A 72,089-nucleotide genomic window follows, 5' to 3' on the forward strand; every position below is an offset into this window, starting at 1 on the left:
AACGATGTGAACATAGATTTTATGCTAGTCTATAGATACAATTGAAAATCATAAAATTAATGTATTATATTCTGATAATTATTAGTTATTACATATATTTAACTGCATTTCAAAAATCTAATTTATCATAGTTTATAATAAATAACACAGTTTTATGGATTATTACTGAACAGCAAATGTACATAAATATATCTTTATTGAAAACGACCATATTGACTACATTTTATTATTTTTATTCAGAAATTATAAATACTTTGTGTTAAAGACAATTAATTATCTATACAGGATCAAAATGGATATTCTGGGTGATCTTCAATACTAAAGAAAAAAAAATTAAATATTTTAGTAAAAATTGTATCTTATTTATATATTAATGATGATATATTAGTTGAGGTATAAATATGTGTTGCGGCGTTAACACCAGAAACTGGTAATACCTATAGATTATTTGTTAGTTTCAGCTTTTATTTTCTTAAAATAATATATATAAGTTTCAGTTAAATTTAGATTCTTTAAAGTATAAATTAAGTTCTGCTGGATGTCGATGTTAACGACTAACAACATATAATTGTTTGTATTTTTCTAACTTTAAAACTTAATTTATAAAATATCTAAAATATTAATAGTATAATCTATAGGTAAAATTGAACTTAAATTTAATTAAAACAATAAAAAAATGTGACTTACTTTTTAATCATTTGAAATCGTACGATACGGCCTGCTTCCCCATCGTCTTGATTGCGTAGAGCGTCCATGTCTTCCGTATTCAATTTAAAATCGAAAATCTTAATTTAGGGTAAAACATGCAAACCGTTAATGTTATGACATGGTATATAATTTTATAAACGAATTATTTCGTCAAATGTAATCAATGTTTATAATGGAAAACAAAAATATAAATACTTGAAAATTTTCCATTATTCGTCGTGGGCACGTGCTTTTGGGTATGACAGATATACCTTTTTGATTGATAAACCGCAACAACACCTGAGCTGGAGTCTTGCTATGCTTTTTTGCTATCTTGACCAATACATCGTTCTCCAACATTTCTGGTAACTGTTTATTGCTAATTATAAAATTGCCAAAAACATACACACACAAACATTTGATTAGTTTTAAGTTATTAAATCTCGTGTTCAAAATCAAGTTATACACGGAAAGTTTTATATTAATCTTATTACTTCCAAGATAATCCCGCTGCTTCTCTAAATGCTTTCATGCCCAGACTCGAGTATGAGATTAAGATTATACCATTATGTTTGCAAAATTCCACTACATCTGGAGATTGAAAGTACAAATGATTTTCGTTCTGGAGACTATCGGGTCTAATTTTGCAATTATCTATTATCCTTTGTGTTTGTTTAATATTGAAGTTCGACAAACCGATCGATTTCGTACGGCCATTGTGCACTTGTTCCTCCATTTTCTAAAATAATTAACGTGTCTTTATTATAAACATAATTGTTCGGTTATTACAATATATTAATTATTAATAATAGTTATTTTTAATTATATTTTTATTATTGGTAATGTAGAAATAAAAATAAGTAATATAATTTTGGGTTATTGCTAGTGTTTTTGATTATCATAATATCATATCTATCATTAATATAAAAAAAATGTTTTAGCAACCTACCTTCCAAATTTTTAGGTGATCCGTGCTTTTATCTAACTCCATCTCACTGTACTCAGATTTACCATTTTTAAAAAGACCAATTGGAAGGTGTACCAGATACATATCAATATAATCTAGCTGTAAGTCGTGTAGTGATTGTTTAATAAATTTATCTACATCTTCAGGTCGATTTCCATAACACGGAAGCTGCATAATAATACATTTTATCGTAATGTTTTAATCTTTGTTTAAGAAATAATTTTGAAATTACTTTAGTTAGGATGAATAATTCGTCTCTAGTCACTTTACCAGCTGATATCCATTCATTCAAAACTTTTCCGATAATTGGTTCATTGTTGTAACCAATGGCTGTGTCGATGAACCTATAACCAGTTTCCAGAGCTATATTTAAAGATTTTTCTAGTTCAAGTCCTGTAGCCTAAAATAATATTAAAAGTCATAATTTAACACAGTAAATAAAAAAGTTTAAAAATTATAAAAAGTTTTAACATAGTTATAAATTGTATACTTTTATATACATATACCTAAATCTTAAACAAATCAATAATCATGGCAATTTAATAATATTAAATATTGTATACGTAATTATGTAAAAATACGGTATTTTTTTTTATTAAATCGTTTTAAACGTTGTAAATTTTTTATAATATTGCGAGTATTAAAGTATGGTATAATACATTTTTGTATTATACATTGTATTGTACACATTTTATGCGGTATAAAAAACAAAATACTTTATTAAAAGGTATTCAAATTTGAAATTACGTAGTATAAAACTTAGACTTTATTAAATAACAGTTTCTCGTTAGAAAATTGAATCTTATTAATTAAAATTACATATACTAATAGTAATAACTAATAACTAATAAATAATAATTATTAATTATTACAATTGTAATAAACATAAAGCAAAATACTTTTACTTTCTCATTTATGTAGTTCTGACAGTTTTAGTTTTGTGCATAAATATAAAAGAGTTGCAATTATTTTTCTGCACAAAATTTAACACCGTTTTATAAAATTATTCAATACAGCGTGTATAATACGGTATTATACATTTGTAGTATCTAAATTCACATTACTGTAATATACGTTTAAGCTGGATCATATTAAGATCAATTTAATAATGTGCAACTATTAAAATGATTGATTTTTTATATTTGTGGTTTGATTTGAAATAAATCACATAATAATATCAAAAAACTGAGAAAATCGCTCTGCTATATTATATAGTGCATTTATTAGTGTATCTTACCATTGAGTCACTGTATTGATGTGTTAAATGTTATGTTCAATAATAAATCATTGCATACGAAAAACAAACAACGATTCTAAATTTTGGAACAGAGATTGTTAGTCTCTTTTTCTTTAGATATTTTATAATTTAATATTTATATATTACTGTACTGGTCTGTTATTGCTACACCATGTGCTGTACATTTTATATAGAACAGTCGAATGAAAATCTTACTATGTCCCTTGGTCAATAAGTCAATTATTTTATGTTTATTATAATTTTATTGAATGAAAAGTTAAATATAATTCATAGTAAGTAATATAAAAAATCTCATTAAGTATAAAAAAAATATAAATAGATAATAAATTTATTGGAAGCTTATACTGAGATGCATCTGTTAAAATATAATGTATTAGTTTTATACAAAAAATACAAAATAATATAACTAAAAAAGATTTATAATATATATATTTATTATATTAATGGCTTAAATATCAAATTTTAATATATAATATATATATATCTGAGTATATAGAGCATGAATAAAGTTATTATAATTTTATAATTAAATAATTTTAATATTATTTTTTACCTATATTATATTTAATTTTAATTTTAATAAAAATTTGTAATATGTTCCAAATTAATTAATTTATTGATCACATCTTTATTAATAGTATGAATTCGAGGGGTAGAGTACAATACTCATTACTGACCTATAATAGGACGGTAGTTGGTAATTATTAGTAAATCTATTTTCAGTTATATAGTAATATTATTATACATATATATTCTAATTTGTTAATTTATTTAATAATTAATAATGATGTAGATATACACGTATATTGTATAAAATTATAAAACTTAGAAGGACGGATTTTTTATAAAGTTATGAAATGTTGTTAACAGTTTTTCGATTTAAATATTTCAGAATGTTTTTGAACCAATTCTACTTAGTGTCCGAGATTGATTGTTGGTAGAATAGTATAAAATGTTTGATAATTAGGCAATATGACTTTTAAAATGTAATATTGGTTTTGTTCTTAATATATTTAAAATAAAGATTCAATGGTATGGAAATAATCTGGGCTGTAAATTATAATTTAATAGAAATATAAAAATTAGAAGTTTGAGCGATCATATTTTGAGTAAAATATATAGATATAAAGTACAATATAATAGAATGATATGAAAATCGCCGGAAGAAAAAATATAATTATTCCTTAAAGTCGCATATACTCGTATTAATATTATTATTTACCTATTCGATTTATATTAGTTTCAAAGAACTTACCAAAAATGTTCCATAACCTATTGCTGGCATTCTGCCACCTGATTTTAATTTATAAGACTCCATTATGTCTATAATCATATGTAAATTAAATGTAATGCACAATATAAATCGATATTAACACTGACAAGCATTAACATTAAATACTTTTATTTATAGTAAATGGCTCAACGTTATAAGTGGATGGCTGTGTAACTTCTTCACACGGTTTCCAAATTAAATTCATTGTGTAGAAAATATACAATATAATATAGGTATAGGTAGGTATCGATGATAACATAATAATTAAAGTCGTTGGAAAATACACTAAATAATATATTATGTTTATGTGACCGAATTGGTATTATATAAAATTAAATAGTCATTCTAAATTAATCTAATATTGACAAGATTTATTTTGAATGAAGTGTATTCATAGGTATTATACTCTATAATTTTTGAAATAATTATAAAAATACTCACACGTGATAAGTGTGACGTAAATAAAAACCCGGTGAATAATTAATATTATTATTTATAGTTTTTTTATACTATAGAACTAGTAATTTATTTTTCTAATGATAATTTTAGTAGGTTGAAAAAATGTTCGCATAACACATCACGCATAATATTATCAAAATAGTAGGTATATCCATAAAAAGTATCCTAAAGTAGTAGGTATATACTGTATTGTCTATCATATTAATTAATATAATATTTAAATTTTAAATACAACGTATATTATTTTTATAACCTTATATAAGTCAGTACTATGTAGTACACTATTACGGCGTGAATAGGTTCATAACTAAAATTTATAGAAATAAATTAAAAATTATTATACATAAAAATAATAATTTAAGTAATGGTGAAAATTTTTAAGTCCCTACGATTACCATTTTTTGAATTAGATATATCAATAATAAATTATAAACGATTTTAAACATCTGATGAAATTATGCTCAACTAGACCTCTCGAAGTATTAAATTTATCTAATTTATGCCAGACACTACTTTCAAAATTGAAAATCTAAATATTTTTCCTATTAAAAAAAGTGTTTTCGGACACCAAAGATAAAAAAAACAACACACATCATTATTTATTATAAACTTGATAAGCAGACCTTTTAAAAAAATGCACAATAGTGAAAATATTATTAATAAATAATTTTAATGCATTTTTTTCTAAATAAAACATGAGTTTGAAATTTATAATTTTAGTAATTTTAGAATATTGTTTTATGTAGTTCCTGGACGTTAATAAGAAAATATTTTTAAAAAACGTACATATTTTTGAAATGAATAGTCAGTGGAATATCATTGTTTTTCACAGATCGGATTAATTCAATTGCATCGATCGACATTTGTTTAACAATATATTACCATTTGCGTTACGTAAATGATAAAATACTATTTATTTATTCGTAAACGCAACACAGTAATATACTGTAGTATGGCTACAGTCGGTTTACGAACATATTTTTATCTGTCCGGTGTCGTTTTCATACCGGAATAACATTATCTAAAACAAAATTATTCAAAACCGTCTACATCGCGTATATGTTATTATTATTATGATATCTTACGCGAACGTTTGACGCGTATACTCGTCAGCAATTCGTTTTCAATAGTGTAGCAGGCCACGTCAAAACGGCTCTTGACCAACTATGAAGTTTTCAAAAATCGTACGCTACACCAAAGTATTCTTATTTTATTTTATTCTTATCTTATTATTATTGTTATGCTTTTGACTGTCCCCCCCTACTCTCAATATATTGTTTCCGTTTGTTAAATATTATTTAGGCACAGAAATAGAACATTATACAATTATAATAGGCGTATATATATATATATAATGGCCGTCATTTTATTTTTTTGGTTTTTGTGCACAGATGATCGTTCACCGACACCGAAGGATGATGGTTTTCAGTATCATAGTGGTAGTATTGGCTCTGATACTGACGGCCAAGCACGAGAATTATGTTCGGTTCATCAGCAGCGACATGGAAAATGCCAAACCACGCGATGTGTGGGAATACGTGTCGGACTTTTCTAACGTGATGAAACTCAATCCGACCATGTAAGTGTATACGATGTGTACAATTATTTTATTAATACATATACACTTTTATCACAATTATTTATACTGTGTTTATATATTTTTATTAGCAACGGTAATACATTAAATCTATAGAAATAATTATTAGAAGACAATCAATTGTATTAAAAATGTATTTTTTAATTTTTAAAGTATTTTAATGGTTATAGCTTAGGTTATATATGTATATAGTGTGTGTGTGTGTGTGTGTGTGTGTGATACAGCTTGTGTATTTTGTCATGTTCATTGTGCAATTCGCGGCCCCAACATAAAATTTCATCATTCTATATAAAATGGAATTTTTATAAAATACTCTCAAAGGGTGTCACGGTTCAAAAATTGATGAGAAACGTTTCAGCAATATTATAAAGTAGTATATGCACGTGTGCTATAGATATATTGCGGCAGTTCTTGAGGGCACCGTGATTCCATTTCAGGGGCATTACGGTTCACAGAGAACTAGCGTTTATTTTTATCATGTTCCTGGTGGTACTCACAGAAGGACATCACGGTTAAATTTGGTCCAACAAAATGACACCGTAGGCTAAAAAGGTTGGAAATCGCTGATATATTGCATTTTATAATGGCATAATGGAGGGAAATTATACCTACAGGACATATCGTAGAAAACATAAAATATAGATGGCGCATTGGAATAGGAAGTAGGAATACGGTAAGACAGATTATCGCATGATAGGCTAAGTTTAAATTATCAATGGTCTTTAGAAATCGAGCACTTTGATGTCTCTTTTTATTATTAAAACCACTATAATATGATATGCGGATGGATGTGGTCTGTGCAATACTAGTTAAAAAAAAAAAATGAAAAAATATAACTTAGTTAATTGTTGTTAATATTAATGAAGTCCATTTATTTCAGTAGTGTACCATTATTATAAAATAATTTCTGTAAAAACTACTATGACGTTTAATACAATTTTATCTATAGTATAACTCATGTGGTATTTATATGCATAGCTCCTTAGCTCGCATTTTTTTTAAACAGTACAATGTAGGTTAGCAAACAATTTATAATATTAAGAATATTAAAACAACAATACAACATTATAATACAAGGTATAATATATAAAATAACTATTCATAGCAACTTGTCGCTCTTATGGATACGTCGTATCGATCCAACTTTTACAACATCGTTTTTGTCCTTAGATAAAATCCGTGAACTAGTCTTATAGAAATTTAAATATAGAAGTACTTATAATATTATAAGAACATAAAAAAAATTAACAACAGTGAACTTAAAGTTTATGGTTGAATTTAAATAACCGTTATTGAGAAATGAGTACGAATTAAAATTTGCGTACAATATTGTTAGCATACTTACTATTATATATATATAATATTATATTTATGTATATTTTTATAAGCATAAACAAATTGACAAGGGTTATTTTGAAGTATAAAATACCATTTTTTTTTTGTTGATGAACCTCTAAAAAAAGTTTTCCGAATTATAAATTGCGTCCATTTATTTTCTCCCCCTAAAGTGTATAGTATATAGTATATACACATCAAATGAACGATAAGTATCTTTTATGTTTGCGATTTTAGTCAAATAGGTTTTAACTCAAATTGGCCCTCCGAGTATGTCATAAAAGTTTAAATTAAACTTTCTACTGTTCTACCTTTATTTTTCATAAATAATTTCATATACACTGCAAAATACGTTGTGTCTCTATTGTATATTCTACGTGTTTTTGAAAAATAAAAAAATTAAATAAATAAATATGTTTTCATTATTAATGGTTGACTATACCAAAAGACTTTTTGTAATTTCATTGCAGTTTAGTATATTTTTTACTCAATACAGCACCTTAATAGACCATTTATCATTTGCCTACATAATTGTATTACCGAAAACGTTTGGAGAACAATATTTTATGCTACAGCTTGTTCATGCTTTCTTTTCTTCTTTCCTAATTTTTTTTTACATATTTGTAACAATTTTTAGTCTAGTATTATTGTGGGACCTTATTCATTTTTTATGTGTTTCAACAGCCACAAATGCTTTGTGTACAATTTATGTGGGATCGAATACGTATGGTAAAATAGTTTATTACAAGTTAAATATTAATTTTAATAACACCACAAGAACAATAATAATTATAGTATATATATCATTACGTTTGTAGTAGGTATCTGAAGATACACATTTATATATAATTTTATAATTTATGTAATAGGTACATACAAAAGTAAAAAATATTGACGTGGTGGTTTTTATGTGTGTCTGAGTGTGTGTGTGTGTCTGTGTCTGTGTATATACATATATTACTGTTCCGCAATTGCATTTTATTTCCCAACACATGGCAGTGGTGTACCAGAGTATAATATCCTAAATGATAATAATATAATTTATTATTTTGGTATGGTCTAACACATGGTGCAATTCTCTTCGGTCACTTTTGAAAAAGATTACTACCGAAATTTTTCAGCGAAGTATATAACTCTACTTATCTTATACCCATTGTATATACGATATATTTATACACACACACACACACAAATATTTATTTATGCAACATCGATATCGTAAAGGCACGAAGAAAATAAGTACATTATTACAATATATTGTGTATAAAAGCCGTGATACGTGTTTAAGCGATAAAAACGGCTCTCGGACGGTGCGATGTAACAATTCACAGTTTATATTATTGTTCCTATTACCTATTATTATTGTTATATTATCGATAAAACCAATAAAACTGCAATGCAGTTTGTACTTGTGTATGGTATACACATATTCACTTATACTCAAGTTGTAGTATATACGTAATGCTGTAATGGGAAAAATATTATGTCCGATAGACGTTTTGTTCGTCCTTATGAGCAAGTACTTAGTAGGCTAGACATTTTGATAAAAAAATATTCAAATGAATCTCAGTCTTTCAGTTGTTATTAAGATTCAGATTTTCTCGCGCATCAGGTTTTTTATTTTTTTTTTATTTTAAATAGAAGTCTGACCATTGACATATATTGATAAAATATTATCCAAATACAATATCTTTGATTTAAGTCTCACATTCTAATCTTTAGACTTAGTTATAAACATAGATATTACTATAATTACTTATGACATATTTATCAATACACTAATATCATTAGTTAATAAATATAAAATTCTAACAAAGACTTTACTCAGAACTAAAACCTAACCAGAAAATGAGAATTTTGTGTTTGAGCTAATTATTATTTGTTCGACTATGCGAGTATGAAAAATCAAAACAAACTAACAAAATTTAATATTATGACATTCTAATATAATAGTTAATATTATATAGGTACTCATATTTATAAAACCACAGTACATATCTGTTATAGGTTTGTTATGATAATAATATTATGACTGAAAGTTGCATGTGTAATTTATGGTCGTTTATCTTTATTGGTACCTAGCTTATACTCGTACAATTTATCAGAGGTTGAGAACATTTTATGAAAAAATTATTCAAGTTGATGTATTTATTACATTTTTGATTAAACTCACAGTCTTCACAAAAAAAAAAAAAGAAAAATGTTATTAAAGTAAATTAATTATTTTTTCACATGGTTTCCCCAAGTGTATGCAATATTTAAATATTTTGTATTAGGTATATACCTACCTCAAAATGCATGATGGTTAAGTTTTTAAGTAACCTTGAATTTTGTTTTTAGTTTATAATTTGAACTTGGTATATTATATTATACAGACTATTATCACATCAAATAGTTCATATAATTTTGTATAATTACACAATGAAAAATTGATAATTATACTTAATAATGCAACTATACCTATTTAAGGTAATAAATGACTTAAAAATATACTTAAATTTGATTTAAATTGTTAAATGTCTTTAAGATTTGTTTTTAATTATCTAAGTCAAACTACCTTAATAAATATAATTTTATAGCGGTTTTGTCTTAAATATTTAGCTATTCAATTTAAAAAAAAAAAAACATTAATTTTCTAAAACTCTTGATTTGACTAGGAACAATTATTCACATCATTGATTAAAATAATATCTAATTTCAAGACGTTTATTTTATAATTTGATAGATTAATTTGAAGTATAAGATTCATTAAGTTATAATAGTTATAAAATAATTAAACAATATTAGGTACTATTTGCTATATATATAGATTTATAAATATTTTAGTCACATATTACAGTCGGTTGTTAATATAAAAAGAAAAATTATTCCAACTATTATATTTTATTCTATAGAAACCTGTGGTCTTAATACGCACGATAAGTATTAGTAATTTATAGACAACTTTTTACACTAAATCTATTGTTGACTTCATCTCACAGAGGTTTGTGATTATTCAACTAGATGGCATCACACTGTTGTACGCCAACGATTTCGTTTTGAATTTTATAATGGTAATGAAAATCTGCATTATAACTTTTTTGTTGGCAAATAAATGTTCCAATGAATTTCTGCAATTAATATTTTATCGTTTTAAGTTGTTATTATATACAGTTATTACTGTTATAATAATAATAATTATTATTTTTAAAACAGACGTTTAATGATGTCAATATTGTCATATTATTGGTAGGTATTTTATCATGCTATAAATTTAGAAGAATGGAATTAACGATATCGAACGTTTTATTATTATATCTATTTTATTTTCAAAATATATCTTATGCTAAAAACGAATTTGTGTAGATTGCTCTTTATTGTATTTTTTTTTTTTTTTTTGATAAAAGCAAAAAAGCTTTCGGGATTTGCTCTGCCACGATCATAATATTATTATTATCAACGTGCACTTTACGGTGCAAGCTCGGATTTCGGGATTTGCCCTTAACATATTATTATTATTATTACATATATACGGCTCATAATAGTATTATTATCATATATAAACGTACGGTCAAACTATTTCGTAGTTGATTCGATTATGATGGAATAGAATTAAAATAATAGTGTACGCGCTATTATGTGCACACGGTCAATGGTCTCGTACATACAAAACAATACAAGTACCTACCATGGAATTTTAATATAATCCTAGCATATTACGATTTTTATAATAATTGTCGATTTGACATAATATTTGGTTGGTCAATTTTCATTTTAATCACTGCTCTATAATACCTTTTTGTCTTACCACAATATTAGAATTTTTAATAAAGTAGTTTTTCTAAACATCGCAGAACTTATCAATACAATATCGTACATAATATAATGTTGTGTAGCATTACAAGTGTATGTTTTAACATAAAGTAAACGCGTTACAATAATTTTATGATTTACACACCAAATTAAAATGTTGATGAATATCTAAATGAAATTGAATCAGGTAGGCATAAAAATAAAACTGGATTTTATCGAAATAATTCTAATCATATGGTCTCCATTTTCTAATTACTTTCTGTAGCTACAATAGAGTAATAGTATAACGTAGAAGCAATATTGTATGTGAGTATATACCTTTGTCTAAAGTCATAAATTATTACCATCTTTAGTTTACTAAGATCTTATTTTATAAGTCATGTAGTTAATCTCCATGGTCTTCTTGGAACATACTTTAAGGTAGGTTTCTTTAATTTGATTTATTGACTGTTATTTAAGAAGTTTTGAAATTGATTTGTTATCCATGTCGACAGGTAGGTTAATTCTGTATCGCTGCGAAACTGTTTCGCACGAACTCATATGATTTTAGCTCTATTTATAGAAATACCTATATTTTGTAAAGTATTAAGGTTATAATTTGTGTTTTGGATATAACAGCCGCACCCCTTTCTGGGCACGAGTATTTTAAGAGCAGTATTATTTCTGCCATGTATTGCATTAAATAACATTTAATTTGTAAGGTTTAATAAGATTTAATAAGCGGTAGGTACCTATATGAATTTCATCCTTGCGGAATATACATAAACAATAAACATCATTACATCAAGCTCTATTATATGTATATGTATATATATTATACGTCGTAATTAAATTTCACATGATCAGTCGAGTATTATTTTTTCTTTTAATTTAATCGAGTATATTAAAATTACTGACTATTATAAAAAAACTCTAACAATATCATTGTTTTATCAAATGGTAAGTTTGAAACAACAATTTCAGATTATATTTTATGTCCATCTCCGAAGTTCATACAAACATTCTAAAATTTGAAGAAAAAAAAATGATAATCTCGATGGCAGTAACTGGCAATTAATATTATAAATTTGATCTAATTTTATATTATTTATCAGCTATTTTCAAGTTTATACGTGTAAAAGAATTTAAATTCTTTGTTTTTAACAAATTAAATATGGGGTAGATAATATGACATATTATAAGTACGAGTATGTACAAAACGTATTATTTTATTTGTGTAATAATATATTTATTTAAGATTATTTAATGTAGTTTTAATAAAACAATAACTACTATACGGAATACGGATATATTATTGTATAGAGGAAATAAAATAAATTTAGATGCTTTTTATTATTGAGAAACAACGTTCTTGTAGAGATATTCTCAGCCAATATTGGTTTTTATTTATTTAAAGATAGCATGGTCAACAAAATTGAAACTTTCTTTAATACCAAACACAAATCAATAACATGTTTTACTGATCAAATTGGATACTTTGGAAAGAAAACGATATTGATATTTGTAAAATTAATTTTATTTCTAAGTGGCATATAAGTTGTAATATATTTTCCATGTTTCGATATTATTTCTTTTCAATTGCAATTACTTTTTAAACAAACGGATTATAATTGAACAACTTAACACAATATACAATAAGTTCATGATTTTATCTGTATTTGATACTTATTTTGGACCATAAAACTTTTATTTATTTTAGAGCTTTGAAAAAAAAAATGTAAATATATTTATTTCAGCTTAAGTATTAACAAATAAATTATTAGAATATTATTGAAATTAGTTCTAAATTTATTTTTGAAGGGCAATTAAATAATCAATTACTTTTGATTTTAGGTAAATTATATTTAGTATTAATATTAAGTGAAAATTAACAGAAATGTAATTCAATTAGCATTGATACATATTATTATGTAATTTAATTAAATTCAATAATAATACGCCAAAAGTGATTTGAAGTTGGAAGACTATTTAGTTGTTACTGAAATAGAACTAAGAATAAAATTTAATTATACAACTAAGTGTTAGGTATACAGAAAATGTTTTAAATTAAACTGTTTACGCAAATTATAATTTTAAATCAATTAAATATTATGTTGTATTGAATTGATCACAATGAAAAAAAGTGTATCTAAATTGCATATCTAAAACGCCGTGTTATAATTAAACCATTGAAATGCATTATAAATCATAATAAACCATAATAATTATTTAAAAGAGATAGCAAAACAGTGACCCAATAATCCAGGAACAAAAAAAAATATATATATATAACATCGGAGGTACTATAGTATGATAATATATAGCCAATTAAGTCAGTTGTGGATATAAAGAAGAATAATAATAATCATAGAAATTAATTCTGGTATACATTTTGTTTGATATTGAACCGTATGAAAAATACACAACCACGCAACGCTATTTGGCTTATCAGACACTGATGATTTTCTTTTGTAGACAAATCAGCGTCAATCAAATGACGTTGAGTACCGTCAAATCAGGTATTGTGTGCCGCTCAGCATTTGAACTGTATATAATTACACCATAATTTGTGTCAACATCAACGCATCGTTTGAAATGTTCAGTATGTTTACCGATGGTCTCTAAAATAGAGGCGAGTTTGGGTTATATTACGAGTGAATTAAAATATATTTTAATACAATTTTGAACTTGTCTTGTTATCAAATGTTGCGCTTAAAATGTGTCTAAGACAAAGTTATAAATCACGAATTCGTTTACCTATTGCAAATAATTGTTATTCATAATACTCGTAAATAACAGTTATTATTTTTTTCAAATGTCATAATAATGTTTTATATTATTATTATTATTTTGCGATGCTCATAATAAAACCAAATGTTTCGTTGGTTTATTATTTTATATAGATTAAATATTGTTGATCAATCAGCCCTGTACTGGTTGTATCTACCGTGTTTGCCATAAAGTGTATTACACGGACTGGTGTATTTTATAAACTATTCTATCGTTTCACTGACAATATATTTATGGACAACTTACTATACATTATATACGGACATAGAGTTATTAAAATAACTACCATAATATATTATTTTGAGTAATCATAATCGAGTAAATGTCATTTTTTCACATTTTTCACATTATACAGAATGAAATTCATAATAACGCACGAATCGACAGATTACAAACAATGGAACTATACGGTCGAGTACGAAGAACACTTATCTCAGATTCCGTTCGTGATCAACAAAATTATCGGTGATTTCATTGTAGACAAATCGCATTCGCAACCCGCAATCAAATCAACACACCGGACATGTTTTGCAAAGATTTATTGCTGTAAGTATAGCATGCGCGTGAATACACACTCACGCCAACACACACTCACACCCACACTCGATTGAGTGTACACCCACAAACACAAATACACATACACATCCACACGCACGCACACACACATACACACCACACACTTATTCTAAACTTAGACTTAAATATCTGAAAATATCCAAATAGTTGTATGTACTTAAAACTTAAAAATATAAGCATTTTTTTACAACGCATTAAAAATATTCAGTTTAATATTAAGGAAGACTAGTGAAAACATACAATTACGCATCACGTAAATATTGTAAATTGAATATATTATAACATGGGTAAAATGAACATTATAAAAAATTGTTGTGTTTATGTTTATATGATTTTGAAAATCAACTACCGCCTTTCTCACTTTTACGAAATAAAACGTTCCCCTCGAGACAATGGTTCACCTTTGATTTATTTTAATATTGTATATTTAATAGTACGTTGTATTCTATGGAAACACGTCGCCACCCTCATAGCCTTTTTCCCAGTTCCGGCCGACTTCATTATCAATTCATTATACATGTTTGATTTTTGTTCGCCCTTTAAAAGTTGTATACATTTATATCTACACCAAGTTGCGTAAATGAACTTTAATTATTACTATACCGTTTTTCATGACATTGGTTCACCTATAAACCATGTGTTTCAGTGAACACCAAATCGGAAATGATATTTGTGGACCTATCAAATGGTACCAGGGTCGTGGAGATGATCAAGTACGAATGCCCATGGTTGTTGACGAAGTTTTGCATGAATGAAGTCCTCTATCAGCGGAAAGAAATATTTAGACAACTCCAGACTGTATTCACGCATACAAGACATTAGAATTAATTTTATTAAAATGTATATTACTTACTATTATTAATGTAATTTTGTTAAGTTAGCTTTTATTAAAAAAAAAACATATATATATATATATATTTAATTATTTATACTCCATCTTTATCGTGAGAAGACAGTGCACCGTTCATTATCCCACTATAGTTTAATTAATAGTTCCCGAGAAATAAAGATTTTCCCCCACCACTCTTAAACCAGAACAAAAGAACAAAATTTAAATTGTTAATTCTTATTTTTGACTTTTTTATTTTTATTTTATGTAAGGGATTAATATTCTTTCGACTAGATCGAAAAGAATAATAATAATAAAAAAAAAACCGAATAATATTATTAACGCATTTTTTTAACGGAGTTTTACTTCTTGCACTACGTAAAGAATAAAAATAAAATAAAATATTGTATTCTGGCGGTATCTGAATGCAAATGAAAGAGCTCGATTAACATTAACGTTTTTCTTACAGATTAACATTCCAACAAATACCGCTTTAATATAAACAATATTTTTTTTTATATAGTTTTGTGATTTGAAGTATCAGTGTATATATTTTTTTTTTTACATTAAAATATAATAATATTTCTGAACCCATACCAATCCCAGTGAATGACCGTCTACGGCTGAATGTTTATGCTATATTAATGCACAGTGCACACAGACAGCCTAAAACGTTTCTCGTTATTTACAATATCAAATTTTCATATTTAATTCGAATCATTTGAATAATGTAAAGCGCTTTATTATGCTTTTGAACTCGCAATAAACATGTGAAAATAAACACCTGTTCGTAATTTATCAATATTATAAAATCTCGACTTTTATTTCTGCATATATAAACGTCAAATGAAAAAATATTCCTCGTTTATTCGTGAATAAAACAAAAAAGTGGGTCACCGATAATAGTATTGTAAAGCATATATTATATATAAAATAATTATAAAGGGTCATTCGTAAAATTAATAATGGTTTTATTATTTTAAACCAAGAACCGAAAAAAAATTTAAAAACCATTAAACTCCGTTTCGCTGTAATAATGCTTATTCAACTTTTTAACAGTCTCTTTATTTTATTTTTGAAATAAATAAATATTAGTGTAAGTGTTTTATTGTTTACGTATATAAATTATATTCATTATAATACATGACTATACACACAATACAATGAGTCTAAGTTTTATTCATAACAAAACATCGTAAAAAAACATGTGCCATATTAACACACACACATAATATAATATGTATATGTTCGATATGGTATATTATATATAAATATTAAGAAACGCGTTGGGAGAACATGTATTTATTTTTTAATAATAGTAACAATACTAATAACACTAGTTCATAATTAAAATATAACAATGTACTTATTTTTTTTTACCGATTTATATGTATACTAAGTTAGTAAAGTCAGTGACTTATTTGACTTAGTTTTATGGGAGGGGATGACACTAAGATTATCAAACACAAGCTTATATTCTACCTTTAAAAAAAAATATTAAAACTCACATTAGCTATACGTATATAAAAATTACATAAAAATATGAAAAAAAAATCGTTTTGCCCTAACAACACATACCTATATACCTATGTAAAAACCAATTATTCGGATCATGGAGAGTAATGGTTTATAAATAAATAATCGATCGGCACTATTGTCCCCCTCAAATAGCCGCTGTTCTAAGTAGTTACATGTGTACGTGATAATAATATTACACAACTGCTTACTAGATTAACTGACACCGTCCAATAAAAAATTATAACATAAAAAAGGTCGTTGTGCTGTATAGCAATAGATTTAAAGTGTATTTTTTTTTTTAGATTAAAGGATCACTGTAATGGTTGTATTTAATTTTAAGTCAACAATACATCATTGCGTTTGAAAACGGAAAAACCATTCTGACTAAAGATGACACACTTGCACTTCTTGTGGAGTGACATTTAAAGTCAAACACGTCGTCATATAAAATTAATTTTGTGTACAATTTTTCGTTTTTTTTTTTTAATTTTAATTTTTCTAGGTTATTATGAAATTTAGGTAGGTATTGACCATTTTTTACTATAGACAAGTCAAAATATTAACTTGACCTGATGTGCTGTCTGAATCTGCCCTGTAGTGCAAAGCGTATAAATAAAATGTAAAAATATAGACGCATATTCGAATGAAGTAAATATTAAAAAAATTTAATGGATAAAGTTATAACTTATATGAGCGTGATTTGAACACTATTTATTGTCACGACGTTGGTCAAAAGCTTCAGTCACAGATACTGTTGTTGTATAACAGCAAAAGCTTAGCTATTTTTTAACTTAGGCGTATATACTTTAATAAATGTTTGTACACATATATAATTATGTGTACGTACATTATTATTATTATTATCAATTATTAGTGAACTATTATTACTTATTAGTAATGAATATTTTTTCAGGCGTTCGCTGTTACAGTTTTAATTATTTATCATATTAACTCTGGTGGATGAAAAACGTGATACTATCATAATGACAATACGTATCGATATTAAATCGACATAAAATATGTATTAATCTATGTATTAGAATATTAGTATATCATTATTAAAATCTTGGAAATGCGTTATTATTAGAAAATATAAACTACCCGTATTTTGTAATTAATAAAAATAATCCAGTAGCATATTATATTATACCGAGAACTAAACAATATATTATGATACCTATTTTATTAAAAAAAAAAAAAAAAAATTATGAAAAATTATGTAATATTATAGCCATCTGTTCAAAGATCATTTTCATTTACAGGGTCTGAAAATTTAAATAATAGTGCGTAATTGCGCTTCTTTTATATGCTATCAGAATGTGTCAGATAGGAAAGTCCCCCCCTCAAAAAAAAACCCATCACTTTAAACGAGTTACCTCGCGTGAATAAATAATAAATCGAGTGCAAATGGAATTTAATAATACGACCATAGTATATTCGTGTTCTATTGTCACGCGAACACGCGAAGCTATACGACCGCGACAACAACGTCAATGACTTGTCAGTTTTTGCCACAGCCGTGGTGAACCAGACAAACGGCGGCTCAGTCTCTATCACTGTCTTGATCCATAATATAATAATATAATACCGATATCGTGTACGTTAATAACTTATACTTTGATACTTGCGATTTTTTTTCCTCGTCTAAGATGTTTTTTTTTTTTTTACTTTGATCATCACATTATCTTATTACGCGGTTGACGTTAAATAATATTTTACACGATTCCAGTATCAATATCCAAATATGATAGATGCAGACATGATCAACGTTGACGACTTGGAAATAATAAAATCGCAACGCCATATAATATATCGAATTTCTACCTATTTTAACGTTCCGCGGTACACACATACCTGCATCCAAACAGTTCAATATTACATCGTAATCCTAATGTGCTTTGAGTAACAAAATGTTGGTGGATTTCGTTAAAAACTCACGTGCCGGATATTTTGCAAGGTTTTTTCATCTCAATTTTCTGTTTAAAGAACTAATGGGAAATTTCAAAAAAAAAAAACACCAACTATTCTTTCTCTCCTAAGAAGGTTGCTTAGGTATTTTCATTTCGTATATTATGTACTTAGATAGGTAAGGCTATACGATACTATTGTATCTCTCTTTGTAATTCGACTATCACATATTATTATAAACAATATATAAACGAGTATGAAAAAAAAAATAACTTACACAATTATTGTAAAATCAATACATTCTTTGCTCCACTTTGAATCTACAAAAGATAATAAATTATTCACCTAGATGTAGTTTGTAAAACGTCGTTTTTTTTTTTTTTTTTGTTGGAAGTAAATGACATTTTTATTCAATCGTCATAAGACAGTTTACGACACACGCATATTTTACTCATTAAATTACAAAACGTAATGTAAACGCAATGCAAAAACAACTCGTATTTACAACAATCGCACCAACTAAACATGTATATGTTATGAGATGCACGTTTTCACTCCAATTAGATACCGCATTCATTATTTTTTATTATTTTTTCAAAAGTAGCGATTTTAGTAAATACGCGGTGATTAGTACTTAGTAGACAGTTCACGTTGAAACATAATTTCGTGTCCAAACTTTTAAGCTCATATACGGTTTATACGGAATATTTTGTAAATTTTTCCTCATCCGTGCATTGCTGATTGCATTTTTTGTTTTTATTTATAGCTTTTTTTTTTTGAATACAATATTTAAGTCTTGCGCGAAATTTATAGTTATCACATTTTTTACGCATTTCGTTTTAACATTTCGTAGAGAACGTAAATGTATATTTGTTCTTAATAATATAGGTAATAGAGTTTTTTAAGTCAATGAAGTTTCTATATTATTCCAGTAAACTTTGATTAATATTTTAAACAGGTACCTAATATATTCATATTATGCGTGTGTATAATTTAATTAATAGTTTTGATCATATATTTAATATCTTGACTTTAAGTTAGTTGAAAATCTTTAAGATTAAACATTCTATTGTTGATATTTTTAAGCAAACACAACTTAGAAAAAACAACTACAATATTTTCATTTGATTAATAGTTTATATCCAATACATTTTACGTAGGTTTAGAAGCCATGTGTGTTTAATAATAAGAATCAAAAATGTTGGTCTTCATACTGGATGGTAATCTAAATATAATTAAATTTCTAGCATTTTTCATGATGCGTTTCAAATTAATACAGTATCTCATAATCGTATTTAAATCAAAGCATTAATTTAGACCATATTTTTGTAAACGAAATTAATAATAAAACGAAAACATAATTGAAATGCCTTTGATTTACGCATCTAAATTAATTAAAATATAATATTATTGTATTGTTCTTTATTAATTAAATAATACTATTATTAACTAAAATTAACTATAAAAAAAAATATTACCATTGAAATAAAATACTTATTAAAATGCTATTCTAGTAAAAAATTGCAATTATATATTTTATTTTAAATAATATACATTTTCTAATTTATTTCATAAAATAATATTTAATAGTTAAAAAATGTTAAATTATTTTTTCCATACATGATTGATAAGTATAATATTTCGCTAATTTTTGATGTATAAAAAAATTATCAACATTTATTTTTGTATTATTTGTTTAATTTGTATATTGATAAAATACAATCATCAATTATAAAATTTGATTTATTTATCAATATTTTGGCTTAAATGACTACAATTTTTTTTAAAAGTAAATTTAATCTATGAAAATGTTTAAAATTTGAACATAATTAAATCATTCAATTATCAAAACGTGCATTTATTCTTCCGACTGAACAATTATATGATCTTAATTCTTAGTTATAAAGTAGGTAGGTAAGTATTACACCTCACTGAATTGCTATTTAGTAATTTAATAAGATCATTCTTCTATATTCATGCCAATAATTATTAAGAAGAAAACTAAATTGGTCATTGGATAAATACCTATATAAAACGAGGACTTAATAAAAGTATCCCAAGTTAGAGTGTTGGAAACACAATTACTTTTGGACTATATTTCATATCTATTTTAATGTAGTGGTAGACATTCTTCGAAACACTTTTTTTGTATACTAATATAAATAATCAAAGCGCTTAATCAGTGAAATTAGTTAAGATGACGTTAACATTCAATTAATGTTTACGTAGTAAAAGTAAAAACGTTGATTTTATTTTTAATTACATTAAATAATTATCGTAGTGACAGTAATCATTCTTGTAAAATGTAAAGTGTAAGTGTCTCAATCACTTAAATTATAAACGTTCTTGGAACAGTTAAATTTTAACTGGTACTACGATGTAAAAAAAAAAACAAATAACAACTCACTAAATCCTGTAGTAAATCTTAAGGGATTTTTTAGTCAAATTCATTATTCCAATCTTAAAAATTTTCATTTAGCTGTATACTAAGAAATTTTGTTCACTTAATAATACTGGCAGCGTTATATGTACATCATTACAATAATTAAAGTCAGCATTATTTAACTATAATTGTGATTTTGCAAAATATACATAGTTTTGGCTTTTTTTTTTTTATATACATTTTGAGTTTAATTAATTGTAATAATTATTATAATATTAACTAACATCTAAAATTAATGAAGTTTAAAACCATTGAAGTTTATTAATACTTATTGTTTATGATTATTGTTTTTTTTATAAATATATAACATGCACATTTAATTTTAGTAATTTAAATTCAGTATTTTTATCATATATAAAGATATGTTTCAAAGTATAATATAAAATATAAAATTAACCGAAGAAAATGAAATATAGTGATGTAAGATAATTATTTAGTTAATCGTTATTGATGAAAATTTATTGTAGAGATAATTTGATATTTAATTTTTGCCTTTGTTTTCATTAGTGATTAAATTTACTGTTGTTAAATAAAACTTCAGTTGATTTTGTAAAATGAGGGACTTGGGAAACTATCTCTACACAAACTTACTCGTAAGAACCAAGATATTGAAGCCTTTGATATCTCATACATGCCAATATGTATAAACTATAAGTATAATGTTGCTTAGCTACGATATTATATATTTACGAGCATAATATTTAGATACTTTAGTAGATAGACATCATAATTCATAAGCATTTAATGCTTAATAGAAGTTATACAATTATAGCTGTGTCAATCAATATAGTACTAAATAAATTCTCTAGGTAGATACGTAAAGTAAAATAATCCCAAGTCATTTGGACTTAAACCACCATTGCAGCTTAAAAAATAAAATAACGTCTAAATCCTTTACTAAATCTTGAAAGCTTTCTTTCCAACAAATCTAGGTTGTTTTATACACTAAGGTTTCAAAAAAAGTAATGGGCAATTTCCATGGGCAAAAATCCGTAGGAAAATTCCGTAATAATGTTTGTAAGTCGAAAATCTAATAGAAATGTAAATGTTTTTTAAAAAAGGTCGTTATATAATATTGTTACATTATAATACATATTACTATATAATATATGCTTTATTAAACGATATATTTTTCATAGAAGAATTGTATTAATTGGCAAGTTTTAAGAATAGAAATTATACCAACTTGATAGTGATTTAATGAAAAACACAATAATATGGCGAATATGTTAATGGTATTTGCATTTATACAGTGGGTATAAAATTACAGCACGGTGTGTCGATGAGTATGGAGCGTGTGTAAGTGAAAAATATATCAAACAAGTTTATCTCCTTTTATTATTATTATTACACGTACATTTTGAAAACTGATTTTCAATTAATATTCAATTGATATTCCGAATATAGTAGTACAGTTAGAAAATATTTGTAGTTTGTTGTTTGAAGTTAGGGAAATACTGAATTGGAATAGCTGAAGGTACATAGTTCGCAAAATAAATTGACACTTTGACAGCGAATTGTTTTGCTTTAGAATACGATAAATAGAACATTGATCGACGCTAAAAAACTACCCTGAAGATTAGAAATAGCGATTGATAGTCAATTTTTTTAAGTACAGAATAGGTGCAGCCCACATAAATTGAAAAAAACGTATATTTTTATTAAGCACTAGAAAACCACAACATATGATGAATAAAACACTAGTGTTTTATGTTAAAAAATAAATAAATAATGAAATCACCCTTGAACAAATAAAAAAAAAAAAAAAAATAATGAAATAATAAATTTACGCACGCACGCACACGCGCCGGCCTAATAATAATATACGGACACAAAGAAATATCGGCATTACCGGAAATACATATCGGAGCGCGCATTAGTGCATTACAATCTCGTAAGTCTTCCGGCGCGATTCGTGTGCACACTTGAAACGTAATATATATATATATATACGTTCATATAATATACACGAGTACAGCAATATCAACGTCTTCTTTGTACAACAGTAACGTAATATAATAGGCGCGGCACGCGTTCGCATCACTTCTCCTCACTCCCACGACAACAGCCAGCCAGTCGACTCTTCACCGTCCGGACGTTGGTGGTGACTGGGTGGGTGGGACAGACCGGATGTACGGAGTTCGCTATTATTAATCGGATGTGTATGTGTGCGCGTGTATGTGTATAGCACGTTTATAAATAAATATATATATATATATATATATACTCGAAAATATTTCCCGTTCAGCCGTTCGTGATTTCATATAATACGATATAATAATAATAATATCACCATGTCTTAAAGTTTGCACTATGATGTATACGCTTATATAATAATACAGGGTGATATTTTGACGTATCTTTCGAAATCTGAACGCGGCTATTGAGATTTTAGTTCATTTTAATTGAACGTTTAGACGCAATAGTTTATCATTTGTTTATGAGTATTTCGAGTCGACCGAGACGAGTGCGAATGGATACGATGATAACCTAACCTGTCAGGGAAAGTACGTCTCGATAATTTGTGGCTATTGCAAACACTATCAACTTTGTCTACGCGCGTCATTTTAAATCTGTTATACGATAATAGTTATGGTCATAAGTAATTATTTTCAATAAAACTGAACTTTCGTTCAGTATTCGATATTTTTAAACATCGTGTTTTTTTTTTGTAAATAAATATCACGAGTAATGATTAAAAAAAAATCTAAGAAAAATCGAGTTAAAGACTCGGATGTTTTACAAAAATATCGTGCTGTAATTAATATTGATAGTACCTAATTTCCATCAGTAGATTGTTAAAAACCATATATTGCAAAATCGTTAAATTGACTTATTGAACAGATTATTTATTTATTATTATAAAAATATAAATGCATTACCCTGTATAAATATCGCATAACATTATATTATATTATATTATACAGTAGAAAATACTATCTCAGTTACAATAATTCATTCCGAGAACTGGTGTGAAATGGTATGTTACAGTTAGAGACGTGGTTTGGAGGAAGCCGAGGCAAAAATAATATAAATAAAAAATTGGCTTTAAATTTCAAATTGTTTATACAAATCTAATGTATTATATTTTATTGTATAAAATGTATTTATACGCATTCATATGAAGAAAAATAGTTTATATTCTACGTGCAATAAAAATACTTCTATAAATATTTTTATTTACGATTTCACGACATTTATGTTATAACATTGAACAATATAGATTAGGGTGAAGTATCGATTTGAACCAATATATATTTTATATTAGGTATCTATAACGGAGTATCGGATTTCAATCGCTTTAATGTTTTTTTCTTCTTTTAATCGATTATCGCCGTTGAAATTTATGAAATTTGAAAATCATATATGTATGTTACCTATATAGATTGATTGAAAAAAAATTGCTGTTGCTAATATGAATTGCATACACATAATATGTGCCTGGCAATCTATAATAAACTATCATTATATTAAATACCTATTTTATAATATAATTGATAAGACACGCTCGTACATAAAAGAAAAATATTTATTTTTTTATAGTTAGGCGTATAAGGATCTCTAGTATTTGTATGTGGTTCTTCGAGTAGTTAAAAAAATAACACTGTGTAAAAAGTTATATATGGGATATAAGCAGGTTTCTAAATACAACAATTTCTGTTGAATGTTTTAAAGATTTTATTTATTTTGGGTCAACTATCGGTGCTCTTTGTTTTTTTCACCTTTTCTATTTTACAAAAAAAAAAAAAAATCATCCAAATCAAAATGCCAATGTTTTACTTTATTTTACCAAGTCTATGTAAATATTGTATGCCTTCCATATGAAAATCTTCTCACCCACCACCAACGACAACCAAACCTAACTCATATCAACTTAAGATATTATTTTTTATTCAATTGTTTAATGACATTGAATTGTAAAAAAAATATAACTATACACAAAAATAAAAATAAAACTAAAATAACAATTTTATTAATTCAGTTGACATTTGTTTGTGAAAATGTATTCTTGGTATTTTTTTTTTTTAGTACATGATATATATTATGCTATTTGTTGACGCATAATTGTGTGTGTTTTTAGAGCTATAATAATATATTATAAATCCCCAAAAGCCTATGATTACATTGTATCTATATGTTGTATACTTATAATAAAACGTGCGGATAACTGCAGTCTGCAATAATGATGACGGTACCATGCGGTAATCTATAATAATAAATACACGTGTACGTTTATAGGTATTATTATATGTATTTTGTTTGTATATGGTGTGAACCTAAAACTATCTGGTACGATATGTATCCACACATGCGAGTCTGGTTTAATTAATTTAATGAAAACTAGTGTCGTGTTCCGACAGTTTCACGATTATTATGCCATTTTGCGTGTCAAACAATCGAAGTAATAAGCTAATTGAAAATAGCGAAAGTGTGTGTTTCGATGTTCGGTTCGCTCAACGCGGTCCTACGAAACGGACTGCTCCGGCCCGTTAAAACGCTGCGTTCTTTTTTTTTTTTTTTTGTTTTTGTTTTCGCTCAGTCGGTTCGTATATATAGGCCCGCGTGTAAGTATAAGTCTCTCGCGCGCCAGAGACCGCTTCAAAACGACAATAACATAATTGTTTGTAAAACATTTGATAAAGTTTAAATTCCCGACGGTTCGACAAAGTCGGGCGATACATTTAGAAACTCTTAGTGAATTCTCAAGCACTCGTTGTCTTTATATATACATTATATATGTACGACTATAGACTGTATCCATGGCGGTTCAGTGTTCTACGGTCAAAATGTATTATTATTTTTAATTAAATAAATACCTAAGTTTGGAGTCGCTGGACTGGTAGAAAATGCCTGTTACACATTTGATACTCGGTCTGTCTATTTATCTAAAAGGAAATTCACGTTGCTCCGGTTTCCGTACACTTTTCGCATTAACTACCATATATAGACATTTATTTTCACTCGCTGTACAAATCTTTTTTTATTTTTTTTTAATCTCATAGACAAAACAACTACAACTATATTATTTACTTTCATTATATGTTTGACTTTTTAATCGCAAAGTTGTTAGGTATATTACAATACTGAATAATATTTTCGAGCATAAAAATAATATGCATTAATGTAGAGAATACCTGCTGTGTTCATATAAATAATATCATTTTACAATTGCATAAATATTTTATTTTTGTGTATGTATTCAATGTAATATCAGAATAAGTGTTCCACGAATAATTCCAACTTAAATAGTACACTTCATACAAATATTTCAAAAAATGTATTACAATAGGAATAAACTAACACACATTTAAAAAAAAACCAAAAGTTCAAATAAATCAATTTTAAATCACAGTTATTTCAAAAGTATATTACGTGTATTATACCGGTGTATGCGCAATATACTTTGTAAACAAATCATTAAACGGAACAACGGTCTTTATAACGTTGTTGAATAACGATATACAAGTGACAGGCATTATAAATATTGAAATATATTACATAAAAATCGATACGCTATAGTGTTGTTGACAGAATGTAGTCAAATTAGTCAATCGGTTAAGGAAAGATTTTATAAAAATGTTCCCTATGACTTTTAATAAAATCTTTGTCAACCTTAAGGTTCTAGATTGATTTTTGGATATAATTCATCAGAAATAATAATAACAACCGGTTCTAATAAACTTGGACAATTAAAACGTTAAAAATAAAATATTTATTTATTAGTTCCGTATATTTTTAAAGTACATTATGATGTGCAATAACTGATTTTGAACTTTTATTTTGTTGTTTTTGGCTGTTAAGTGAAACATAATAACTAAAGAATAAAATGGTTGAAAATACCAAACATCAAAATATTGCAATATGTATTGTAATTTAAAATTTTTTATTTATTTGAATTATCGGGCATTTAGTAATTAATAATATTATGCTGGTTAACTGAAGTGTAGAAACTAATACTAAGATTAAAGTATAAATAATTCTGATCATAAATTCTGCGTAGTCCAACATTATTATCTAATTAGTCTAAGTGATCATTTGATATTTAGATATTTCCTAGAAAAATGAATAATCTGAACAAAATACAAATATGTTAAAATGATATTATATAGAATTAGTGTCGATATTCTATGTTAAAATATTCATATGTGATTACACGATAAATTTTATATAACTAAAAGTGGTACATCACGATATTATAATATTTATAACTATATTATAATTTACAGTAGATAAAGTGCATCGATACATGCAGTTTCATATTATGCTATGGTACATAGTGTAATAGTATTATACGGTTTGTATATACTCGTGAATAATTTAACAAAATAATTTACAATTTCTTGTTACTTAAGTACGTTAATACATTTTGTGTGAGTCTAAAATAGGTCACGCATATTCTATGATATTTATGACACAGAAATATCATTTTAGTTATTATAATAGTTATTATTAAGACAATAAATTCGAAATGTTTATGTTTTTATCCATAACTTTTATTTTCTGGTTATAACATCATTATAATGATCTGCTCCCAGCGGCAGTAGAAAGCGAGCAATTTGTTTGATGTACAGAATCCTTATATATGGGAAAAAAGTTAACGTGTACAGCATGTAAATTCATAATATAAATAATTATTTATGTCGGTTCTTGTAAATTTTAATGAATATTTTTGAATTAAAACGTACCGTTTAGGTTTCATATATTTTTCGAATTCTAACGACAATATTTTAATTGTATCGGAATCATTCAATATTGTTAATTAAATTTGGCACATATATTTCGTAATTCGATAATAATGAAACAGTAATGCAAAAATTTCCGTAATTCCATAGAAAAACGTTTAGTTAAGCCAGTATTAAATTGCTACTTCAATTATTTTTAAGCTAATTTAATTAATTTATTTGAACATATCCATACATTTTGTTTACTCTAGAGTGTATTATATGCATATAAATCATACGAATATAAGTGCAGGGTTAAATGTATACTACTTAATGTCGTTTTATGCTGGATTATTCGCATAAACGGGTTTTTCATATAATTCGCATCTACAATATTATAAAGAATAAACCTCCGGGGATCAACTTACACGTGACCATTTTCCAAGTGGACAAAACATGGATTATAATATAATATTATTGTCCATTTTTAATTTTTTCATAATCATTGTTCACGGTTAAAGTACGAAAACTTCATATCAAATAGGTATGCGCAACTTCGTATCGTTGTTGCACTGCGCCGCACCGTATACGGAATATAAGCGAATAATTTATTTTTCACGTTTTTATACTGTTTCGAATATTATTATTAATGTTCGGATAATAACGCGTACAGAGTTGGGCACGCGCCATTGTGATTTTCATAACAAAGTGGCGACGGTGAGCCAAATAGAGTTCCAAACAATTTCATGAATTAAAACTATATACGCGGTACCATATGTACAACGTACGATTACGAATCTCGGTCTGTATAGCGAGATACACAATATTATATACATATGCATAAAATACACACGTTCGTATACATATAATAAATTTATAGTACAGTATAGTTACACTTTGCAATGTGTTTTTACAAACTTTGTTCAATGCTTTGTTTTATTATTATATGATGCAGCCGTACATAGCCCATATAGTATGGTTATATATTATAATAGACTGTAGACACAGCTAAATTATTAATTATATAGTTATATACATATAAACATATCTTCCTCTTTATGTACTTGTGTGTGCTTGTGTGTGTGTGTGCTTGACATAATAAATATTTCGTCTGCATGATAATAATTATAACCCGGTGTGCACATACAGACTGATACATCAACAACACAAACTACTAGTATATTTGCAGACTGTGTAATCCCAATTAATATTGATTTAGTGTTACAGAGTTTTTTCAGAATATATTATGTATATATTATATACATAAAAAACATTTAGATAATTGTGGAACTCTACGAGTTTCTAAGATTGAACTTTATTATAACTTCACGAAACATTTTAATTTCAAACGATTACAAAAAATAAAACAAAAAAATAAAATTGTGCTACGTAATTTCGATATTATTAAATTGCTATAATAATGAACAACTTTTGGAGAAACCTTGTATTCAATTTTCAAGATTTTCACCCGAGAAAACACATCTCTTTTAAGATTTATAAAACGATAGAAAAAATATTAAATATCAATAAATTGCTTAAAATTAGTTTTAAATATTTTTACAACGTCATTGTTTATAGCGAATTATGGTTTGAGTAAAAGTGCTTGGGATTTCTATAGCTTATATTTTTTAAATTATAATAAAATAACAAAATATCTTCGGAGTAGAAATATCTTAGTTTTTCAAAATTTTAACTTAAAAACTTCATAAACAATTTATTTTTTTGTTTGCGATTTAATGTATTTTAACTACAATATGGTCTGAAATTATTTAAAAAATCATCAAAAGAATTTTAAAATTATAACGGACGATTTCCTTTATTTTATTTTACTTACTGTCGTATATTCATTTAACAACCGTAGAAGCTAAATGGTTTAATAAATGACCCATTATCAAATATTTCAAAAAATATATTCTGGCTTATACATATAAATACATTTAAAAATTTGGCAATTGAACCTTATTAACGATATCAATATGATTGTTGATATTCCACATCTATAATAGAAATGATTTATTATTAATGAAGATTATTGGTGAATGTATTAGTTGATGGCTGTGTCAGTACTTTCTATCACGCATAAACACAACCCAATAGGTACTGCACACAAAAATGGTACGATACCATAAAAATGCATTAAATTATTGTATATAATTATACACGTTTGCGATTTGGACAACTTGGTAATATTAAAATATATGTGTAATTTATCTAGTGAATTTTTTTAGATTATTAGTAAAATAATGGGCAACGCCCACCTGGTAATAAATATCTGAAAATTACATTTTTTTCAATTAAAAATTCAAATTATTAAAAGATAGTAGGTAATTTTATTTTATATTTATATCTATGGTCATTATTTAAATTATTTAGATTCTGAGCGAAATTTATTAGTTTAGATAAGATGTATTGTAGTATTTTTTTATATCAACTTATTGAAACCTTTATTAGTTATTTATGAACGATAAATGCAAATAGGGTTAAGTTTTGTCAACATAAAGAGTTTTTTTGGGATTTAATGCGTGTCTTAATAATTATATTTTATTATAGATACGTATTAAATATTATTTTGAAATTACAAAAATATTAATAATAAGTTAATATAGATTTCAAATCACATAATTTGTAAAGGCCCGAGTCGCTACAAATAACAAGATGTAACTTATTGATACAAGTTACAGAAATAAACCATGCTATATTATTTGGGTATTAAATTTTCACTGTTTCTAATTTATTGTATTATATTTAATATAATATTTGTTAATATGTATATATTGAATAAGTAGCAAGTAATAACCGTCTTTGAAGTAAAATTATAGTAGGTAGTTAAAATATAATAAACTATATATATATTTATCCAAGTGAAACCTTTAAAATAAGTGCCACGAGCAACTACTTTGAGATACTAATGAAAACATGTTAAAACACATGAATATGTTTTACTAGGTTACTCAAATATAATACAATATCGAAAGTGTATAACTAGTCACAATTATTTTCATAAGCCTTTGAAGTTTAGGTTGTCAATAGTAGAAACTTAAAGCTAATGTTTAAATTGGTTTTCAATATTATTATTATTATAATAATTTATTGTAATTAAAATTTGATGATCAAATAACACTAAGAAGGTAAAGCGTAAGAAATTAATAAATGTGGTCCATTGCAAATATTAATATAAATACAATATGCTTAATTTTGTATTTTACCTGAATAAATAGTTTATTATTAATCGAGATAAAATGAAGTTTGTTTATAATCCCCCATTTATGTTTATATTATCTACCCTGCGCATATGTGTCATCTGGTTAGCCCGGCTATCCATTATTTCAATAGTTAACCGTACAATTTTGCTATGTGTAATATACCGGTAAAGAATCATCGAAATTCTTTTCATCATCATCAATGATATATTTTCATAGAACTCATTTATTTGCATCTTTTCCGTTACCAAAACTTGTAAATTATTGATCCACAGCTGTGGATAAAAGTAGCGCTAGATAACGACAAATACTGAAAAATAATTCATTTCAAAAAGCGTTTTTACCCGCCAACACAATATAATCTTGTTTGAAAAATCAAAGTAAGAATAATATTTGAAAGCTTAAACGTTATTTTAATTTTGCGTTTTTTTTTTATTATTATTAATAATAATAATTCATATAACGATTTTATAGACATTTAAAAATAATTAAAACACATTGTTTCTATCTCTCTCTTAAATCAATGTATAATATTGTAAAATTAACTTTGAGCCAACAAATTACAAATGATAAACCAATATTATGCCTTTTTTAAGGTTTTTGTTTCAAAATTAAATTTAATTCATATAGCAATACAAAAGGAGTTTTTTAAAAATTAATTTACAATGATAAGTTAAATATTGAACAAATTAATTTAGTCTTAAAGTTTCAAAAACAATTGTCATTCATTGAAATTTATGAATTTTTAATATTGTATACATTTCTATTACACATAGTATAATGCCATTACAATATATACAGATAAATACAGTATAGTAAATACAATTGAAATAAGAAGATGATTATTATAAAATAATAAATATATACTGATAGAAACGTCAAGTTTAACAAAACTTTCATAAAGTTTAATAAATTCAAAATAAAATTATGCATCAATGCTACAGAGACATAAACATGGTTCATCATAATATTTTCTTCGCCACTGTAGTAATGTTCGCAAATTGCATTGTAAACTTTTGACTTTTCAGTCAATTTGTTACAATTCATATAATACATGAATGTTTTGCACTTAATTAGGGGCATGATAATAATATGACGTCTACTCCTCTTTTTGTTTGCGTAATAATGTTATGTCAATTATTATAAAATCAGTTATTACCATGGAAAATAGTCAACAAATTAAGTCATTAAAAAAAACTTAAGTTATACACCACACTTACCAAAATACTTAAAATACTATGATAATATTGATAATATAATACCTAATATTATTTTATTATGTGTCAACACGATATGATATTATCTATGTATATTATTATAAAATGGAATATTTTGTGCAGGTACTTACAATGTACATCACAGTAAACGACTGACTTCTGAGGACGAAAAGGTTTCTGAATAGGAATTTCGATTGGTTATTCCTCTTTTTTTCTGGAAACGTTCGGTCGTTTTTATCGTGAATCGGCGATATCAGTTCAATATTATTACTATAGTATAGTTTTAGTATAATAACAATAATGGCAATAATAACCATATTACTGCTACTATCCGACCACACTGCTACAGCAGTAATATACATTTTAATGGTGATTATTTTTAACGCGCGATTAAATTTAAATTAAAACGTCTCTTTTATGAGCACGCACTTGTATGCGAAAAAAGATGGTTGACTTCTGAATTTGCGTAGTATTGTTATAGTCGTCGAGCCCGATGCAATTCCCAGGTGTATTTTCTTCCGTGGAGGCAATTCATTAACTTATTCCACTCCAACAGTTATTATAATGCACAGTATCGTCCCGTTTCTGGTTAATAATTCGATTCAAATATTTCAGACCGCTTACCGATGTGTTTTATACGTGATCTCTGTTTACTTTTCGATATCGGTCCGACGACGACCACGGTGGTGGTGTGTTTCGAACTGCGAAACGACAGTTTATAATATAATTACGATAATAATAATGATCGCGATCTACAATAACAATAAAAAAAAAACTTGTACCTTACTAAATACGATTGCGAAATACAAACGTATTTTTTGTGATTCGTGCTCCGCGATTTAACGCTTTAGTCACGAACTACCCGTTTTTATCCATCTATAACTTACGCACTACGCTACATAACTACTGCCAGATACATCAACCTAACCATATTATGATATTATACACCGTAACTCATATAGTTTCACGAAAACCCATAGTGAACTAAAACGCCAGGTGATCATGATTTTTTTTAATAAGGATATAATATACTTAAACGGTGATAAAAAAAATAAAGATTATATTATACTACTATTTAACTATTATAACATTCGTATTTGTTATGAATTATATTGTAACTATCACAAGCTATAAAATGATAGGAGATCCATCCACAAAGCCATTCAATAAATACTTGTATACTATTAAATGTTCCAACGTCTTCAACGTAACTACTATTTTGTATAGATAAAAATATTAGCAAATTCATCCTTAAATGTAAAGAATATAAACTATAATTAATCATTCTCCTGTAAAAATTTTTTTATAAAATATACTTAATAAATAAAAACTAATTTTTATAATGGTATCATTACGTTATAATGTACAAATTAAATTTAAATTATTACATTTTTTATCAACAATAAAGGTACTATTGTAACAATCTACTATTTAAAAATGAATAAATATATTAATAAATGTTATTGACCAATTAGTTTATTATTAAAAACCATAAGTAAGTATCTCATAGTAAACAGTTCTACTAAAATTAAAAATGTATCCTATAATACGATTATTAATTATGCACGTGTATTTGTGCATACATTTAGAAAAATAAATAGTGGTTAAGTAGTATAAATAATATTTAAATTAAATTTTACTAATACTATTATACAGTGAATAATTTCTACTTAATGTAAAATTATTTATCAACATAGACAGTCAATTACTTTTATGAATTAATTATAAAAAAAGCTTAATGTTAATATATATATTTTTTTTTAATTTTCTTATAATAAATGTACTGAATACATTTTTTTATACTTTGTTTTAAATAACGAGTAATAACTAATGAAAAACTGATTTGTTTTTCTGGAACGAATAAATCCGACATAAATTAGATGAAGTTAGCATTACACTTAATCTGAATTAAATGCAAAAGTAACTTTTAAGTTAAAACTAATTTGACTTGAACTCAGTAATACCTAGATTATATAGAGCATCATTCATAATTAAACACCGTTCTAAGATTTCCTATGAGACAATACTTTTTATTTCATTTTAAAAGATTGTACTGCAAAGGTAAGTATATAAAATAATTTGGTATGATAAAGTGTTTATATTATAACGACCACTTATGCTATAATTATCATGAGATTAGGTGGTCATTGTGAATTGTGTAATTATATTTAAAATCAGTATCTAGTTATTCTTTATTATATTTAACAAGTTAATTAGTCGATTCTGTGAATCTCCTTTTGATAACCTGCCATCGAGACCTGTTTCATTATGTTGGGTAGAAATGCGTAAAAAAACCGATGATCATCGGACTGCGGAAAATTGTCTCACTGAACAGAGCACTATAGTGTCACAGTGCTGCATATTAATAATACAAACGTAAAATGTCATGTTATAAAATGTTCATTTTCATAAGACATGATATTTTAATATTTACACGATTTTTAATATAAAAAAGCGGGTAAGTGAGTACCGCTCTGCTGTACATTAGGTGCCCTATGGATCATTATTATCTATTATAGAAGTGTTAAATTTGAATCCAATGATAGGTATCATTGTATACGAAAAACGATTCTGAACGAAGATGATTTGTCAGCCTAGGATATCATTTCGAATGGTTGGTGAAAAAGGTGGTTTATGTTTTAATGGCCTGAATACACCAGAATTTAAGTTATTTTATAATTAGTGTGAGCTAGAATTATAGAAAATGTCGTATTGAATTTTCAACTCTTAGCTACTTATACAAAAATTTTTATGAATTACACCTACATAATAATTTGCAAATATTTATGGTTTTGACAAATTTTTGTCAATATTTGAACTTCAAATACTAATAAAAAAAAATTGTGCCTATATATTCTTATAATTTTTTAATCACTATAAAAATTTAAAAAAATTAATAAAAATAACGTTTGTTAATATCTTGTGAAATTATTTTATCCATTGTCATTGATCGATAGTTTTAGCCAGACGAACGTTCGTAATAAACGAATTAGAACCAGTTGAAAATCTATCTTTTTTAAATCCTGGCCAGATTAGTTATTATTATTTTTTTTTGATTTTTAATAAAGTCGCTATATGAAGTTTTTTGAGCACCCCTTTTACCAATTTCTACCCAAATATTAATTTACAGATAATAAAACAGCACGGGTTATACTATGGTTGAAAAACCAAAATAATACGTTGCTCTATTTACATGAAATCTAAAAAAAAAAAAAGAATACTAAAAACTTTAAAAAATGCTCTACTGAAAAATGCATAAATCATAACGTCGTTTCTCTTCATACTCTGCTCGCGATTATTATTTCAAGTGCGACCCCGAGGAGCAGCCAACTGTATCATTTTCTTTTTTTTTTATATATATAATATCTCGCTCCCACACGCTGTGACAGAGGTCTACACACGCGCACACACATTATTATTATGTATACATATTTTTACGGAGCGCTGTAAACGCATATTTTTCCCGTCGGCATTTGGCCCAGACGACGCACGTCAGCACGATACCATCTTCGAATATTGCGGGGCGCACGCGACGACCATCCCTCCGACGACCCACGACACGGAGGTGGGAACGGGGGTTAAAAAGAACGGTCCTTAACCGAAGCTCCGATGTTCGCCCTGAGGGAATATCTCGTCCGACGTTTATATTGGATTTATTACCCCCCCAACGACGCGATGTTTTTGTTTTTGTTGGGCTCCGGGCTCGTGTTCGATATAATAATAATAGTATAATTGTGAAACGGCTTATCGAATGCGCAATGTTGTTGTTCCCTTTCGCCCATCTTTCTCAGCCGACTGCGGCACCGTCGGCTACTCACACATAAACACATGCAATACGCAGTACGATATAATCGTAATACGATAATTAGTCGAGAACCGTCCACTTTGCAGCCATCCTACACCACTTACCCGCTGTTTGTGTTGTCGCTCCGAGTCCAAATAATCTACCCGATCGTAGTGTATATTGCTATACACGTCTTGAACAACGGGCGATCGACCGATGTCTAGTAATATCTAATAAAATATAATATCATAATGCATTTAGTAGCTTTGGTAGTTTTGGTACTTCACCTATTATTGGTGTGACACTGGACCGGGATAGCATTTATGCATTCCGGATGAAATAATAGAAACGAATTATTCGTATAATATTACATCTGTTGAAATATTATTATTAACTAGTATTCAATTCAATAATCAACGTATCGTCTTGTATACCTAAAATATTCAAAATTAAAATCAAAAAGTAACAACGCAACACTATTAAATTGTTTGAAGTTAATGATATCACACGAATTATGACCTTCCAGTCTGAAACTGAGAATTTTGGTTTTTTATGAAACTTATATCAGGTAGACTCTATTTAGAAAGTCAATATAAATTTATATAATAGAAAAAAAAAACTAAAAAGTGTCTGTCAAATGCAACCTTACATAATATTTTCAATGTTTTTTTTTTTTTTTTAATATTATTCAAGTACTAGTTTTCTAGATGAAGAAAAATGTGTAAAATTTAAATAAAACGTATTTCTGCAAATTTCTGTTATTTATTTATTTTTTTATTGATCTACTAAGTTTAAGCTATGCAACTTAAAATAAAAATCGTAGTAAATTGAACATTAATTTTTAATCTTCTGAAAATTAAAACGATGAACAATATTATGTATGCATATAAAATTGGTTGAAAGACGGATTATTTAATTAGTTTTTTAAGACATAAGTTCAAAAACTTAAAAATTAAATAATTTTTAAATTGACTTTAATACATTTACTACTTCGTTCATAAAGTAATAAATATATAAAATATAATAATAATATTATAATATAATATAATGTAATAAACAAAAATACTGTAAAATATGATGTAGTATATAAAATGTTGTATGTTACATCTTAAAATTAAATAAGTGTATAATAAATGATAAATAATATTTTACCATATATGTTTGTACAAAAATTGCATTAGTGTCCATTGCCATTTTACACAACTATATAGTTACTCATAAAAAAAAGAAACAATTATAAATATAAGCTGGTGTCACTGAATAATAGTTGTCAAAACTGACTGGTAAAAATTATAATTTAATACTGAAAATCATCAATTTAATTCCTAGAAATAATCGAATCAAAAAGTTTAAAAAAAATTTAACTTTAGCTCACCTTTGGGAAATCCTTAATTATATAACAATATAATAATATATTCATATCCATTCAACGGTCGGGTTTGTGCCTAATCCCCTCTTTTCCAGTGTGCTTGGATATTTTATTCTGTAAATACACTAAATACACAATATACCCATGTGTTGCAAGCGTCCTGTGCCGGTGTCAGAACGGTTTCAAAGTCCATTACGCGCACCGTCGTCAAATAAAAGTCTGAAAGCCACGTGGGACACTCCGCAGGATTAACGGTTTGTGTATAAGTGCGTTTCATTTTAATGTATGTGGACACGTCATCAGGTAATAATAATAATAATAATAATAATAATAATAATAATGAAGATGATGATATTAAACTTAAATGACTTATTGTTACTGTTGATACTGTTGTATCAAAATAGTCATGCATAATCATGATGTAATGTAACCAGCAGTTGGTAATCGTAAATTTGGGGAGTGGCTTTAATAGGTAAATATGACCAAGTACTTCGAAACATTGTTGTCTATTGATATAATAATAAAAATATTAATATGGATTTCTCCACGTGTACAATATTATCTATACTATTACTGTAATCACCAAGTACTCGTATTGTATAAGTAAAATATAATACAGTCAGAGTGTTTGTCGAAGCTGTTGTTTAAATTCTAAGTATGCAAATTGTAATAAGTTATAACTTATAAGTAATTTATACAGTATACACACATCGTCTAAATATCGATCTTTCCCGCGATGTGTACGATGATGAATGATTTATAATAAAATTTATTTGCGATTCCTATCACTTGATTTATTTAAAGTTTTAGTCAATTTATCGTTTAATAGAATGGCTCCATAAACTGGTGTAACATCTGGCCATCAGTGGAAAATTACGGTTGCTATTCTATTATAATATTACCGGGAAGTTTCATTTTGTTTTTATTTAAAATTTTTATGATGTTTGACTTTTAGTATGGATATTATTTTAACGACAACTCATTTATAAAAATACCAATAATACGGAGGAAACCCCATATTTTGTACTAACCAATATTTTTTTAATCATTTAAATGTATTTTACTTAGTAAGGAAAATAGGGAATTTTCATAGAAAACTGCAGTTGCTATATTAGTTTATGTATATAAGTATAGCTTATAGCAGTTGATTATAATATGAAATCACGGTCAAGTTATAAAAATGAATTTAGTTTATACATTTTTAAATTAAAAACGTATTTTTGCGTTTTTAAACACGACTAGCGGATTATTTCCATACATATTTTTATTATTATTAATATTTAAATAGGTACGAATATTTCAAATAAAAACTCATAAAGTTCAATATGAATGCTCTTATTTTAATAAACTTTTAATCGTAAAAAAATAATATTGTTTTTATGTAACAGCTTTAAGTTTAAAAAGTAATAACTTCTAAAATTAAACAATTTAAAAATCTAAAAATCTTAAAATGCCTGTTATCATGATTTTACTGTATTAATGAATAAAAAGAAAACATATCGATTGAATGATTATACTATTATGTATTATATTCAATTTAATTAATTATTATTTTTTTTGTTTACTGAATAACGATACATATTCATTACTTTTACTGCAGTGATGAAACTGTATGTTAAACAACAGTAGTAAATTATTGGAAAATCCGTTAAAAAATAGAAACTTTATTTAGAAGTAACAGCAATAAATCTGGCTCATCTGTTGTTAACTATTTATTTTTCAATATAACATGCGTTATATGTATATGTTATGTTAACTATATTATATATACTGACACAATGCTTCATACAATTTTTAAGAGAAGTTAGAATATTTTTATGTTAAAACCAGAGCAAACAATAGTTATATTATTGGTTATACAATAACGTATGAGAAGGTTTAGTTATTTATTTTATCATTGTATTTTGCGTCTGGGCGTATTTCGTTTTTTTTTTTTATATACGTTTCCGGACTTATAGAACTGTAATAGCATTTAGATAAAGAATAAAAAAACTATCGTTTCGTATCAGACTTTGAAATAACAATAGAGTACCTAATATAATATTATACATCAAATATATGATATAATATAGTATAATATTATGTCACAGATATGATAATATTTACTTTAAGTGCATTCAATGATTTCAGAAATAGCACTTTGTTTTTTGTTTAACCCTTAACATCAGAAGAGAAAACTGATATAGTGAACACAAATGTGCACGAAATCATTTATCGAATGATATGACCTATTGCATATAATAGTAACAGTATGTTATTTATATATATGTTACAATAAATGATGTTACATCGAAAAGTAACGATATTCATCAGTTGTTATTTTATAGTGAATAACGTTAATAACTGTATGAAATGAAAAACGTTGGTTATAATAATTTATAAAATAAATTTTCAACGAGCAACGTTAAGGTGGCTTTTGAACAAATTGCGGTAAGTATTAACTAGACAAACTATAAAACTTTATCGGACACAGATAAGGCGCACCTACATAATATTATTATAATATTATAGTCATCCAACATTGGTAGATATTACATTTAAAAATATCATAACTAACGAAAATTATATAGTTGATTATACTTTAATAATATCTACATTGTTGTCGTCGTATATATACCATTTTGAAATAGCTATTGACATACAAATTGTTAGTACAACTTAGATATAACGTTAATTTCTATTTAACATAATTTACCGTAACAAAAATATATAATATATATAACCATAAAGTGCGCATATCTATAAATGACTGTAGTTTTCACGAAATATACATACCTTAGCAGTTTAGTTGTTATTAGTTATTTTTTTTTTTTGATATTTCTTTATTTTGGTGACTTAATGAATACATTAAAAATTTGGTTTGAGCCAAAAGTTACCCGACACAACATAATAAAATACATTTTTGTAAGGACAATGATTTATTTCGGATTATTTCACTGTACATGATTATATTATCTCGACCAAAGTTTTTCGATGTATGCATATCACAAGTATATTATACGATGATTGATTATTAGTTTGTTTAGGCGTATCTATGTCATGACAGTGACAAAAGAGGACTAAAATGTTATGTACACAATTTTCCTTGGTAAAAACTTCAGTGAAGTCACGATTTTGGATCATGTTATTCTTGAAACACCATTATGTCCGTTAACTTCGTCTCGTTTATCTTTTGCCCAATGAACACCTACAGTTAAATGGCTGAACAATAATATACTGGTTAAATCCCATGGCAAAAAAGTATTTTCAAAAGTTTAGTTTCTTTTAACATAAAAAAAAAAAACATATAACATGCTATTTTTATATTATTTGAACCGTGGTCGAAGTGATAAACTGTGTATCGTGACTGCTTTCCGTATGGTTTACGTTACATTTACAAGCGGATAATTTAACCGCCATGTTTGCCATCATCAATCAGTATTAATAGAATAGTGTGTCTACTTATCGTTTTCTTTACTGTGACACCCGATTCCAATTCTCAATGATTCTCGATGAAACCATTTTTACATCGCAGTTCGTGATTGCATTAAGTGTAGAGAGCTTGAGTAGTGCGATAACTGAAGGAAAGGGTCTATGTATATTATTCACTGGTTCATCAGACTCAAAAACCTTTTATTATACATTAATACATTACATAGGGCATATATCCATATAAGCTTATATAAATCAAATAAAATTTTAATACCTTGATAAAAATAATATAAAGATCACTAAGTCCTAAAATATATATAAAAAAAAAAACAAATAAAAAATGATCTATAAACTAACAATAATTATACTGTTAAAAATTTAAAAAATTATTATTTGAATAAGTAAAATATACTATTGTGTAATTTAAATATAAAAAATATATTTAAAATAATAACCATATATAACTATAATCACAGGTATAAAAATATTCCACTATTATACATTACATATACATTTATGAAATAATTTTTTTTGAAGGTACGAGGATCATGGATGGCTTTTTATACAATGTTTACAATTCTTTGTAATTTATGTTGTAATCTTATTAGAAAACTTATTGTTTAGTCTTATTATTATTTAACTGAACAATATACTAAAAATTACAGTGCTCTGAAGCTGCCACTGTGCAATGGGAGTTACACAACATTGTTGTGATGTTGAATTTAGATCACAAAAAAACACAACTAATTAACATCAGTGCGATGTTCTATAAATGTTTCATAAAAATTAACTTTTATATGTCAATAAATAACATAACCTAGATGTTAATTATGTGATACAGAAACGATATTATATTGTAACTAAATTATAATGTTTCATTGTTACAATAAAAGTACAAAATAGCACACGTGATCATTTTTCTTGATAGTAAAATATGCTTATTTTTCTTTATTGTGTTTTTTATGTTTAAATATAAACCATGTATACAATTTATTATTATTGTCAAAAATTGATATTTTTAGGGTTGAATAAATAAAATATTTGTACCGAGAGGGAACGTTATGAAAAAAACGTTATGTCAGTTTAATCTCAGACAATTTCTTTTATTTTTTCTTAATAGGTACACCACTGCGACATAGTTGTTCAATTTCTTTTTATTCAAATATGTAAGTTTTGGTATTTTTAATTTCAATAACACAATTGCAATTTCAAATCAACGTAGTATGTTTAATGAGTCATTTTATTACACAAATTTCGTAGTTCTTTGGAAATATTCTGTCAAAAAGCTTTATAATTTCAATGTCAAGCTGATGATTAGGTACGTACTATTTTCATCGTAATAATTTAATCGAAATACTATTTTAGATGATACCTTTATCTATGGATGAGTACATCATTGAAATCACATTGGTGTAGATCATGATGTGTATAGTATTTAATAAATGTATATAAGTGGATGAAAACCGAACCAAAACTTAAAGGTCGTCAGTTCGGATAATCGCGTGTCGGAACACAATAAAATATAGCAATTCATAGTTTGATAGTGTGTTGTCGAAAGTGTACAATTTATATTATAATCGTAACTATATACATTAAACACGTGATATTATGATAGATCCGTTGCTCTAGTACTGCCAAATATGAATAAGAATTTCAAAATTATTCACAATTATGTACTTTATGTTGTAGGTACAATGTGTTTTGTCATTATGATAAATATTTAAAACAATCAAATTATTACCATCGTTATAATAACAACTGTACGGAGTATATTTTTTGGCTGTGAACTAACTGGCATTCAAAATCGTTTGGGAGTTATAAGACTGTAATTTTTTTTTTTTAACTATTACCTTTTAAAGAAGTATAATATTGTTCAATATTTATGTAGAAAAATAATATATAACAATGATACCTCCTTAAGTTTGTATAAAATATGAAAACTAAACTCCACACCAGCTAAAGGATAAGATATAGCCTAGTTCGCGACGAATAAACCCCTTTTTAAAACATACTGTGCAGTTGCAACGTAGGTGTTTCGACGGCGACCAAATGTATCGCGTGGCGGTCTCACACACGATGCACCTATTATTCATAATATATACATTATAAACACTCGGCACGTGTATAAATCCCTTATGCAACATTACATTATAATATATAATAATCTCTCACAGGTATTGTATTATAAAACCAGAAAAACAGTTTTGTGTTTCCGGTTTCCGTTTATTTATTGCCGTAGTCGTTCATCCTCCCGTCCGTCGACGGGCACCGGCGCCGTCGACGCGACGTTCAACTGTAAATTACCTAATTGATGGATTATTTTTTGGACCTGGCATCGCGTGTTGTCGTCGGTCGACACCACTATAGGGGTGGATTTCAATTTCCTGAAACGTGTATTGTGCTCATTTGATTTCGTTTTTACATAGAAAATTCGTCATTATAATACAAGGTAGGTTTGATTTCCCGACGTTAGTGATTATTATTTTTTATTATTTTTAAAATTAAGGGTTGGTATAACGAAAATAAATAAAATATTTCAAAATTCGATACATTATTTTGTTCGCGTGTCCCCTTGGATACAATACAGTTAGCCGTGGTTCCGCATCTGAATACATTGTGCCTATGATATACTAACCACATACCAGGTTACCTATATAATCTAACATTGACATATTCATTGTAAAAATTTTAAAAATTAAAAATTAAAGTTATTAGAATATAATATATTATTATATTTTATATTAATTGGTCTAAATACATTTGGATATCGGTAAAAATTATGTTATACAAGGACTTGAGAATATAATTTAAAAATATACAGTGGTATCAATAACACGAGTTTTTAAACCCTACTATTGATTATACATCGTACTCATAAAGGTACATTAAAATATTTTAGGATTTTTATCTCTGATTCCAAAACGTTATTCAACAGGCGTATAATTGTACATAAGATAAACATTTATTGTTATTAACTATATTTATTTTGATTTGCACTGTTATTTCCCTTCAGGCTTCAACACTTGTGATTCGTAACTCGCACGGATAAGTAAGTAATATTATGTCTTTTAATAACGTTGACCACATGTTATAAAAATGAACCAGAAAATAAAATAATGATATTTTTCATTACCAGAACGTTACATAACGCCATATCATACGACAATTTTATTGTTTTCTTTTTCTTTTTGACATGTCTTATAGCTGTCGGCTGGGGAGTGGGGGTCATTCCGAAAATCTGTGCGCAACACTAAGAATGTTACCATGGTATGATGCTATTCTTTCGTGACGAAAGAAACCGTTGCGATAAGATAATATACTAAGAGATAAGATGAGATTTTATGTTTTAGTAGCTACAAGACATATCCATGTACCAATGTATCTGTATAAAGCCTGAATGAATAAATTATTATTATTTTAATTAATTAAATTTCGGAAACTATGGCCATTAAGTATGTTATTTTTTTTTCGTTACGGTAGAATATGGACTATAGAAGGTTGGTTGGTTTTTGCCTTTCGGAACACGTGTTTTTGTGCGTGAGACATAGCTTCGTCCATTAAAACTCAGGTGGTCGCCTATCCGAGAGCTTGCATAACGGATGGTGCTTGACTTCACGGCATTTGTTAACTGCAGCTAAACACTACTTCACACCATCATGACCAACAGTATTATTTTAATAAATAAATAAATAAAATAATGATAATATATTATGTTTATCACGGATGAGCGAAAGAGTAGCACGACGTCTGGAACGACAATGCTCGCTGACGAATGCTCTCAACGTTCGGTGAATCGTTGAATGAAGGGCGATGGGCGTCAAAATATTATTATATAAAGTATGGTCTTTTGTATACCTACACAATAATAGTGCTTGGGCGGTGGCGATGGTAGTGGTGGTGGCGTCGCGTCGCGCATAATATTGTAAATCGCTTTTATGCAGTCTCCGGTCCAGTCATCTGTTCGTGACGCGTCTCGGCCGTGTGATAAATCCGATACGGGTTTTCGCACCCTTCTTAACGACTTTAATACGTCTCTTTTCTCTCCTTCTCTCGGTCCCTCAGTACATACATATACATATATATTTAAAAGACGAAAAAAATGACCGGACCGTAAAAGTCCCCGACCGTTAAGACTTTACACTCGGCGCAGTAGTGTGTGTGAGCATAAATATAGTTTCTGCGAACGGCGGGTAAAAAAAAAACCTATAAAGCAAAATAAAATTTAACATTGAGCTGGAACTATAAGTGAGCATTTTTTTCCCATGAACGAAAAATAAATATATATTATAACAAGTAAGAAAACAATACCGCTAAAGAAAAAAAAATGAAAATTCATTTTTAATAAACGACGCCGCGTATAGAGCACTTTGGGCATTGTCGAGTCGATCGAACATCGTATTATATAGCTAGAGAGTTCTTTTTTTTATTATTCTTATTATGTTATTTCGGACAACAATAAAAAATATGTTAAATAAAACACAATGGCGAATGGAATAAAACGAAACAACGGAGTAAGCGTTTTATACTCTTGTTGTATTATATGGGATTAAAAGACAAAAATGATTTTACGATTTTCATTTGTGATTTTATTTAACTTGGCAATAAATATATTATATCAATATATTCAGAAAGTAAACATATATCTTTGTGGAATACATACGCGTATTTTCGCTTTTAACTATTAGGTTAGTAAATATAATAATTTAGTTGAAATGGACCAGTGACAAATAGCCTAACATTTCATTTTAGTTTAAACTTTTCTACGTCATACTATGAGAAAATGAATTTCATTCATATTTATTTAAAAGTATCAATTTTATGCCATTTCACAATTTTCGGTCAAAACGCACTGCTATATTTTATTTACTTTAATATAAAGTTTCTACTATAATGATTAATTTTTCATTCATATTACCAAAAATATCATTGGAAAATAAATCTAAACACATTTAAACATCTAATTAAATTGGATTAATAAATAAATGTATATAGATATTCATAAGCACATAATTTTCATAAAAAAAAACCATAGTTACTAATGAATATTACTTTTTTTTTACTGATTTAAAATATAATGTCAATTAGAGATAATATATTCCAAAGAATGTGATTTTATTACCAGTACATTTTTCAATAAAATGTTCTTATACATTATATTTGGAATTAAAAATATTGTGTTATAAGATACAACAAAAAGTGTCCAAAAATAAAATTAAAACAAAAAGAAGTAGTAATAGTAACTCAAATTAATTAATGCGAAAATATTTGATTATTAAAATAAGAAATTTGTATTTTCCAGATAATAAAATCGATGATAAGAACAATTATTTTTCAATAAATATATTATAATGAAGGTGATATGTATTAAAAATGTGTTTATATTTCATTCATAAATCCTAACACAAATATTCAATAGTAAAAATATTCATGTTTAAATTAATATAGGTATTCAATTGCATAGTTTTTTTAATAAAAAGTTTTCTATTAAAATGTTACGGTGTTAATTTTTTGTCTATATTTTAATAAATAACAATGAATTAAAGATTTAAATAGTTTCTAAAAACGTATAATGTAAGTAAATATGTTAACAATGTATTATCACATAAATAATCTATACAATTTCAATATAAGCCGTTAAAATATTGTTTTATACATTTTAAATATAAATGTTTTGCATATAAATAGGTATAAGAATACATATTTTAGTAACATTACTTACATTTGTATCTATAAATAAAAAAATTACTGTGAAAATGTTGTGAATTTCCAACACAATGAGTCTAATAATAATTGTAGATATATTATTCGTATATAAAATAGATGCTACGAAATAATAAAATAATAAGTTATTTAAAAAGGTTTAGAAAATGGTCACAACACTCGTTTAACACAAGTCACTTTCAATATGAATGGTGAGAAATGACCTGTCATTTCCATTTTGTGTAGGTATTTTATGAGTTGGAGTGTCGTTATTATTTCTTGTTTTTATTAATATAAAAACCTATTTTAAGTATGTTGTTATTATTGCAATACTATATATTATTAAGTGTTGTTATTTTTACTCAAATATACCCACATACTGATATATAAATTAGATTTTTATTATTTATATAAAAGTATATCTAATAATAATGTCGTTGTATGTATAATAATATGAAATAATATTGTATTATCATAGTTTATAAAAATGATTTTTTATTTATTATACAAGTGATTGGTTTAATAAATAATAAAAATAATAAAATATACAATATAACATAATTTTCACACGAAGATCAAATTTCTCATCAAGTAAAATAATTGCTAAAAATGTGTCTTTGGTTATATTGTAATATTGTAGATCGTGATATAATTTATATCGTTCAACACTGAGATATATTGAGTCTTAACTTTCACATATAATGCGTGATAATACGAATAACCAAAATTCAGTTAGTATATATTTAACTATAAATATACAGGGTTTGTAAGAATACTTTTGAACAGAAAGCATAAAATATTGCGTTGATCGTTTTGTTTTAAATAACATATTGTTAAATAAAGTAAATCGAAAACAAACTAAACGAGTTACTATATAAGCAATAACTATTTATTTTATCTTCAGTTTACCTAGAAATACCGATAAAACGCAACTATATTCAAAAGATTTTAATGTTAACATCCTCATTTCTTAGAAATATAGTTTTGTAATGTGTATACGGATATTTTATAGTACGTTTCCATCAAATTAATTTGTATTGATTTTACACCCGAATGACAGTTTTCATTAGAGAATGATGTTTAAATTAGATGTAAAACAATTTAACTTATACCCATAATTTGAGTAAAAAAAAAATAATTATAATTATAAAAATAAAAATAAATAAATGATGTTTCACTTTTTTATAAAATAATTAAATAATTATACTATATTATTATATAATGCATATTTTATGGAATCGATCAGATTAATGACTAAACGATATTTCTATCGGTTAAAATACTATTATAATATCTTGAAAATGTGTTAAATAAATACATCTCTAAAATACTTGGAAAAATAATTATTCTCAAGCACCTCTCTCTCGTTACTCAAATAAATAATTATAACTATCTGTTTTTCAGTTAGGCTTTTGGGTGTACTCCGGATGCATCTTAAAATAACTTTTATTAATTAATGTCCAGAGTTGGTCTGGAATAAGGTATTATACGAGTGCGACCGAAGAAAAAATATTATTTTTTTTCACGTAGCTAGAGTGTTTTCTAAGACAAAAAAAAATAATTTTTTCACACAAGTTCATTTACAGTTAAGTTATTCAAGATGTATAACTGGCTAACACTCCAAAATTATTTTGATTTATATATAATCATTTTAGGTAATAATATTTTCACTTTATACAAATGGTTTTTATTTATGTTGTACAATTCAAATATAAATATATTTAGTTTTTTTTTTTAAATACTCGCTTATTAGTTGTTTTCCAGTATAGCACATGAAGTATTCATTTAAGGTTGAAGAGGTAAAATATAATGATTTGATTTCCAATAAATGCAAATGCTTATGTTTTTTTCTTTTAATAAAAGCTTTTAAAAATATGATATTTACTATTAAAGTGAACGTGGTTTATAGTTCCTCTATGCCTGCTATTGAATTTAGTATAATTATTGTATGTGAATACAAACACAACTACCTACCTATATTTAGTAAACATTGCAAGGAATGTCTCCGTATTAAAATTGCATATACAACGCGCCGTCTTATAAATATGTATTCATACTAATATTTAGGGGTTTACACCTATTAATAGTATAATACTAAAACGTTCTGGTTTGGACTACCTATAATTGCTTATTCAGTCTAATTCTCTTCTTTATTTTTAAAACTTTAAAAAACATTTCATTTTAACTATTTAGTATATGCACTATTGTCTATTTGGTATGTATTTATAATATTAATATTTAATATTTATACATGGCGTATTAGTTTATTAATATATGATATAAGCTATATATTGCTAATAATTTAGGAATATGGAGATTTATATATTTTTTTTAATTTAAATTGTACATAATGGAGCTTGACAATAAAGTAGTACTCAGAGGGGATTTGAAATCCTATGTACTTTTTTATCGTATAGGGAGTTTATTTTCAATAAATTTTATCTTTATGAATTTTGTTTTTTCTTTACATAAAACCTCTTTCTTAACAAAATCCTATGCTACCGCAATAAAGTGTGTTTGGAAAAATATCCTGGTATTGTACGCGGCATATAACAAGAAAATAATACTTTGAACCAAATATCTCAAAATACAATAAATGTTCGATACAATCACTCGGAATTGAATAAAATTTCTGTAGTGTATACATATATTTTAAATCGTTATATTTTGATTTTTTAAATTAGTCATTGTGTATTTTATTTTTAAACCGATTCGATGTGATATAAACTACGCACGAATACAATACATATTATATTATAAATATTATCATAGTATAAGCATGGGAAAACAGAGAATGCATCACGTAATGTTAAATCTAATAATATTTAAAAAATGAAAAAATCGTAATTTTTAAACAGCTTGAAAACGATTATAATTCTTATACTCAGATAACTTTTTCTTAGAAATTCAGAAAATGGAATAAATAGTTTTTGAAAAGAACAACTTAAGGATCGAAAGAAATAATATACTTAGAATAAAAAAATATAGACAATTTTGGTGAACAATTATTGTTATTAAGAAAAAAAAAATAAGAAAAATAACAACCTTTATATAACGTTACATTATTATAAACATAGTTACCTACGAATACTCCGTCCAATAAAATTCGAAAATGTGCGTAGGTACTTATGTAAGCGTGGTTGCCTGGTTGATTCGTAGAACTGTATACAATTAATATGTTATTGTGTATATTCGGCGAACGCCGGCACGACGAACGATTGAGTTGTATAAATAATTTGAAATTCAGCAGTTTGCTGCCATAATAAAAACATAAGGAATGAAAATTCCTCTCGTCGTCTGCAACTACACGAAGACGTTTATCATACATTATTAAATAAATGTACGATGAGGCGTCTCCTGGAAATGTCGGAAAATGTCTATTTGGAAAAAAATAATAATAACGACAAGTCGTCACCGAGATAAGAAATTAGCGTGGAAATGATTTAAATCGCGAGGATACACGTATTATTATTATTATTATCTCATTATAATACGCGTCCACGACGCAGGAAGGAAACGAGCACGAAGCGGTTTCCGGCGAAAACATAACATATAATAGATACGACCTAGTTTTATATCGGAGAATTATTATTATTATTATTATCGGGGGCGCTCTCGCGGCACGAATGTATGTAGGTGTTGCATACAATATAATAACTGTGCACCATATATAGGTAGGTAATGAACACTCCGTAAAAGTCAAAATGCATATTCGTACTCGGTATAATTTAGGGGTACATGCACGATGCTTTATCCGGGGGGTTGTTGTTTTGAAATTAAGGGCGGCTAACGCGATCGACTCATTGGTATTCGCGTCGCCGAAACGCCGAGAGTCGCGAGACGGCGGCGGGCTCTGATGGCGGTTTTTGTTAATTAAGTTCGAGTCGTTGTCGTCGTACACACGTTTGTTATTAAAACGGCGGAAATCTCGAGTCGACAATTTCCGACCGCTAAACTTTTATTATCATGATTGTTGTATGCGCTATACATGCGTTATACAGACACCGGCAATTACGGCGGCGGCTCGGCGGATTTACGTGGTTACAACCCCGCGGCGGCGTCCCGATGCTCGTGATACATATACTGTGTGTAACAATACCGTTTCGAATTGTTTTTACAGCCCGGACATGTTGCGTTTTAATTCCGACCGTATTTTTTTTGTTTTTTGTTTTTAAATTTTATACACTGCAATTACTATGCGCGGGGTCGATCGTCGACCGCCAGAACGAGATGCCAATTTCTTTTTTTTTTTTAAATACGTCGTATACATTGTAAAATATCATTTCGATCCCGAGAATTTTTTACCCGTACAGGTAAAAATATTACCTTTGAAAACGCGTGTTCATTGACAGCAGACCCGACCGAATTCATAAATATAAACATCTGATACTGTGCTTACTGCTTATAATATAATATGATTGTGCTTTATGGTATTGTTGGTATTTATGACATCAAAAGCAATATTATATATTATGTATATTATTTGTTCATTACTGTGATTGTGTGATTGTAAATTATGCCCATGGTAACCAAGTGACTTTGAATTCATTGATATACATTTTATACACCGTAGTTGTTCATTTTATTGGTATAAAAGCCGAACGTTTATTGCTATAATCGTTATTATATTAGCGATATAAATGACTTAACGTATAGTTATAACATTACGTGGATAATATTTTTGTAAGTTTTTTGCAGTGCGAAACGACACAACATGAATATTATATGTAATGGATTTACCCAGAAAGAAAACTTGGTAATAAATAATAATCTGTACAAATAATATTTATTTTAAAAATTTAAACGTGAATTGTACTTTGGTGAAAAAACAAAGTGAGTAACAATGGTATTGAAAAAAAAATAAAATCGTATAATCATGAAATTAATTTTCAAAAATTACAACGATAAATTCTGTCCGCTTTGTGAGAGGACTGGGAAAAATACTCCATAGGATAGCAACCGTTTGAGAGTTTAATCAAAATTAGAGGTTTCAAATATATCAAAATAAATATGTGTATTGGAAGAATACATTTATTGTATGCATTACCAAATACAACTCAATCTGTTCAGGAAGCTATAAAAAAAAGGAAAGTGTGAAAGGATATGATATGCTTTTCTACAATGATTTAAATAGTAAACTTGCAAATAAATTGCACGTCACATTTAGAAGTACCTACCTATTTTATGTAAGACAAAAATGTTATGTATATATATGGTACATTTAAGTATTGTGCTAAGGACTTCTTTCAACTATATAGTGTTCAAGAATTTTTTAACGAGTACTATATACTATTGGTGTTTGGTTTGGTTCACTAAAAAATAAGTCCACCAAAATAATAAATAATTTTTTCTGTACTTTGAAAGAAAAATGCATTAAAAACGGGTATATTTTCAAACCCAAATTTATGTTTATTGATTTTGAAAAACTATTTATTCTGCTTGCCTATGCGTTAGGCTTGAAATTATAACTGTAGAAAGTCGATTTCACTTAATACAATCTTGGTCGAAAAGAATTAAAAATTTGGTTCAAATTCAGAGTATGAATCAGACAGATCTGTTATTAGAGAATGGTTAGGTATTAATTATATTTGGAATGGTATTTATAGAATCAGAAAATATGTATGATTATTTTAACTATAAATTAATGACTAGGATGTCTGAAGATGATCGACTAAGACAATTTTTTTTGTTATGTTTTGAACATAAATATTTTATTCGCTGACTTTTTTCCGAATATTTGGGCACAGCTTCCACAACATTAACTCAAACAGCTAAAGTCTGCGAATCCTTTCTTAGTCATTTTAATATAAGCTTTTATAAATCCTCATTTTATGGATAAAATAACAGAGTTGCAATGTGAAATTTACATAACAATTAATAGAATGGACGAGGTTTATAAATTTAAAAACACGAAATCAAAAAAAAAAAAAAAAAATATGTCAACGGATAGAAAATTTTGTTTGGCAGTATAGTAAAACAATACGAGTACCTATTATGTTTGCTGAATACGTAAAAGTGATATTAATATACTTGAATAAAATATATCATATAATATTGTTATTATTTACTTTTACTCTATTTATAATTAACCTAACAAAAAACATTTTTAAAAATATCATATAGATACCCATATTATTTAAATTAAAAATAAAAATTTAATCTTTCTATTTTGTATTAATTAATTTGTATAAATAAAACAAAAAAAAATCATTTTTTAAGATAAGTGATAGGCACATACTCGTGGTATTTTTGGGGTAATACTAAATGGCTAAAAATAATATCTCTGTTGGGTGCAGTTTATAACAAAGGAATTTATACATAAAATGTATTGGAGGCAATTTACAATTGGTTCTTTTCGTTTGTTCATTAGATAAGTTCAAATTACGTTATTTCCAACAGAGATTGGTCGATTTCTGTTGTTTCTTCAACCAAATAATATGATGGTTGTCAGAACACAATATCTAATTATATCAGTATTTAAAATTTATTTTTTATGTTTAATGAATCCATTGAGAGCATATTATTGACAAATATATTAAGATGCCAAATGCTACATTAAAAAATTGCACAATAGTTATTATTTGTTACTCAAACTAATACCTAATATTAAAATAAATTTGAAATATTTTATACAAAAATGTAATTTAAAATGTTTAAATTCTTTCAAACAGATATTATAATTCCCGTCTAGTATTAGTGATACATATCGTCGAAAGTCTTTTGTTCAAAATCAATTGAAAATTGAATACATAATTGCTTTTATTTACTGGTACTTTAATTTTGATACTGTGTAAATAATTGTATAAGCTGTTATCATTATTACACAAATTATATGTGATTATTTTACTCTCACTAATATTCACTTACGCTTTATATAAATATGTCAAAAAATATACCGACTACAAAAACTACAACTCGTAAACCACATTGGATTCTAAAATAAATATAGCGGTAAAGCCCTCCACTCGAATATAATTAAAAAACCTACTTACCAAATATAATATAATATACTCGTATATAATATTTGTTCCGAATATAGACTTTTTAATAATAATAATATTATACAGTAGCTATATCATCACACCCTATGGATTAGAATCTAACGAAAAAAATTAACCTACCAAGAAAATTACACTTTTTGGGTCAACTAACATAAATAATATACTTATATATATGGTTGGTATAAGAGTGCGGTGGCGCACCCACCCACGTTTTCCCTAAAATTATTGGCTCCCTTTCGCGGCGTTATCATACAAAATATGGAAAACAGGTAAGGTCCCACGCAAACCACACGCTCACCTTTTACTCACGCGTAATTAGAGGGTAGTGTCGAGACTCGAGGGCCAAGGCGCTCGTATACAGGATGACGACTTTTTTTTTAATAAATGACAAAATATAATATGTGCTTTTTTATGATGGTTTATACCTTGTGTTTGTAATTATTTATTGTATACGTACATTTTAGATTAAAATACTGTTTTTTTTTTGTAATAGCAATATTTTTTTTTAGCTTAGTATTATGAAATAAGGTATTTTCTTATGAATTAATATATATAGTATAAATAACGTTTTGAGGCAAAACAATTTATAAATTGTTTATTTATAGCATTATAATAGTCTTAACAAACACGTAATACTTAAAAAACAGAATATGAATATTCTTTATTGTATTTCATAAATTTTAACTAAATTATAATGTTTATTAATAGTTTAACAAAAATTCATTTATTGGTATAATTAGCCTTTATTAAGACATATGATGTATTTGAGTAGAAAACAAAATTAAAGTTACAAATCCCTCTCCACCCTAGCTATTTATAATATGTTAGACCTGCCTATTTTAATACGTAAAATATTAGTTTTACAGAAAATTTTAACTGAAAATAGTTGCATGTCGGTGTGAAAAAAAGTAATAACATCACCCTGTACAATATTTATATAAATATATATACAATATTATTATAGGGTGGTCGCGCGTCGACGGACTCGTAAATCACACGATTGTGGGGGGTGCACGTGCGACTGTGTTTCGTGTCAAATCGGTTTTCACGACGATACGGTGCATAATATTATTATAGTCTGTCCACGTGTATCGCATTAACACAGTAACTATGTTTAGTGGTCAAAGGACAATGATTGTATATTGTAATGTAATCATAATATCGTTATCTTAATAATATACATTTATACTTGAATAATACATATTGATTGCAAAATTAATAGGGGGTAGGGCATGTGAATTTTTTTTTATTCAGAACACTGCTAAAGACACCCAATACGAATCATATGGTCGTATTAATAATAAAATACAATTTATTATATTACTTCCTGAAAAGTAACCAAAATAAAACAAGATAAAATATATAATAATACGTAATAGATGCAAGTAGTGTGTAAACAGTAAATAATAATACCATGATCATAATATCGTATTATACTTGTACGGGTAATGAGTACGTAGGTACTATACATTACTATATAATAGCAGAACCATATTATATTATATTATGCAGCGTGTTATTACTGTTCATAACCATTAAGATTTAAGGAATAATTTATTTAAAATCACGGGGAACGTATTTGTTGACACGGTCACAAATAATATCTATGAGCATAAATTTTGATTTTGATTATTTTATTTTAAAACACTTACTTACTAGGATGTTCTATAAATAAAATTAATTTGTTAGTGTTTACCCATATGAATTTCGCTATTATACACATTTTATTTTAAAATCATTATTTGAAAAACTAATATATTTTTGACAAAACCCAAAGATAAATAAAAATATCGTAAATCTAATGACTGCGATTGAATATTATAGTGCTGCATTCGATGATACCCCTAGTGAATGACATAATATTATGATTTCTAGTAAATATCGCCACCCTATGTGGGTTTGGTCACAGAAATATCGTATAGCAACACGTCATAAATATTCCACCAGTGACATACACAGTTGGAGATTTCGTACACATTTCAATCTGAGAAGTGAGAACCACCGCAATCGAAATGTGAAACCAGGTTAAACCATATAAAATGTGGACTATACTCCGCGTATTACACATTCATTACGGCAGTGTACTTTATTATACTTGTGTAGGTACATATCATACGAGTATGGTATGTATTATTATACCGTAACGGTGACTCCGGTTGCGATAATATTCATATAATACATGGCGTATAGTGTATATTCGTATTGGTCATTAACTATTGGTTTCCTACACCGTCATTACCGCGATAATGTTTTAAACTCGGGGTGCGTTCGTGCGCATTTGTCACATTCAGTATTTCTATTAATTTTATTATTATTATTATTATTATTATACTATTTTATCACGCCATGCACTATATTATATAATATGTGGGGAGGTGGGTAAAGCAGAATTCTTCGTCAATTTATTTTAACCATATTTTTTTTTATTATTTTTATTATTATTTAAGTTACACACATTATTACTGTAGTCATATAAAAAATGTATTATGACTTTTTTAGCTTTTAAAATTTATCCTGAAAAAAAAAGCTCATAAAGAAATAATTTTTTGACAAATTGCATTTCAACACTTCACTTATTTTAATTTTATATACTTAGAAAATATACGTATAAAATATAAAATAAATAACAGATAGATACTTGATTTTGTATTGGATAATATTGGGTATTTAATTTAAAAATTAATTGATTCATTATACTAAAATATTTGACTTTTCATAATCCTTATTTTCTCGGACTCACTTCTGGGGAAGATATCTCCATACTATTTTCGTTTTCAGGTGAGAAGATAACTCAAACACTTAATTTTATACATACCTTATTATTATGTATATTTTTTATATAAGAGCACACATTTTCAGATCTGTACTGCACATTTTCGATTTTAAATTATACACTTGATAGGTACTGAGATTGACTAACAATAAAAGCTAAGGATATGCAAAATGTAAATAAATACAATTTTGCACAGACCAATAAAAACTTTAAAACTGTATAAATTAAGTCATTTATTTATTAATTCACTTTATTTTTATTTTATAGACAAAGTAGATAACTATTTTGCTCTAGGTTTTGAGTGTAGATATTCGTCATTAATTAAGTCACTAAATTATGTTTTAAATTCCAATCCAATTATAAATCGTTATATACTAAAAAAATTTGATTTTTATTCTAAATGGATTGTTAGCCTAAATTACCAACTTTATATTAATAATATTGGCTAGTAACAATAATTTATGAAGTGAGTATATACTAGAACAATAATGTACAACATAATTAATGGTATTATTGGCAAAACTTGATTCAACCCATAACATTCATAATAGAAAAATAAACTACTGTAATAACAATAAGATAAATATATAATAAAACGTACTTTCAAATTATTTAGGCTGATAAACTGCTCCTACTCCAAATTGTTTGCCTTATACATATAGTGATTTATCACAAAATTAAAATTTAACACATCAATATTATGTGACTTACTCAAAAATATGGTACACTTGACACCTATGGTAGAAGGGTTACCTTCTTGCCCAATTTTTTCCTGATTATTTTGACAAGGTATTTAAAATTTTACTTCATAAAAGTATCAACTAAATTAAATTAGCTAAAAGAAAAAACCCTGAAAGCTGAAAATTGGAGAATTTTTGCTGCTATAAATTGAGTACATGTTTACACTCACTAACACACATTATCAATACATTTGTCCCCCCGGTAAAAATCTAAAATATTAATAATTTAATTTAAAAGAAATAAAACACGTTAAGCGATACCAATACTTGCAAATGCGCCTGATCGAAAATTTATTATTACACCAATTAATGTATAATTTTATTAAATTCTACTTAGGTATAATATAAATAAAAACAATATTACCTGGATATAATAAATGAAAATAAACTTCCAATATTAAACTTTGTAAAATGTTTATCCAACGTGATAACATCGATATTATTTTTATTATAATATAGTAAAAAGTTTTAAAAAACGGTATAGTCTTGCTACAGGAGTATTTTTTTTTTAATTACTTTATTTCTCGGGCACGTAATTTTAAATGTCTGTCCACGCTATTGTTCAACCGTGCAAATTTATGATGACAAGTTTTAATGTTAAATGTAAATAAATACTATCTTGAATCTAGTTTTTATTTTGTTTTTTTCACTATTATGGTAACTTTATTTTATTTTTATTTTTTTTTCCGGAGACATCTAGTTAAATGTATTTTAACGTTTATAAGAGGGAACCGTACAGCGTACTTTATTATAAATGAGCCGAACACGCTATCCCAGTTTTAATTAGTTCTTCAGTTCAACCCTTCAATTATTATGCATACATTATAATTATGCGAATTACTTATTCAAAAACGTAACCCTAAAATTTAAAATAATATCATCAAAACAATACAATACATTATGTATTGAAACGCAGTGCAATGCAGCTTATCGTTGAAAATTATCAACACGATTGTATTATTTTACATTTGGTTGGATCTACACTGTATTGTATTTAATGAAATATAATTTGTGCACAACCCAATCATTAGAATTATGAACCTAACATTAATTTTATTAATTGTCCTTATGTTACTTAGTTTTCATTCAAATTATACCTATATAATAACAATGTTATTATTTACGATAGCGTTGGTATATAATATATATATATATATATTTGTATAAGGCAACGAGGGTAAACAAAATAATAATAACCTAAGTATTTTACGTACCTACATAATATTATATAATATTATATTGACTCTAAGACCAAACATGTACGCAACGTAATACGTACACACATATTATATGTATATGCGTGTATGTACAACAGTGAGAACACGGAAAACACGTGTTTTTGCATCGTAACCTTTATGGAAATTTACTAAAAAGAGATCGCGTACCTATACAGTTTGTATATATATATATACATATATATATTATATATATATATACAATATATACACCTATATACTCATCGCAGTGTTGTCCAGATATCCTTTTTAAGGGTAAACGTTTTATTTTATATTTGATTTGATTTTCTTGCGGGTCTACCCGCATACATATTGTGTATTTACAAAGTAAACGCAAAAGTGCTTCGCATAATACGAATCCGAACGAAAACTCTCGTTATGTTTAAGCTGAGCGCGTCTATACTCGATATAATGTATAATATTGTATGAAATCCAGAAATTATATTGTTTACGATACTTTAGACTTCAGTTACTAAATAGTTTTGTGCTTTTTAAATTGGTTTTAATTTGGCCATTCAGCAGTTTTACTTTTAATACGGGTATTGATAACATGCATATTAAATCTACAAAAAATATCCATTCATGTATTCTCGTATAAATGTATAATAAATCTATACAAATACAAAAAATTTTCCAATAAAAAAAAAAAATAAATAAAAAACCTTATAAATATTTATTTTTAAAATTAAATTAACAAAAATATAACATTATATGTTGATGTAAATTATGTGTAATAATAAACCTATTAACCATAGTACGAATATACATCAACAAATTAATAAATAAAATTGAGTACGTTATTTTAGTTTTGATTAACATAACTTAAATAAGTATCTTCTATTAGTATTTATGAAAAATTAAATCTTTAGACAACTATTACTATTTATAGCTATACTATTTTATGTGTTAGGCCCTTTAATATTTCGTCAGAAGTATACATTTTTAAAGTCACTGAACATCGACAGGATTAAAATTAATAAAATTAATTTTGAAAATGACATTTTCATAAGCTGATTAAAAAGTTGTGTATGGCCTGGAAGCTGAATCAGTCACAAAGAGAAGTTATTGAACGAGAAAACTAAACATTCTAAATTCCTTTACGATATTACTTAAAGATACCTTATATAGTGTATTTAAATAAATATTGAAATATACAATTCAAATATTACTTTTAGTACCTCTATACATATGTATAATGTATATAGTAAAGCAGAATTATTAATATGGTTTATAGTATACTAATATAATAACAAAGTAAATATCAAAAAAGAAGTATTCATAGCTCGATATCGACAAAAACTATATCATATCTAAACACAAGAGTATAATAATATTAACATTAAAAAAATATATGTTTTGCCAATGGCAAAATTGATTTTCAACCGTGAATATGTTAGTGTTTTCATCACTTTTCAGGGGTTATCTTTGTGATAAACAATTCACTTTAACACAAAACAAATTGCTTTTAAAATGTCTTAAAGGGAAATATGCAAAAATAAAATATTGACTAATCAAATCATTAAGTGTCGATATTGGATGATCGATTTTGTCAGGTATATCATGTCGTAATCACGTATTATTTTAATATTATTGTACATATACTAGTTATAAATATTTTATTTAAAGAGTGTATATTATACAATATAATATGAAATAAATCAACGAGGGCGTATAAAAATTATTCAAAAACGTTATCAAAAAGAAAAATATCATGTATGCAGGGTTAAAAAAAAGTTCCCATAGAAATAATATGTATTTTGACATGATTTATGTCTAAATAATATATTAGCTGCTAGCGTGTGACCTATCTGCATTTGTTAGGTCAATACTAAATGGTTTTCGGGTCAATTTGGGTACTTCTTTATTAAATAAATTCAGTCGGTATAAGTTATTGAAAACTTATACGAATCAGATATCACGTGAACCGAGTTCCGAATAAATATAATTAGATAAGCGATAGTTTTAGAGTTGTATTAATAAATACGATTACAGCTGAGTTACTCTCTGTTGAGCAATATGCTTTATTTATTTTTTATTTTTATTAATTTAACGATATTGCCGCCGAGCTGCACGTTTAATATAATTTTTACATTTAGAATAATGGAGTAAGGAAATTATCGAGTCCCGCGGGAGAAATGTTACTTTTGCGAGGGATATAGCCGAGATAAATGTTACTTCAAAACAATTGGCATCGAGGGTAAACACGTATGTTATATTTTTTTCTCCCCCCGTCAAGTCGGCGGGCACCCCAATTTCGTACGAACCACCCAATATACTTACGACGCACAAGAGAATTCGTTAATGCAATACATCATTCTCCCCCGCGCAAAGCATATAAAATATAATATTGTTATAGACAGAGATGTATTTAAAACACCACCCCTCTTTTATAAGTAAGTGCACGACAACAATGTACAACAACAATAACAATAAAACCGCGGAGTTTGTTTACCGTGTATTAGTATTATATTATTATAATAAAAATAATAATAATGTACCTACTCGAAATAATTAATTAGCTATACCGTTCTGCTGTGTGATTTATATGTGTGTTTGTGTGTGAGTGCGTAAATAATTCCTTAAGACGACGTTATATTATTATCAGTATTATTTATATTTTATCCGGAGAGCTTACCCCGCGCCATTGCTGTCGGTTAATTTAAAAATACGTCCGTGTTGGCGCGACGTACCTGGCTTGTTTTTTTTTTTTTTTATAATTTTACATTTTCAGAGGGGTCCTCGAGCGGGCATAATTCCAATGCGAAATGATAATAATATGTAGGATTGGAAAAAAAAATACGAAGCGATTTGCGGGATAGAGATAAACAAAAAATATATTTATATACACGGCGCGTTGGTGGTTTGTTGCGATTGCAATGGAATTTGTGCGTGAATAAATAATACGATGATTATTAATTGAAAATTGTTATCGACGAATAAAACAAAAAAAAAAAAAAAATGAATAAATTACAAGTAGATATGTTTTAATCACGCAGTGTATAAGCGTGCATCTAATAATATATTATATTAAATAGCGTTATAGAATTAGATAACACTTTTGGGGCAATAATAATAGTATATAATTTTGAAATGAACAGTTATTATCAGTCGGTTTGGTAATGTTATACAAAAAAATTTGCTGATAATTAAAACGAATCATACACTTTATTAATAGTTATAAAATAATATATCACGGTTCTATAGTATTAATTCAATGGTAATATTATTTACGATCATCGATACTTCCCGATAGTTGTGAGTTGTCATTACACCAATAGTATATTAATATATTATTATACACACAATACGTTAAGTGATAGCAGTACATCACATAGTAAACCATATTATTATAATATAATACTATCTATTCTGATCATTGAGCGAATAATTAAAATCATAGAAAATGTATTATAAAACGTATATTATTACAATAAGAAATTATTGGAAGAAAGTACTTATTAAAACTTGAATTGAACTTATAAAAACTTTAGTAGCAAGTAAAATTGTAAGTACTTAAAATTTAAAGGCATATTGTAAGTGGTAATAATTTTAATGCTTAATTTTATTGTTTACTAAATTAATTATAGGTCTAGACTACATTTTGAAGTAGTAATTTTTAAACAATATAATACTATTAAGTTTTCAAGAGAACATAATATTTTAATCTTTGAAGTGATGTACAATATATATTTAAAATAATAACGTAAAATGGACTACAATTATTATTAATTAATTCTTCAGAAACATTTTGTTTATATTATTATTGTGTTATGTTCATGACAAAATATTTCACTAAAATTTTATTTGAATAAACATATTCTGTTTGACAGATTATTACAGTAAAATTTATACTATTTTAAAAGAGTCAAACGGAATCAGTGGCTAGCTGTTAAACCACTATTTCCTTTTCGGTCTCCATGAACTGTGTAGTGGCTTTAGTGGAACGTCATAATATTGAATTTGGAAACGATCGTCGATAAATGGTCGCATAAAAAAAGTGATTCTTAGAGTATACTGTACTAGCTGAAGTTTTTCGAAAATTGTCAGACACTCGTATAAAGTACATTGTATACCAAGAAAATAACATTATCTTCGTACCACGGACCAAATTCGATTCCCAATCGATAGACATCATACGAAGCTCTCTGGAGAGGTTTTTTTGCCAATAAAGTGTTTTCGCCGAAAAATATAAGAAAAGTTTAAAATAAAGTAAAAAATCATTGTAGAACACATAATATGTAAATATGCTTCGCTCTACTCGGAATCAATCCAGAACAATTTTCAAGTAAAAATTAAAACGATGAACAAAATGTCGCTTCTCAAGAATACTAATTTTACACTCATAAAATTTAACATAATACTAAAAACAAAAATTATTATCTATAATAGTTCAACAGAATATGAAATTGAATATTTTTTAATTTAGTTGGTAAATAATAAATATCGTTCACAGTGTTGAGCGTTTAAGTGGAATAAAAATCATAATAACATTATAATATATTTCTCAAAATTCGAGGAATTAAAATAAAACCGAGATGTACCTAAATCATTTTTTTGTTGATAATCAAACTATTGATAACATTTTATGTGGTAATATTTAATTAACTATGGTATTATATTATTTACCTTTAGGATTTTAAATAAATGTACCTATAACGTGTGTGTAAGTATACTGTTATCCTGGTATTATAGTCGACTTATTGAATGTGTTGTTATAATAAAGTCACATTTTTTTTTTTTAAATTCAAAAATTATAAACGGAAATAATTATACTAGACTATTTAGGTTCGCCGGAAATTTTGTTTAACATAATGGTATAATGGAAATCGTTTTTAAACTCACGCAATAATCCAATTAAGATAAACCGTAACTAGCACAGTTTTTGTGAAAAAATGAACCCAATTTGCATTTAATATACTTTTGAAATTAATAAATTAATTGTTTACCATACTATTTTAGTATAATAGTATATATACATATTGGTATATGATAATTTGCTAAATTTTACTGAATTTCAAGTGCGTTTTTATGTCAACTAGTTATAGTGAACTGTATAATATTATTATAATAATATCATACTTTAAGCTTACTTATTATATTTTATAAAACCTAATATAAAATATTATGTATTTATCTCTTTATTATATAAAAATAAATATTTTTTTGTTTACTTTTCTTCCATATAATTTAATTGCCGTGCAACCAAAAAAAAAAAAAAAAATAATAAAAACTATTATTAATTATATTTTTAAAACTCTCCAATTTGTATTTGCCAGTTAGTGATATATTGATAAATTGTGTCCTGATGTGGTTTTAGCTGAAAGCTTGTGACCAAATGAACTTTAAATGTTGACATAACTGTAAATACTATTGAAGTTCCAAGAATTGTATTCTCTGATGTGGGCTGGTCCGAAGCATAGAATATGTTATACAAGAATGGTGTATATTGGTAATACCTTAAGAGACACCATCATAAATAGGAAAATGTTTTGAAGTTGCAGGTTGTAGAATACATAAAAGGAACGGTTATCTAAGATTGATTTTAGTATTAGATAGTATAGATACTATAAGGGACTGAAAATACATCTTTTGATTTAAAAATTGAATTGAATCCAATAATGATGGAACATCATGATATGTGGATGTATTTATTTAAATATGAGGTCGTGCTACCATTTCCAAAAATATATTTAATTTAAATTCATCTTGTCTTTTTACAAATGGTTAATTTCTTTCTGCTAAATTGTTAATCGAAAATAAATAATGTTTTTATATTTTAAAGTTATGTAAGCATGTAGTTGCTGTAATTTATATTAAGGGAAAAAAGATTATTTTACGTTATTAAAATACTATAGTAATTTTGTTTGTTTTATAAAGGGACCGGCTCTGATTATGGTATGCAAATTATTTTGCATTCCACGCAAAATTATGAAATGACAACGTTCGCATTTTGTTGTTTTTTTCGTAATGATTTAAATCATGTAACTCAATGTTTGCGTCGTCAATATCTCAGTTTTATTCGTATACATAATATATTAAAACAACTCTTAATACAGACTCGAAATTGGCAGAAGACTTTTTCAGATAATTTTCGTTTTTGTAAACTATTGCATTGTTTCGACTCGTGGGTTGTACGCGTGCACAAAGCCGTGGATGATTATTGCATATTATTTTATTTTGCTTATATACAATCTGGAAATGTGTGTGCGTTGCATTAAGTTTGATTTCAAAAGCGGGCAAAGGACATTTTAAATTGCCCGCTATTAACGGGGTACTGCAATTAAAATAAAAAAATTTTAATGGGCCGCATACGGATAAAATATTAATCGTCGCCGCGTAGCTATGCTCTTTTATCATTCGTCATATTATTCGTTTACATTTACGTGTTTTTAATTTTTATTTACTAATCTTATCAGAGTATAGAAAAATAATGTATTATGTATATAGTTTACTACGCTCATAAAATTTACTATATATATATATATTATACACACACACCAGTAATCAGTATACTAGTGCAATTATCATAAAGAACCGATCACGATAAACACTAACGATCTAATCAGCGCTTAGTCGACGTAAAATATATTATGATATTTGCTGCAATTACAACACTTTTTTTTCTCTTAGCTAGACGGTATTAAAAATTACCCAAAGAGAAGTCCCGATATTAATGATTATAATATTATTATAGTACATATTTTGTTCGTGCACACACATTGCAGCTGTGGTACACAGTACAAGTTACCGATACGGCGATCGCAGCAACCTATAAAAATATTATATAGGCCGTGGTATTACAATACCGTGTACGATGTGAGCATCACACCGATAGGTACCGAATTGTTAATAATACTTTATAGTATACGTTAAATGGGCTTACGCTTAAAAATTAATTAAAAACCATCGCGAGATTATACGGAAAATAAAATTTAATTGTCACGCGTAAATTACTAATCTAGTCACTGACATTTGAATTTATTATTTTTAATATCATAGTTTTCGTATGATAATATGAGTAATAGATAATCTAAATAAGTGTCAATAAAATAGTTGTGTTAAGAGTGAGTTAAGATTAACTTGACACTAGTTTTCACTCAAGTTTAAGCCGTAACGTTTTAAATTAATCACGAAATCTTAACTAAATTTTACTCCAATCCGCAGAGTTCTTATTATAACAAGTCTGCAAGAATAACAAAATTAATATTTCTTTTAAACCATGGAGAAAATTTGACAAACATTTTTACCAGTTATCTTTTTTGTACATTTTATTTGAAACATTTCTAACCACTCGTACTGTGTGATAGTCTGTTATTTCAACGATTTATATTCGATCACACGGGTAATGTAACAAAGACTTTTTAGATAAAACCGAAAAAAAAATATTCGAAATGTTATAATATTGATTGTTAGGTACCTACGATAATATAATTTTTTTAATTCTTATTGTAAAAATATATTATGATAACAATAATATTATTCTATAACGTATTTATTAATTTAATTCACTATACCTAATGCGCTTTGTAAAATGTACATGCAAAATATGGTCTTTGTTTCTTAATAGTATATCATCGAATTCCAAAAATTAAAAAATTGCAGAATTATCAAAGTATAAAAGGTGAATAAGTACGCTCAGTAAATCACCTTTTAGTATATTGTAATATTATATAATAGGTAGTGATTTAAAATTGAAGAATACCACCCTGACGTCATAATATTATAATAGTAATACATTCACGGATAAATTATAAATATATTATGTATAAACAGTAAACATAATAGTTTAGACAAATATAGTGTTCTCGGTGTATAATTTATTTAATGATAATGTTGAACAGCAAATATCCGTTTAAATATAATATAATTTAAATTGAGTTTTCATTAGGCTATCAGAATAATAAATGTCAATAGACCCGCTGCTATTACACAATTCACTATTAAATTCTATTGTGCTAAATATTATATAAAATATTACTAAATTAGAACGTATTTAAAAATTGTAAGTCGACAATAATGTTCCTTTTGTCCCTCTAAATAACTCGACGAAGTTATCGAGACGACACGTGTGCTGTAACAAATATTTCTACACATTCAGTGATGTGTGATATTTTTATGTAGGATTGAAACCAAGGAAAGACTGTAAATTATTACTTGTGTAACTTATCCTATGACTGACTGAGTACAGATGACGATTTCTTGTGACAGTTCTCAATTTTATCGGTGTACTGAAAGTTCCGTAAATATTGACCACTAAATACGATTCAGGGTGATAATTTATGGCTTGTGATTGAGTGACTAATATATTTATTCAATGAAACTATTAATCTTTCCGATGAAAATAAACTACAACAATGAAGTCTATCCGAAAACGATCTATATTATATTTTCCTTTCAAATTTCAAATTTATATTTTTGTCACATATTTTTTTGGTCCTTTCAATTTTTAACGTTTTATTAATTTAACATATATAAATATTATCACGTAGAACGGTACATTATAGTTAATAATAAAATAAGGTAAACTGTAAGAGTAAAACGACGAGTACCATAGAAAGGTGAAAAAAAAAGTCTGATGTTATATAGTGTTGTGTAAACACAATTTTATGAAATTATTCAATACGATTTAAAATTAATTTACAACTTTACTATAGAAAACAACAACATTATTGTCAATTTGATAAATTTGTCAAATTACTTAATTTCTATAGTTTTATATAAAGTATAATTTATTAACATTACTTCATTCTACAAGTTACATTAATATAATTCACAAGACATATATTTTGTGTAGTTATGTAATATTTCTTATCATTATCATGATTATGATTATAATTATTTATCTATTTATTTTTTTTACAACTGTAGTGACAAATTAATTTGTATTGAGCAATTAATTTAATAATATTCTTTTTTTTATATATACTTAAAAATCTGCTTCATTGTAGTTAAATTTGGTACAGCTATTTAACATTAGATTTCAGTGAACAAAATGTATTTTATATAAATGTAATATATTCATTATATGTATATGTATGTATATGTTTTGGTAAATATTTCTCTGAATTGGAATTAAATTAAATGAAAAACAAGCATAGTAAGGGTGTCTTAAATAGTAAATATGCCTTAAGGAATACTGTGGTGTAGTAGACTATAGTATCAGTATATAAGGTATGGGTAAATAACTTTTATGTTGCAGACGATTCATCCGCAACGCGAATTTCAACGAGTTGCAAAGCGCCACTGTTCGGTTGTATGTATATGTGTGTGTGCTCTGTAATAGCAGACATTATTTTTCCTATTTTTCACCGATGCGGACCGCTCTCTCTATCTGTTTGAACAAACTTACATTTATACTTTCCTCGACTTAACCGCTCAATACGATATAATGAATGTAAAGTGAAATTGATTTTCATCAACGCTTTGATACTAAATAAAGTACTAACTTCACACCGATAATCACGATTTGTGCTCGAAATCTTCACGTTTCAACTTTGAGTATAGGTATGTATTATGTATATAGTGGATATTTCAAATAATTTGATTCGGATTTCAGCAAAACAACGCCAATAATATTTATAAAAAATAATGGATACAATTACTAAAATAATGATTTATATCGGAACGATAGTATAATATTATTATAATAATACAGAGCCGAGGAAAATCCGATAAAACACCGTTCGCTACACGATGATATAAACATATTATATTATAAGAGCTCGTATTATAGTACCTATCAGACGTTAGATGATATTTCCGTGAAGCGCTTTTCGTCGTTCGCCGTCCTAACAACTAACTGTCACGATCCTCGTAAATATTATAGTACACTATATACTCGTATATATATATGGTGAGACGATAAACACTAAAACATCGTATTATATTATTTTAATAACCGTCAATATTTGTAGAGAACAAAATCGAAACGTTGACGCGCAATACAGCCTGCCGTAACCACCATTCTGTTATCGTTACACGTAATATCATATAAGATTATACATAGCGAGTGATTCACCGCAACCATACACATTCTCATATTTTCCTTTAAATTTTAATAATATGAATTTCTTTAATGTAATTCCGATCTCTTTTAATTTTTAACTTAGTTCGGAGTTCACATTTTTAAAAAGGCAGTTAGATTGTATAGGCACTCGATTTCTATAGTTCCTAAAATTGTCTAAATATGCTAAGCTGCACGGGTTTAAATATTACACTTATTTTACATTTTATGTTAAACTATTATTAAGGATTATTATCACTAAACAATGAAAATTAATAACTCAGAAACTATTCGTTCAAGTTTTGATTTAGACACATCAAAGTTTAAAAAACAAAAAAAAATATCCGCTTAACTATTTAAAGTGGAAAAAAATTTATAAATGCCATCACAAATTCATGCAAATATATTATTCCATTCTGTTACAAAATTGTATCATCATGGCACCATATCGAGAACGTCAGTGGATCTGCAGTCTTTAGGTATGGGACTTTTTTAAGTAAATCTGACTGAACTCAAAGCTATAAATATTACCAGAAATTTATAGAATTATACGGGATGTCTGATAACTATAGTTATTTTTTTTCTACCTTCAACTCGTCGCTTGACTGACAATTAATGATGTTACCTACGTTGCACTTTAATGATGACTTACGGCAGCGTTTCTAAACCTGGAGATCGCGATAACCTTAACTATAGGTGTCACGTAGGTCAAAAATAGTAAAACACCAATTTACAAAATTAAAATTTTTTATTGAATAAAAAAATTAAAAAAATACTTATACCTGTAACAAGTTAAAAAAAAGGTACTACACATGATGTTTATAAATGGTATATTTCGTTTGGTTAATTGGTTGATTATTTGATATTTTTATTGTTTAAACTTGTACTTAATATAGATAGGGAGGCCGCGAAGTAATTTACCTAATTGTTTACCTATTTTGAGGGTTACGATACTAAGAAGGTTAAGAAACGTTGACTTACAAAAATACACGGATGAAACGATGAAATGAGATATTTCGGGAATACAAAAATGTAGCAGGCCGAACGATTATGTTATTATAATTATTGTTAATTTTGCTAAGTAATCAAAATATAATTATACCTATATAGTTAACAACTGCGTGGTTGTACATAATGAATGACATATGACACATGTGTCAATAATGCGTCTAGGATATAATATTGTAATAGTAAAATATAAATACTGTAATGGTGTGAAACACCATTACAATAGTACAATGACTAACATAAAACAACCTTTACACGTAAATACATAAATAATCAGCGGTGACGCAAACTTTTAAAACTTTCCAGGAACTAAATCATATATTATTAGCAACATGTATATATAATATATAATATATACACATAAATTAAACATTATCACCACACTTTTTTTATTGACATTGGCATAAAAACACACAAGTTCCTGCGTCAATCCGCAAGTTAAAACAATCAAAAACGCCATCACAAATAATCTGCATATTTATATAATCACGAAAAAAAGGTAACTATTTGTTGTTAAAAATCAAAGTTTAATTTAAAATCGTATTTTTTTATTATTATTATTATTTAGTAAATATAAACACTGCACGTCCTCAGTTGATATCAATATTGTTTTGTATTTTATCATATGGAACACGATCGATTCGCAATCACTGTGAGTCACGTGCGAGAACCGTAAATACATCCAGCTTTATTGGAATAAATTTGTTTTTGCATTTATTTTGTGAATCCGGCCTGACTCCCGTCGCCTAACATAAAAAAAAAATGTTTTTAACTCGATCGCGTCAACTGTGTATACGTTATAAGTACGACCCTTCCACAATGCTGGTCCACGGACCACCGCGCAGTTATATTATGTTCAAGAGTACGCCAAGAAATTATTTAAGTCTCTACGCGTTGCACTCGCTACCCCCACACTACCGCCAACCCGGGAACTCCGGTTTCGGGCTGCCGCCCCACAGACTTCGCTGAATTAATGGGATGTGATACACCGGTTCGGCTGATTAAATTACATCGGATGTTGTACACACTTTTGAAACACACGAAACCCATTAGTCGTCGCTGCGCGTATGTATGGTTGCATATACCTAATATAATATAATGCGTTTAGTGTTGCAGTCGAGCTATTTTGGAAAACTCGCCATAAGTCACGCACGCCGCACCCCTACCCTACCAAACACATTATTATTATTATTATATATTATACCGTCAAACTATCCCGTCTTCCGCAAAGTACAAACAGTTTCGATTTGACTGATGGACCGTTTAAATGGATTCGAAGAATCGAACAAACACCTGCAAACGAGCTTGAGGTATTATTAAACTTGACGTGCGTGCCTATAACGCTTATATTTACTGTATAAAACAATAACGATGTTAAAGCCAGCCACAGTCTTTCAGTCACGCTGTCAATGTGTTATCGTTTAACTTTTATGATATATAATGCTATAAATTATAGTACAGCCTACTAACGAAATTCGCGAAATCTCAAATATATATATTGAATAAAAAGTTATCCTTCAAACACCACAACACTTAATTGATTTTTGAAGTCATGACATTTTAAATAGGTCAAATTATTTTCTCTACCTAGAATTGTCAAGTTACCAATAGTCGACTGTAATTATTAATGACACATAAGGTTATTCCCATCAATTTCTCTCATCAGCAAAGTATACAAATCATCCTCTCTTTCTAGCCACCAATTGTGCACGATTAGAAGTTTTGTGAAAAATTGAACATCACAATAGGTTTGGAATATTATAATAATTAATAACATACAGTCACAACGAACATGAATAATTTGCAAAACACCGTACTAAGATTCACGATCACGCACGTCTAAACGATATGATAAGATCGCAACGATTGATTACAAACAAGGGAGTATAAGTTATAGTAGGCAGCGAGTATTATAGATTAAGGTTCAACAAAGTTTATACTAGGTAATTGGTTATTAGTATGTATATACAGTTAATGAATGCATAAGATACCTACGTTCTCAATTCCGAAAATCATATTTTGAATAATTGTCTTATTACATAAAAAAATGAATAAGTATACTTGGTGAATTATAATATCTTATGGGCTACACACGATATATATAGTTGCAGAATCAGAACGTTTGAGAAAAGATAATACATTCCGTCGTTCACATTATAATTCTGTCAAGTCACTGTTTTCATCGACACAAAAATATAAAGACATAATATAGTAAATATTTTTGTCATTTACATATTAAATTACTAGCCTATGAGAAGAATACATAATATTAGCTGAAAACCATCATTTGTTGAATTGAAAGAATATAAATATTATTTTACAGTTATGTACAAGTAGTATATTAGTATATTTTTATTTATTCATTTGTTTATCGTTATTTAATTTAAGCGTACTATATATATTATACTTATATATTATATGATACGGTTATAAAAAAACTAAAATAAGGTCTGTATACTAACATTTAAATTTGTTTTGATAATTTTAACTAGGTAAGTAGATGTTTTTGGCATCTGATGATAGACTTTATATTATATAAATTGAAATTTTGTATATTATATTATATAAACATTTT

General features: G+C 26.9%; 2 protein-coding genes across 5 annotated transcripts; one reads left to right on the forward strand and one right to left on the reverse strand.

Annotated features, from left to right (window-relative positions):
* Positions 1-212: 212 nt before the first annotated feature.
* Positions 213-37,872, reverse strand: LOC114124100 (dihydrodiol dehydrogenase 3-like). Of its 3 annotated transcripts, XM_050207163.1 has the most exons (8): positions 37,650-37,872; positions 32,622-33,191; positions 1,887-2,054; positions 1,637-1,822; positions 1,182-1,426; positions 904-1,066; positions 688-785; positions 213-318 (listed from the first exon to the last, which is right to left on the reverse strand). In XM_050207163.1, the coding sequence occupies exons 2-8, from the start codon at positions 32,850-32,852 to the stop codon at positions 288-290; spliced, it is 1,122 nt and encodes a 373-aa protein (XP_050063120.1). In that variant the 5' UTR covers positions 32,853-33,191; positions 37,650-37,872; the 3' UTR covers positions 213-287. The 3 variants fall into 3 exon arrangements, with proteins under 3 accessions (XP_050063120.1, XP_050063127.1, XP_027843079.2); XM_050207170.1 differs by lacking the exon at positions 37,650-37,872 and having other exon boundaries at positions 32,622-33,680; XM_027987278.2 differs by lacking the exons at positions 32,622-33,191; positions 37,650-37,872 and adding an exon at positions 4,168-4,353.
* On the forward strand, positions 5,666-16,326 carry LOC114124101 (uncharacterized). 2 transcript variants are annotated; one of them, XM_027987280.2, is made up of 4 exons: positions 5,666-5,828; positions 6,036-6,223; positions 14,493-14,683; positions 15,360-16,326. In XM_027987280.2, exons 1-4 carry the CDS (start codon positions 5,811-5,813, stop codon positions 15,533-15,535), a joined length of 573 nt encoding a protein of 190 aa, XP_027843081.2. In that variant the 5' UTR covers positions 5,666-5,810; the 3' UTR covers positions 15,536-16,326. The 2 variants fall into 2 exon arrangements, with proteins under 2 accessions (XP_027843081.2, XP_027843080.2); XM_027987279.2 differs by having other exon boundaries at positions 5,699-5,843.
* Positions 37,873-72,089: the final 34,217 nt, after the last annotated feature.

The sequence above is a fragment of the Aphis gossypii genome, chromosome 1, assembly GCF_020184175.1.
Source record: "Aphis gossypii isolate Hap1 chromosome 1, ASM2018417v2, whole genome shotgun sequence".
NCBI classification, from domain to species: Eukaryota; Metazoa; Arthropoda; class Insecta; order Hemiptera; family Aphididae; genus Aphis; species Aphis gossypii.

Excerpts from the sequence above, each read along its gene's own strand:
- LOC114124101 (XM_027987279.2), top strand. The coding sequence starts at position 5,811 with ATGAAGTTTTCAAAAATCGTACGCTACACCAAA. Across the intron at positions 6,224-14,492 it reads ATGAAACTCAATCCGACCAT|AATGAAATTCATAATAACGC; the intron begins GTAAGTGTATAC and ends CACATTATACAG. Across the intron at positions 14,684-15,359 it reads TTTTGCAAAGATTTATTGCT|TGAACACCAAATCGGAAATG; the intron begins GTAAGTATAGCA and ends CATGTGTTTCAG.
- LOC114124100 (XM_050207163.1), bottom strand. The coding sequence starts at position 32,852 with ATGTATATTACTGCTGTAGCAGTGTGGTCGGATAGTAGCAGTAATATG. Across the intron at positions 2,055-32,621 it reads CGTTTACTGTGATGTACATT|GCTACAGGACTTGAACTAGA; the intron begins GTAAGTACCTGC and ends ATATTATTTTAG. Across the intron at positions 1,823-1,886 it reads AATTATTCATCCTAACTAAA|CTTCCGTGTTATGGAAATCG; the intron begins GTAATTTCAAAA and ends ATTATTATGCAG.